General features: G+C 46.0%; 1 protein-coding gene and 1 long non-coding RNA gene across 2 annotated transcripts; one reads left to right on the top strand and one right to left on the bottom strand.

Moving 5' to 3' along the window:
• Positions 1-15,012: 15,012 nt before the first annotated feature.
• Positions 15,013-23,572, bottom strand: LOC135810940 (zinc finger CCCH domain-containing protein 11A-like). Its single transcript, XM_065324318.1, has 7 exons — positions 23,345-23,572; positions 21,297-21,470; positions 20,075-20,234; positions 19,408-19,703; positions 17,622-17,922; positions 17,080-17,191; positions 15,013-15,804 (listed from the first exon to the last, which is right to left on the bottom strand). Exons 2-7 carry the CDS (start codon positions 21,468-21,470, stop codon positions 15,651-15,653), a joined length of 1,197 nt encoding a protein of 398 aa, XP_065180390.1. The 5' UTR covers positions 23,345-23,572; the 3' UTR covers positions 15,013-15,650.
• A 20,036-nt stretch (positions 23,573-43,608) lies between these two features.
• On the top strand, positions 43,609-50,182 carry LOC135810941 (uncharacterized). Its single transcript, XR_010552471.1, has 3 exons — positions 43,609-43,703; positions 48,741-48,900; positions 49,380-50,182. It is a non-coding gene; the product is annotated as an uncharacterized LOC135810941 (long non-coding RNA).
• The last annotated feature ends 21,907 nt before the right edge of the window (positions 50,183-72,089 follow it).

The raw sequence follows: 72,089 nt of genomic DNA on the forward strand, positions 1-72,089 counted from the left end.
CGGCACGTGGTGTGAGCTGCCTTTGGAGTGAAAAACTTGTCAGCGCCTTCTAGATTCAGCCCGGTCCCATAGCTCAGTGGTTAGAGCATTGCTCACGACAAACAAGTTCACGGGTTCGAGTCTTGGTGGGTCTGGCGGTTTTTTCTCTTTTCAGGCAGTTCACTTCCCGAACTGAGCCTTTGGATTATTATTATTAATATTATTAAATGTCTCGGATACTGAGCCAATACTTAAAGTACATATAATTAAAATAGAAGAATTTACATGGGAACGGTTTACATGTACGACGCAAAGATCCACGACCGTAACAAGTTTTAAATGAGCAGTCAGAAAGTGCTGTAACAGGACACAAAACTGATATGTAAATTGAGCGGTCAAAATCGCTAAGCTTTTCGCCGATTTTGCAGGTTTCCATTGAGAATCGCCGAAAATCTACCAAATCTTCCAATATCTCACCAAATTTGAAGCCAATATGCCAACATTTCATATAGCCTACATTGTATTTTCAACTAGAGCTGAAACAAGTATAGCAATTTGGGCTGAAACAATTATACCCATTACTCATTACGCGATCATTAATTCCAATCAACAAATCGTTACGTTATAGGATACTCGTTAGGGACTTTGAAAACGCACGTTTTTGTGATTTTGAATAACGTGCCGCTGTGAGTACGCACTACGCAGTTGCCAGGGGCATAGTCCATGTCCTGAAGGTCAATTGCCTTCAAAACTGCCATGTTTTCGAGCTACCCTTTCACCCCTGGAAATTTGTTCGTATTGTGAAGACATAGCTTGTGGAAACAATAGTTTTTTTGTACAAAGGTCTGACTCTTATTGCTAACGACTATAATTGATTAAGGTGGCAGACTGTGGTAGACTACCCAAAAGTTGGCGAATTTTTGAGTAGTCTGCCACCGTGCAGCAGGCGCCGTGCAGCAGGACTTTTGCCAGCACCCTCGTGACGTTGCAGACATGTGGCTTGATTATTGTAGTTGACGTTGATTTAGTCACTTTGGCAAGTTTGAGTCGTGTCAAGAAGTCAGGCAGGATTCAGTACTAGGCAGTAGTGGAACGTGAGTGGTAGTCTTTGCCGGTTTCTGAGGGTATCCTGGATTTGGTGTGCAGCGCTGTGGAAATGGCGTTTTTTTCTTTTTTTTATACTATTGACACAGCCCTACTGGAAAACAGGTGGAGAACAAAAAGAAACGAGGAAAAGGACAAAACATAGGGGATGTAGGGACGACGTGCTGATGTGCTGGGAGCAACTCAACCGACCAGAGGTCTCGGCGTAAGCGTTGCAACTAGGCATCGAAAAATGGGTGGGGGTTGCACAAAAACAACTGCAAAATAAGTAGAAGCTAGAGAATACCACAAAAATAATAACTTCACGTCACGAGAACTAAAGTGAAAGGAAGATCTAGTAAGGTGACTAATATCACTTTTTTTGTGAAAATAGCCATAATTTTGTACGGTGGTGTTTACCGTTTTACAGTGGGAGTCACACCTAGAAGGTATTTTTATAGTGCCTACTGCAGTGGTAGCTGACTAGCTTGCAAGAATACTGTACTCTGTAGCATTAAATTTTGACCAGCGCAACAACACAATCACAGTCATCATTGTTGCCAGATTTTCGCCTAGTATTGGATAACCATACCATGTTGAACCATGTTGAACCATGTTGAACCATGTTGAACCATGTTGAACCATGTTGAACAATGCTGAACCATGTTGAACCACGTTGAACCATGTTGAACCATGTTGAACCATGTTGAACCATGTTGAACCATGTTGAACCATGTTGAACCATGTTGAACCATGTTGAACCATGTTGAACCATGTTGAACCATGTTGAACCATGTTGAACCATGTTGAACCATGTTGAACCATGTTGAACCATGTTGAACCATGTTGAACCATGTTGAACCATGTTGAACCATGTTGAACCATGTTGAACCATGTTGAACCATGTTGAACCATGTTGAACCATGTTGAACCATGTTCAACCATGTTCAACCATGTTCAACCATGTTGAACCATGTTGAACCATGTTGAACCATGTTGAACCATGTTGAACCATGTTGAACCATGTTGAACAATGTTGAACCATGTTGAACCATGTTGAACCATGTTGAACCATGTTGAACCATGTTGAACCATGTTGAACCATGTTGAACCATGTTGAACCATGTTGAACCATGTTGAACCATGTTGAACCATGTTGAACCATTTTGAACCATGTTGAACCATGTTGACCTACATGAACATACAGGTACTTCAAGTAGGTAGATTGTAGGAGTGCTGGATATAGCTAGATAGATGGGAACAGATGGAGACCATGATTCATATGTTGCTGGAGACACCACGCCTCAGAGGGCTGCGGACTGCACCTGTGACCAGTTTTGGCTAGTCTGTTAGTTCAGTAGTCGACATCAAAAGCACCCCTAATGCCAGTTGGCTGCAATTATGCCACTTTTATGCTCGGCAGTGCTAGTTTACTAAAACCAGCATATAATTCTACTGATAATGGTAGCATTAGCCGCCGATGCGTAGCAGTGAAACTTGTCGAACACGACCGCATAAGGGAACTTCAAAATGTGGTCTCTGTCACCAGGTGGTCGCCTTGTCCAGGGTCAATTGACTGGAAATAGCACCCATTGGTCCTGGTTGCAGTGGTCTTCTAGAACAGGTGGTCGCCTTGACAGGTTTTACTGCATTCCGTTCTCATTAGACCTACGCATGCAGCCCACGAATCTCGGTAAAGGGGAAGTTAAGGCAAAAATTAAAATTTCACCAATTGTAGTCTTTGGGGTGCTGAGTCGAATGGTCGTGGTCCGAGGAAGCTGAGACGCTCCCTTCCTACTTGAATCAATCGAACTCGCGCACTTCCACCGAAACTGGGTGACTGCGCCCTACGAGACGGGGATTTGTATGCAAAATGTCACTAAAAGCGCCATTTCGTTCTTATAAAAGCACGGATGACCGCGACTGGCCCATATGTTGTAGTCTTTTGGACGCTGAGTCGACTGGTTTTGGTCCGAAAAGGCTGCGATGCAGCGTTCCTCCTTTATTCCCAATCGAACATGGTTGAAGAAGCGGTCACGTGCTCCTGGGTGCCCAAATCACCTGGTCACCACGCCAGCAGGCGACAACTTTCACACCAAGGTTCAACTCGAGTTCAACTCGAGTGACAGGACTGCACCCAAAAAAGGTCAAACAAGCTAGTAAGTTGTACCCTGCAGGCACGGTGACCAGATGACTGGCGTACGCAGGAGCACGTGACCGCTTGTTCAACCATGTTCGATTGGGAATAAAGGAGGAACGCTGCATCGCAGCCTTTTCGGACCGAAACCAATCGACTCAGCGTCCAAAAGACTACAACATATGGGCCAATCGCGGTCATCCATGCTTTTATAAGAACGAAATGGCGCTTTTAGTGACATTTTGCGTACAAATCCCCATCTAGTAGGGCGCAGTCACCCAGTTTCGGTGGAAGTGCGCGAGTTCGATTGGGATTCAAGTAGGAAGGGAGCGTCTCAGCTTCCTCGGACCACGACCATTCGACTCAGCAGCCCGAAGACTACAACTAGTGAGATTTTAATTTTTGCCTTAACTTCCCCTTTAAGAAAGTAGCTATCGAGGGTAATATTAGTAAGCATGACTCTCTCATATATATATATATATATATACTCAATCTGCGGACAGCATGCTGTTTCGTTCTTTTTGAACTCATCAGCGCAGCACAGAGGAAATGAGGCCGAACCTGATAGCAATGGAAATAAAAATTTCCAATCAGGCCCGAACGTACCTTGCCAGAGTGCTCAAACTGACAAGTCAGTGAGCTCTGCATAACGCAAACAGCAACGGCACTACCCCACGCAAGAGTGCTCAACTGCTACAAGAGCAGGAGCGAAATACTCAATCTGCGGACAGCATGCTGTTTCGTTCTTTTTGAACTCATCAGCGCAGCACAGAGGAAATGAGGCCGAACCTGATAGCAATGGAAATAAAAATTTCCAATCAGGCCCGAACGTACCTTGCCAGAGTGCTCAAACTGACAAGTCAGTGAGCTCTGCATAACGCAAACAGCAAAGGCACTACCCCACGCAAGAGTGCTCAACTGCTACAAGAGCAGGAGCGAAATACTCAATCTGCGGACAGCATGCTGTTTCGTTCTTTTTGAACTCATCAGCGCAGCACAGAGGAAATGAGGCCGAACCTGATAGCAATGGAAATAAAAATTTCCAATCAGGCCCGAACGTACCTTGCCAGAGTGCTCAAACTGACAAGTCAGTGAGCTCTGCATAACGCAAACAGCAAAGGCACTACCCCACGCAAGAGTGCTCAACTGCTACAAGAGCAGGAGCGAAATACTCAATCTGCGGACAGCATGCTGTTTCGTTCTTTTTGAACTCATCAGCGCAGCACAGAGGAAATGAGGCCGAACCTGATAGCAATGGAAATAAAAATTTCCAATCAGGCCCAAACGTACCTTGCCAGAGTGCTCAAACTGACAAGTCAGTGAGCTCTGCATAACGCAAACAGCAAAGGCACTACCCCACGCAAGAGTGCTCAACTGCTACAAGAGCAGGAGCGAAATACTCAATCTGCGGACAGCATGCTGTTTCGTTCTTTTTGAACTCATCAGCGCAGCACAGAGGAAATGAGGCCGAACCTGATAGCAATGGAAATAAAAATTTCCAATCAGGCCCGAACGTACCTTGCCAGAGTGCTCAAACTGACAAGTCAGTGAGCTCTGCATAACGCAAACAGCAAAGGCACTACCCCACGCAAGAGTGCTCAACTGCTACAAGAGCAGGAGCGAAATACTCAATCTGCGGACAGCATGCTGTTTCGTTCTTTTTGAACTCATCAGTGCAGCACAGAGGAAATGAGGCCGAACCTGATAGCAATGGAAATAAAAATTTCCAATCAGGCCCGAACGTACCTTGCCAGAGTGCTCAAACTGACAAGTCAGTGAGCTCTGCATAACGCAAACAGCAAAGGCACTACCCCACGCAAGAGTGCTCAACTGCTACAAGAGCAGGAGCGAAATACTCAATCTGCGGACAGCATGCTGTTTCGTTCTTTTTGAACTCATCAGCGCAGCACAGATATATATATATATATATACTCAATCTGCGGACAGCATGCTGTTTCGTTCTTTTTGAACTCATCAGCGCAGCACAGAGGAAATGAGGCCGAACCTGATAGCAATGGAAATAAAAATTTCCAATCAGGCCCGAACGTACCTTGCCAGAGTGCTCAAACTGACAAGTCAGTGAGCTCTGCATAACGCAAACAGCAAAGGCACTACCCCACGCAAGAGTGCTCAACTGCTACAAGAGCAGGAGCGAAATACTCAATCTGCGGACAGCATGCTGTTTCGTTCTTTTTGAACTCATCAGCGCAGCACAGAGGAAATGAGGCCGAACCTGATAGCAATGGAAATAAAAATTTCCAATCAGGCCCGAACGTACCTTGCCAGAGTGCTCAAACTGACAAGTCAGTGAGCTCTGCATAACGCAAACAGCAAAGGCACTACCCCACGCAAGAGTGCTCAACTGCTACAAGAGCAGGAGCGAAATACTCAATCTGCGGACAGCATGCTGTTTCGTTCTTTTTGAACTCATCAGCGCAGCACAGAGGAAATGAGGCCGAACCTGATAGCAATGGAAATAAAAATTTCCAATCAGGCCCGAACGTACCTTGCCAGAGTGCTCAAACTGACAAGTCAGTGAGCTCTGCATAACGCAAACAGCAAAGGCACTACCCCACGCAAGAGTGCTCAACTGCTACAAGAGCAGGAGCGAAATACTCAATCTGCGGACAGCATGCTGTTTCGTTCTTTTTGAACTCATCAGCGCAGCACAGAGGAAATGAGGCCGAACCTGATAGCAATGGAAATAAAAATTTCCAATCAGGCCCGAACGTACCTTGCCAGAGTGCTCAAACTGACAAGTCAGTGAGCTCTGCATAACGCAAACAGCAAAGGCACTACCCCACGCAAGAGTGCTCAACTGCTACAAGAGCAGGAGCGAAATACTCAATCTGCGGACAGCATGCTGTTTCGTTCTTTTTGAACTCATCAGCGCAGCACAGAGGAAATGAGGCCGAACCTGATAGCAATGGAAATAAAAATTTCCAATCAGGCCCGAACGTACCTTGCCAGAGTGCTCAAACTGACAAGTCAGTGAGCTCTGCATAACGCAAACAGCAAAGGCACTACCCCACGCAAGAGTGCTCAACTGCTACAAGAGCAGGAGCGAAATACTCAATCTGCGGACAGCATGCTGTTTCGTTCTTTTTGAACTCATCAGCGCAGCACAGAGGAAATGAGGCCGAACCTGATAGCAATGGAAATAAAAATTTCCAATCAGGCCCGAACGTACCTTGCCAGAGTGCTCAAACTGACAAGTCAGTGAGCTCTGCATAACGCAAACAGCAAAGGCACTACCCCACGCAAGAGTGCTCAACTGCTACAAGAGCAGGAGCGAAATACTCAATCTGCGGACAGCATGCTGTTTCGTTCTTTTTGAACTCATCAGCGCAGCACAGAGGAAATGAGGCCGAACCTGATAGCAATGGAAATAAAAATTTCCAATCAGGCCCGAACGTACCTTGCCAGAGTGCTCAAACTGACAAGTCAGTGAGCTCTGCATAACGCAAACAGCAAAGGCACTACCCCACGCAAGAGTGCTCAACTGCTACAAGAGCAGGAGCGAAATACTCAATCTGCGGACAGCATGCTGTTTCGTTCTTTTTGAACTCATCAGCGCAGCACAGAGGAAATGAGGCCGAACCTGATAGCAATGGAAATAAAAATTTCCAATCAGGCCCGAACGTACCTTGCCAGAGTGCTCAAACTGACAAGTCAGTGAGCTCTGCATAACGCAAACAGCAAAGGCACTACCCCACGCAAGAGTGCTCAACTGCTACAAGAGCAGGAGCGAAATACTCAATCTGCGGACAGCATGCTGTTTCGTTCTTTTTGAACTCATCAGCGCAGCACAGAGGAAATGAGGCCGAACCTGATAGCAATGGAAATAAAAATTTCCAATCAGGCCCGAACGTACCTTGCCAGAGTGCTCAAACTGACAAGTCAGTGAGCTCTGCATAACGCAAACAGCAAAGGCACTACCCCACGCAAGAGTGCTCAACTGCTACAAGAGCAGGAGCGAAATACTCAATCTGCGGACAGCATGCTGTTTCGTTCTTTTTGAACTCATCAGCGCAGCACAGAGGAAATGAGGCCGAACCTGATAGCAATGGAAATAAAAATTTCCAATCAGGCCCGAACGTACCTTGCCAGAGTGCTCAAACTGACAAGTCAGTGAGCTCTGCATAACGCAAACAGCAAAGGCACTACCCCACGCAAGAGTGCTCAACTGCTACAAGAGCAGGAGCGAAATACTCAATCTGCGGACAGCATGCTGTTTCGTTCTTTTTGAACTCATCAGCGCAGCACAGAGGAAATGAGGCCGAACCTGATAGCAATGGAAATAAAAATTTCCAATCAGGCCCGAACGTACCTTGCCAGAGTGCTCAAACTGACAAGTCAGTGAGCTCTGCATAACGCAAACAGCAAAGGCACTACCCCACGCAAGAGTGCTCAACTGCTACAAGAGCAGGAGCGAAATACTCAATCTGCGGACAGCATGCTGTTTCGTTCTTTTTGAACTCATCAGCGCAGCACAGAGGAAATGAGGCCGAACCTGATAGCAATGGAAATAAAAATTTCCAATCAGGCCCGAACGTACCTTGCCAGAGTGCTCAAACTGACAAGTCAGTGAGCTCTGCATAACGCAAACAGCAAAGGCACTACCCCACGCAAGAGTGCTCAACTGCTACAAGAGCAGGAGCGAAATACTCAATCTGCGGACAGCATGCTGTTTCGTTCTTTTTGAACTCATCAGCGCAGCACAGAGGAAATGAGGCCGAACCTGATAGCAATGGAAATAAAAATTTCCAATCAGGCCCGAACGTACCTTGCCAGAGTGCTCAAACTGACAAGTCAGTGAGCTCTGCATAACGCAAACAGCAAAGGCACTACCCCACGCAAGAGTGCTCAACTGCTACAAGAGCAGGAGCGAAATACTCAATCTGCGGACAGCATGCTGTTTCGTTCTTTTTGAACTCATCAGCGCAGCACAGAGGAAATGAGGCCGAACCTGATAGCAATGGAAATAAAAATTTCCAATCAGGCCCGAACGTACCTTGCCAGAGTGCTCAAACTGACAAGTCAGTGAGCTCTGCATAACGCAAACAGCAAAGGCACTACCCCACGCAAGAGTGCTCAACTGCTACAAGAGCAGGAGCGAAATACTCAATCTGCGGACAGCATGCTGTTTCGTTCTTTTTGAACTCATCAGCGCAGCACAGAGGAAATGAGGCCGAACCTGATAGCAATGGAAATAAAAATTTCCAATCAGGCCCGAACGTACCTTGCCAGAGTGCTCAAACTGACAAGTCAGTGAGCTCTGCATAACGCAAACAGCACTACCAGAACAAACACGTGATAAAGTTGTCAGTCCGGTTGCATTCCCCTCATGTGTTGTTTCCCGCATTTTTCCACTGCTCCATACATTCTTATGGTAGTGTAGTGTGAACTTGAGGCGCGTAAGAATATTCTTGCTGATTCTCTACCCCCAGTATAAATTCTGGCTTAGTTTTCGTTCTTGCTCATTCCCATGTAACTACTGATCAAAATGGGTGAAAATCTTTTAGTATTATGAAATTGACAACCTTGTTTTTGTGTGTATATATATATATATAGTGCCTTTGCTGTTTGCTTTATGCAGAGCTCACTGACTTGTCAGCTTTATGCAGAGCTCACTGACTTGTCAGTTTGAGCACTCTGGCAAGGTACGTTCGGGCCTGATTGGAAATTTTTATTTCCATTGCTATCAGGTTCGGCCTCATTTCCTCTGTGCTGCGCTGACGAGTCCACAAAGGACGAAACAGTTCTGTCCGCAGATTGAGTATTTCGCTCCTGCTCTTGTAGCAGTTGAGCACTCTTGCGTGGGGTAGTGCCTTTGCTGTTTGCTTTATGCAGAGCTCACTGACTTGTCAGTTTGAGCACTCTGGCAAGGTACGTTCGGGCCTGATTGGAAATTTTTATTTCCATTGCTATCAGGTTCGGCCTCATTTCCTCTGTGCTGCGCTGACGAGTCCACAAAGGACGAAACAGTTCTGTCCGCAGATTGAGTATATATATATATATATATATATATACTCAATCTGCGGACAGCATGCTGCTTCGTTCTTTTTGAACTCATCAGCGCAGCACAGAGAAAATGAGGCCGAACCTGATAGCAATGGAAATAAAAATTTCCAATCAGGCCCGAACGTACCTTGCCAGAGTGCTCAAACTGACAAGTCAGTGAGCTCTCTATATATATATATCCGGCCTCATTTCCTCTGTGCTGCGCTGATGAGTTCAAATAGAACGAAACAGCATGCTGTCCGCAGATTGAGTATTTCGCTCCTGCTCTTGTAGCAGTTGAGCACTCTTGCGTGGGGTAGTGCCTTTGCTGTTTGCGTTATGCAGAGCTCACTGACTTGTCAGTTTGAGCACTCTGGCAAGGTACGTTCGGGCCTGATTGGAAATTTTTATTTCCATTGCTATCAGGTACGGCCTCATTTCCTCTGTGCTGCGCTGATGAGTTCAAAAAGAACGAAACAGCATGCTGTCCGCAGATTGAGTATTTCGCTCCTGCTCTTGTAGCAGTTGAGCACTCTTGCGTGGGGTAGTGCCTTTGCTGTTTGCGTTATACAGAGCTCACTGACTTGTCAGTTTGAGCACTCTGGCAAGGTACGTTCGGGCCTGATTGCAAATTTTTATTTCCATTGCTATCAGGTCCGGCCTCATTTCCTTTGTGCTGCGCTGATGAGTTCAAAAAGAACGAAACAGCATGCTGTCCGCAGATTGAGTATATATATACATGTATATATGATCGGAAATTTTTATTTCCATTGCTTTCAGGTTCGGCCTCATTTTCTCTGTGCTGCGCTGATGAGTTCAAAAAGAACGAAACAGCATGCTGTCCGCAGATTGAGTATTTCGCTCCTGCTCTTGTAGCAGTTGAGCACTCTTGCGTGGGGTAGTGCCTTTGCTGATTGCGTTATGCAGAGATCACTGACTTGTCAGTTTTAGCACTCTGGCAAGGTACGTTCGGGCCTGATCGGAAATTTTTATTTCCATTGCTTTCAGGTTCGGCCTCATTTTCTCTGTGCTGCGCTGATGAGTTCAAAAAGAACGAAACAGCATGCTGTCCGCAGATTGAGTATTTCGCTCCTGCTCTTGTAGCAGTTGAGCACTCTTGCGTGGGGTAGTGCCTTTGCTTATTGCGTTATGCAGAGCTCACTGACTTGTCAGTTTGAGCACTCTGGAAAGGTACGTTCGTGCCTGATCGGAAATTTTTATTTCCATTGCTCTCAGGTTCGGCCTCATTTTCTCTGTGCTGCGCTGATGAGTTCAAAAAGAACGAAACAGCATGCTGTCCGCAGATTGAGTATTTCGCTCCTGCTCTTGTAGCAGTTGAGCAGTCTTGCGTGGGGTAGTGCCTTTGCTGATTGCGTTATGCAGAGCTCACTGACTTGTCAGTTTGAGCACTCTGGCAAGGTACGTTCGGGCCTGATCGGAAATTTTTATTTCCATTGCTTTCAGGTTCGGCCTCATTTTCTCTGTGCTGCGCTGATGAGTTCAAAAAGAACGAAACAGCATGCTGTCCGCAGATTGAGTATATATATATATATATATACTCAATCTGCGGACAGAACTGTTTCGTCCTTTGTGGACTCGTCAGCGCAGCACAGAGGAAATGAGGCCGAACCTGATAGCAATGGAAGTAAAAATTTCCAATCAGGTCCGAACGTACCTTGCCAGAGTGCTCAAACTGACAAGTCAGTGAGCTCTGCATAACGCAAACAGCAAAGGCACTACCCCACGCAAGAGTGCTCAACTGCTACAAGAGCAGGAGCGAAATACTCATATATATACACTCAGACACAAAGGATCTCCAAGTTTCTCACTGTTGCTACTCTGAGTTTCGTGCAAAAGCACTCTTCAGGCAACTTACTCTTCTCTCACATCAGTATCCCTTTACATACCAGAAAAGACGAAAAGAAGCACCCTAGGTGGGAATCACAGGTGGAGAAAAGAAGCACGCTAGCCAGTCTAGGTGGGAATCATAGGTGAAGATAAATGTGGCAAGTGTGGTAGTGTGAGCAATCGCGCAGGCCGGGTGGTGTGCATCTGGCGCGTTGCTCCCACCTTGTCCGTTTAAGAGGAAGAACGCCTTCCATCTCATGCGTCTAACAACTGATTCCACCTTGGCTATTGTTCTATAGACGCTCCTCTTTTGTTGAGCACTCTCCCTTGCCAACGCATACGCCACACTATGGACGAACCAAGACGAATGAATATTGACTGTTCACTGAAGAATATCCCGATACCGCCGGACGACGTCTATCGGAAGGACCTGCTAGCCAAGGTGGAATCAGTTGTTAGACGCATGAGATGGAAGGCGTTCTTCCTCTTAAATGGACAAGGTGGGAGCAACGCGCCAGATGCACACCACCCGGCCTGCGCGATTGCTCACACTACCACACTTGCCACATTTATCTTCACCTGTGATTCCCACCTAGACTGGCTAGCGTGCTTCTTTTCTCCACCTGTGATTCCCACCTAGGGTGCTTCTTTTCGTCTTTTCTCGTATGTAAAGGGATACTGATGTGAGAGAAGAGTAAGTTGCCTGAAGAGTGCTTTTGCACGAAACTCAGAGTAGCAACAGTGAGAAACTTGGAGATCCTTTGTGTCTGAGTGTATAACCCCGCTCTGTCTTAGGACATTGAGCACTTTTTGCCGACGCAAGAAATACTTCTATTGTTCTATAGACGCTCCTCTTTTGTTGAGCACTCTCCCTTGCCAACGCATACGCGACACTATGGACGAACCAAGACGAATGAATATTGACTGTTCACTGAAGAATATCCCGATACCGCCGGACGACGTCTATCGGAAGGACCTGCTAGCCAAGGTGGAATCAGTTGTTAGACGCATGAGATGGAAGGCGTTCTTCCTCTTAAACGGACAAGGTGGGAGCAACGCGCCAGATGCACACCTTCCGGCCTGCGCGATTGCTCACACTACCACACTTGCCACATTTATCTTCACCTGTGATTCCCACCTAGACTGGCTAGCGTGCTTCTTTTCTCCACCTGTGATTCCCACCTAGGGTGCTTTTTTTCGTCTTTTCTGGTATGTAAAGGGATACTGATGTGAGAGAAGAGTAAGTTGCCTGAAGAGTGCTTTTGCACGAAACTCAGACTAGCAACAGTGAGAAACTTGGAGATCCTTTGTGTCTGAGTGTATAACCCCGCTCTGTCTTAGGACATTGAGCACTTTTTGCCGACGCAAGAAATACTTCTATTGTTCTATATATATATATATATACTCAATCTGCGGACAGCATGCTGTTTCGTTCTTTTTGAACTCATCATTGAACTCATCTATTTAAATAGAGAGGTAGGCGAACAAAATTTATATACACACAACAACAAGGTTGTAAGTTTCATAACACTAAAAGCTTTTCACCCATTTTCATCAGTAGGTACATGGGAATGAGCAAGAACGAAAACGAAGCCAGAATTTATACTGGGGGTAAAAAATCAGCAAGAATATTCTTACGCGCCTCAAGTTCACACTACACTACCATAAGAATGTATGGAGCAGTGGAAAAATGCGGGAAACAACACATGAAGGGAATGCAGTACCAGAACAAAGCATTTGCAGGCGCAACCTGAGTGCATCCCGCAGGAACGCAACAGCAGCTTCAGTGTGATCACACCAGCCCGGAACAGCGCGCACAGATTCACACTGGAGGCGCTGTACATTCGCAGTTTGAGGCCAGAGCTGTGTCGACAAAAGAAGCACATCAAGGTGCTGCGGCTGTTCAAGCTGCAACCGGACTGACAACTTTATCACGTGTTTGTTCTGGTACTGCATTCCCTTCATGTGTTGTTTCCCGCATTTTTCCACTGCTCCATACATTCTTATGGTAGTGTAGTGTGAACTTGAGGCGCGTAAGAATATTCTTGCTGATTCTCTACCCCAGTATAAATTCTGGCTTCGTTTTCGTTCTTGCTCATTCCCATGTACCTACTGATGAAAATGGGTGAAAAGCTTTTAGTGTTATGAAACTTACAACCTTGTTGTTGTGTGTATATAAATTTTGTTCGCCTACCTCTCTATTTATATATATATATACTCAATCTGCGGACAGCAGCGGACAGCAGCAGCGGACAATCTGCGGACAGCATGCTGTCAGCAGATTGAGTATTTCGCTCCTGCTCTTGTAGCAGTTGAGCACTCTTGCGTGGGGTAGTGCCTTTGCTGTTTGCGTTATGCAGAGCTCACTGACTTGTCAGTTTGAGCACTCTGGCAAGGTACGTTCGGGCCTGATTGGAAATTTTTATTTCCATTGCTATCAGGTTCGGCCTCATTTCCTCTGTGCTGCGCTGATGAGTTCAAAAAGAACGAAACAGCATGCTGTCCGCAGATTGAGTATATATATATATATATATACTCAATCTGCGGACAGCATGCTGTTTCGTTCTTTGTGAACTCGCATATATATACACTGTTGTGAATTCCAGCAGAAATCCAAGAGGGCTCGATACCGGGAAGGTAGAGCCGTGACACACTAGTCAGAACAACAGATGGCTTGATCAGTCACAACTTAAAGTTTCATACCATCTCAGGCACTCATCAGGTGATATGAACATCAAGAAAAATAACCCACTATTTAAAGCCCAGTATGGCGGGACAAGGATAACAGAAAGCGCTAGGGGCGCTATCAACTCATATCCGATTCAGTGTCATAGCCAGTAAGGATCGCGGTACTAAGGTGATAAAGGATAAAGGTGATAAAACTGAGCTTGCCTAGCTAGTGAGTTCCGCGGTGCAAAGATGATGATGGTGACAAGGCGGCAGAGAGCTATCAACTGGCCCTACTGGCTGGAGGCAGGGTGCCGAGAAGATCATGTTATCGGTGTTGACAGCATGAATTTATTTTGATGTCGACATTTGGATATCAACTCCGACCGCTTGTTGAGGCTCAATCTCCTGTCGGCAGTGATTATTCTCGCCTTCTCCTCGAGGCACAGGCTGCATCTTTTTGTTATGTTGCTGTAGGCCTTGGCCTTCTGGACCACTCGCCACTTGATGTCGTGCGTCTTGCCATTATCTTTTAATTCCCACACATGCTTTGAGAGGCCCGTGGATTTGCTCTATCCAGGAAGCTTGATGGATGTCTTGTGGTTCCCGTATCGAAGCTTGAATGGAGTGCTTTTGCACGAAACTCAGAGTAGCAACACTGAGAAACTTGGAGATCCTTTGTGTCTGAGTGTATAACCCCGCTCTGTCTTAGGCCATTGAGCACTTGTTGCCGACGCAAGAAATACTTCTATTGTTCTTTATATATACATATATACACAGTCGTCCCTCTCTAATCCGGCACCTTTTGCAACTGCATTTTCTGCTGGATAAACAAGGGTGCTGGATTATGAAATCCTGCCCTCCAGCCCGACCCAGATGTTATCATACATGTTTGTGTCGTACGTCAAAACGTAGGGATTTTCTGTGTCAAACCAAGTACTTTGTGGAATGCATGTCTATAAGTTATACACTTAGGAATATCATATGTACTGGCATGGGATATTCCCAAGTGTATGTTGCATATGTTGTGTATGTTACAATGGTCCCTGACAGTCTGCGATATACAACTGCTGGATTAGAAAATCGAATTATGTAGAGTTTGAGTGATTTGTTGCAGAAAATCGCTGCTGGAGGCGGAATTCAAGTGCCGGATTAAAGCGTAGAAAATGAACTGAAAAAATCCATTTTGCCAGAAAGTGTGCCGGTTTGCAAGGGTGCTGGATAAACAAGTGCCGGATTAGAGAGGGACGACTGTATATTGATCTAGCATTACTGATTACTCTCTACCCTCAGTTCTTTGTCTGAGTTATACTCATTCCAATTTGGTACAAGTATTCTGCTGTCTAGGAGCCGGGATAGCACGTTTCCTTAGCATCCTTCAAAGCAACATTAACTTCTGGTCTGTGCCAGAACCTATTGCAGACTGGCAGAATGTGGCTTCGGAGTAGGTGAGTTGATTCATATCAAGTTTGAGCAGCGTTGTCGAAAATATGGCCATAATAATAATATGTTTGCATTGTACTGAATGAAATGACAATGCAATATACATGTAGTAAAGGTTGGCACATGATTCTGCACAACACAGCCAGCGAGAAAGTGAAAAGCGAGCATTCAAATTAGCATTATATTATGCTGATATATCAAGCAGCGCTCAAAGCATTATTAGTAATAATAATCAAGCATTAGACGAAGATGCCCAAATACATGTAAGTGAGCCAGCGGATAGCTGAAATAGGGCATGACGCAAAACCACTTGGGGCCGTCAGGTTAATTTTCCTGGACCGAGCCAGCCGGGAAAAAACCCTCGCGCCGACGGACGCAGTAGAGAGGGAAAAAACCGGGTGTATATCCCCAATGGCGATTAGGCATGATGTAGACATGGCAAATGGTGAGCACACTGCTTAATGTGGAAATACACAACAGTTCTCTTAGTCTAAATCATCAGCTCCGCTTCCAGGAGTAGATCGTTGCTGTTGACTGTTTCGTCAAGGTCTGGCTTATTCAAGTCGACGTAGGTTACGTCACCAACAAATTCTCTCATCGCTTTCTCAAATGCATCGTCATCAAGCAGGTCGATGTCATCGAGCCTAGAACAGTCAAAAGAATAAGAAGTTATCTACAGCCGGTAAGACAATACGAAGGGACATTTAGATACTGCTATGGGAATGTCTTGGATGTGATATACTCAAACTACAATGTTGTAACTGCAGTAGTAATAACTGCACCACTCATGTTTATAAATAAAATCAAAAAAATGACGGAATAAAAAAAAAGAAAAATTACGTCTAGCATGGGACTCGGCAGACCTACCAGCAACTTTCACACAATACGCAGACGACACCACTGCCCATCAGAACGAGCGATCATCTGTGGAAGAAACCGTCCGTGTGTGTGAACCCGTTTTCTCGGATGACAATCTGAAGCTGAACGTGGCAAAAACTCAATATTTCACTGTGACCAAGGAAGATGATTCCTGGAAATCGGTGAAGCTGCTGGGGAGTATGCTAGGCACAGCAGAAGACATAGCAGCCAGAGTGTCTGTTGCAAATCGGGCATTTGCAAGCATTCCATGGAAACGCCACAACCTGAATTCCAGGCTGTGTATGTTTTCCTGCCTGATATTGCCTGTCTTGCTGTATAATTGTGCGCTTTGGACCTTATCGCAAACATTAACCGACGTCGTCAATGTATGGCACCGGAAAAAAACTACGTACCATCATTGGTATCACGTACCCACAACGAATCTCGAACACAGCGCTGTATGCCAGAACCGAGCAGACCCCACTATCTCAAGTCTGCAGGCAACGGAGACTGCTGTGGTTCGGCCATGTAGTGAGGGAAGGCGAAGAATCGTCCTCGTTCCAAGCCCTCCTAATGTCAATCAACACAACAGACATACGACGACCCCTAGGACGACCACGTCTGAGATGGATCGACGTTGTCAAGAAAGACTTACAATGCATTAATCTGTCGCTTCTGGATGCTGTGCAATCTGCTTCTGATAGAGCTGCTTGGCTCGAAATTGTAAACAGATGCGTTGACCTCATGCAATGAGTGAAATGCGAACTGTCATTATTATTATTATTATTATGGGACTCGGGTAGACTGAAATTTTCACACCCATAGGAACTCAATCACCCTGGAGGATCAAAGTTCAGATGCAGCTTCTAATGCGGTCGGAGATGAGTAGTTCAGACCTACCATACAGTTGCCTATAAAATAGGGAAAATTCAATCCGCTGAATCCATGCAAATTTGATTCGCACCATGAATCCAGAAATGTGCAGTGTGAAAACTCGGACACATTAACGCATGGCATGTAAGGCACAGTGTGATGAGAATTAGCCCGTAACAAGCACTTACCAATCAAATTCAGACTTGGCATCGGACTTCATAGTAGTAGTATCAGCAGTGGAAGTAACTTCACTTCCTTCACTTTGGGACACCTTCTTAGTGGCTGGGCTTTCCTTCTTAGCTGAACAGTACAGATGAAGAAGCAAGCGCCTTTTATTAATATATTTACAACGGATCAAGCCAGATTATAGCATCCCATTAGCCATAGAATGCTGGAACATACATATCATACACGCAAGATCACCTACTACCAACCCCTACGTCAGGAATAACGCTAACTATTTGCGAAGCCCTTAAACTGTATTGTAGCACACTACAGCCGTGTTGAAGCAAATGGTCTTTCCACACGAGAAGGAAGCAGAACTCACTATCAACATGTAACGAGAGGTTAAGCAGATATCCCAAATACCAAACAGTAAATGCCAAGCCAGGCCATACAGATAAACAACAAGAGAAAGGTATCGCTTAAGAAAAGGCACAGGAAAGGACAACAGTTCGAAAGTAATGTCTTCAAAAACATTTATAATACCTGCATCAGCAATGCAACTTACCAGAAGAATGACTGCTGAGTCTTGTTATCTTAGCAGGTGGTGTCGCTGGAGTGGAACTCTTGGTAGGTGCAGTATTCAGTACTGGACTACGTACATTCTTGCTTGCTGAACTGGAAACTACTGATGGTGATTCCTTGCTGGTTGAATCAGCCGGTCTTCTTTGACAGGTGTCTTCTGCAGATACAGTGCTGTCACTAACGGTCGCGTGATGCTTGCGTTTCTCAGCAAGGATTTCATCTAAAGACTTGATGCGAAGACCAGCAGCGGTGGACGGTTGTGGGGACACTGGAACAGCAACAGGCTATGGAGCAGTCAGAAGAATGGAGACAGAAAGAGAGAGAGAGAGAAAGAGATAGAGAGAGAGAGAAAAAGAGAAACTTAAAACATCTGAGAGGCCTTGCATCGGCTGATGATTTAAGACCGTGCAACATGTAAACCAGCTGCAGGACATAATTATTACGAAGCACTTTAAAGCAGTGAATAAAGTTGTAATAGCTATGAAAAGTATGAATGCCGCAGACATCACCAGGCAACATGACATTTTGTTCAAGATTTGGTTTTGTGTGTTTCCAAAATCGATTTTCACGCTCCGCTCCACCTTGAACAAATTGTCATGTTGCCTGGTGATGTCTGCGGCATTCATACTTTTCATAGCTATTATTAAACTTTTATCTCCACGTAGATTATTAATAAAGTTGTAAGTTATTTATACACATAACTGGCGCAAAGAGCGGATGGCACCTTTGCGGAACAGCTCGACAACAAAAAAATGAAGAAAGCAAGCCATGCACAAATAGTGGTGCACATTTAAGCTTCACTTTCAAATTCGGTGCAAATTTTGGTCTTCTAATGTTGTGCACTGCAGTTGTCAGTAGCATTGGTGGTACTGCAATAGTTACAGTGCTACAAACCACCGGCGAGAAGGAAAACAACTTGACATCATTTTGAGGTCCAATAAGCCCCCAAATCAGCCACACATCGAGATGAAGAGATGCACACACGTTTACCCAGGAACTCAAGAACGCAAAATAAAATATTGCAAAGTAACCGCCCGTGAGGTTGAAGTTCTGCAACTAAAGGATAACGGGTGAAACGGTGGGGATCCTCAAAGGACACCGCCAAAGTCGTCAACAAATAGAATGGCATATGAATCTGTTAACTGTCAGCACCAGGACAGCACCAGGACACACATATCCTTGCATGTGTCCTTCAGAAAGAAAGGATTAGAAAGTTGTGCTCTAGATTCACGTCTGCAAAAATGAAAAATTTCCTTTTCCTAAATGAAAGCAATGCCACTATAACTTTGAAGAAGCAAGCATATTGGTGCATGCATGCGCTGACAGTTACAGACAGCCAGACAGACACAGACAGACACGCATCACACACAGTTACACACAGTCACACACACATACACACCCACACACACACACATACACACACATACACATACACACACACACATACACACATACACGTACACACACACACACACACATACACACATACACACACACACACATACACACACACATACACACACACACATACACATACACATACACACACACACACATACACCCATACACACACACACATACACACACACACACACATACACACACAATCACACACACATACATACACACACACGCACACACATGCACATACACACACATACACACACAATCACACACACACACACATATACACACACACACACGCACACACACGAACGCACACACAACTCATTCATTGATATACCAATTGATGTACATGGATACAGTACCTCAGTCCTGCGTCGTTTGGCTAACGGCTTTGTTTGGTCTTCTTGCTGAACAGATGCTGTCCTTTTCATGGGTAACAAAGGACCTGGACCACGCCTTGCAGTCTCAGATCTATGCTGTTGATTAAGCTGATCACGAGCATGAACCCAATGGTATCGGCTCATTGCTCGAGTTGCTCTTCTCATATCCATTCTGGAGTCAGCGGCAGTTGAGTCGGTGGCAACCCCTTGTGTTCGGGCGTGTCGCAGTCTTTTTTGAGATTTGCCAATAGTCCGGATAGTAGCGCTGCGCTGTCCACCTGAAGAGTAGATAGGGCAGTAAGGGTTAGCATCAATGATGCCTTTGATGGATTGTCTTGATTCTTGGCAAGCAGTGTGGATACGCCATATTCAGCAACTTGCGTACTCTTGCTCACCACGAGCAAGAGTACGCAAGTAACCGGTAATACGCAACTCCCGCAGCCCTTTCCGTACCAAGGACGTGTAACATGTTTGTTTGATTATCCTAATTTTTCAGGTGAAATGGGCCTTCTTGCTTCATACAACTAAAAGCAGTGTTGCAGCCATTTTGCGGTGCAGATTTCTATAGACTCAAAAAAAGCACCTCAGACACACGCTATCATTGGCAAAAGGGCTAGGTACAGTCTTACAGCAAACAGCAAATTCTTACCTTTGACTGGATTTCCTTGGGATGCGGTCGTAGTGGGTTGAACTTGGCCAGTTTGCAGAGGCGCATCAGGACGGGGCTTCAAATGCTTGAATGGGCAGAACGGCTTGGTACACCCCACTCGCTGAGACTCCCAGTAGCATGGCATGCTGCCACGGTCTTTCTGCAATACAGTCACCAAGACCACATCGAAAACAAAGAAACTCAGCATGCATCACCGTGCACTAGGCTTTCCTCAAATCAGCGCGTTTTTACCGCCTGGTCAGCTTTTCTCTCGGCTCGAAAATACATCAGATTCGGCTGAAAAATCAGCTTATTGTTTGAATATTGGAACGTCGTGTGAAACAACTTGTTTTGTAGTCAACTAGTCCATCACAATGTCATGCAGGAGGAGTACTGTAGGAGTTTTGCTTTCGACTTGTACAATTCGTTTTCGCAAAGCTTCCCGTTTCTTTACGTATCTTCAATATTTATGACCCACCCAAGTTGGGTGGTGTGCTGCTTTGCTGCTTCAAATTGTAGTTAGACGTCTTTGTCAAATATCGTACTGGTCTCGTCATGGTCGAGTAACAATTGACATTCTTTGTTCCGTTGGGACTGTGGCTTTTGCTCGTTTTCATTGCGCTTGCCTTCCCCTCTTTGGTCTTTTCATAACCTTGAACCTTCCAAGTTAGAAGGCTGTCGGTTAGCGCTACTGAGATGTGTTGAAGCTAGGTGTCAGGACGTCGAATGTCTCAGTACTCTTGTCAGTTTTGTGCCTAGATATTGCAATTTCTGACTGTATTATAGTATCCAATTACAGTGATGAAGAGTTACTCTTAACTCGTATCCATAATGTCCTTTTCCTTTCTACATTTTATTTATGGCTCAACACCCGAGTTTCAAATAATAATAATAATAATAATTCAAAGGATCAGTTGGGGAAGTTAACTGCCTGAAAAGAGAAACAAATCGCGAGACCCACCAGGACTCCCACCCGGGACCTTGTTTGTCATTAGCCATGCTCTAACCACTGAGCTATGGGACCGGGCTGAACCTAGAAAGCCCTGGCAAGTTTTTCACTCCAAAGGCAGCTCACACCACGTGCCACACACACTGATCGCACTTGGATCTTTCTCCCTCCCCATGGCCCAGGGGACCAACCACGGTTAGTTTCTGGACCCTACCAGAGAAAGAGGCGACAGAGTGTGCAGGCAAAGCAACCACACAGGCTCGCTTTACTTACATGTATTCCCATGTGGCGACGTGCACAATTCGGAACAATACAGCTTCCTTTGGCCCAATCTTGACAGACGTCTTCCTTGCCAAGTGCAGGAGCACTGTGTCGGAATGGACAAGCGCGTCCCTTCTTGCAGCTCGAGTAGTAGAAGAAGTAGCAATCATTACCGACTTGAGCCATCTGTTAATCAAACATTATTTGTTGAGAAGAAACACAACAGATTCAACGCCAACATTATAAAAAATGTGGCGCAAGATGGAACTGTCGATGTAAGTTTTGTAGCCTCATGACTCCGGTTTGGGCCAAGATATTCCTTTCCATTTTTCACGTATGATGTGCAGAGGTACCTGTATCCAGTCGTGTTATTTGTTCGTTATATTTCCAATTTCATGGCTCACCACGACCATACAAAATTCAATAAGCGTCGCCCTCCATTTTGAAAATATGGCGATGCCCCCGAAACCAGAGTTTGTGCAGTCATAGCGGCTACGCACCCTAGTTCATGCTGATCTATGTACACGATGTAAAGTCGAGTCCTAAATTACTGGTATTGTACGACTCCCTGGTCAAGTCTGCACAGCGAAAGGCTAGAGCCAAAGCAAATATTATTGTTTGATGCCGGCAAAGACACGCGGAGAAGACGTCCTTTCTCCAAGCCACCTTGGTCATTTTCTCAACCCGCTGGTGCATGTCGACCAAGATATGTCCTTGAAGTACTGGTGAACTGGGGTCCTGGCATCAACAAGAATTCGCCGTGCCTAGCTAACCAATGTTGTCAGTAGAACTCAGCGTTTCCTGATCATGGCTCGACACACTCTGTTCTGTTTGGTCTCGCAGCTTTCACCCTGCGAGTGTGCAGTTTCCTGGCCACAACCGAATTCCTTAGTCATGACCATGATGACAAGTGACTGGTATGATCTCTGATGGACCTAAGTCATTAGCTTGAGTCAACACGAAGGTAAACTCTTCACTTGGAACGCTAGCTGCTTCCTCAGTCCTTTCTTGTTGCACTAGCAGATATGCGTACGAGAGGACCCAAGCAGACACTACTAGATATTGGGATAAGGGATAGGTGGTCTCCGGTCCGTGATGGACAATGAGAATTCTGATACAGAGGGGCAAAGTGAGAGAAAGATAGTGAAAGAGAGAGAGAGACTTGTGTTTCGTCAGGTTTTGACATGTTCCTTTCTTCTCAGTATTCTCGCTCGCATAGTACTCCACTTGATTTGATTGATTTTATCTGGATTCGCGAGACCAAACGAGCAGGAGTGCTCAATAACAGGGTAGCGAATGGTTGAGTTGTGCTATGTGACAATGTAGTGTGTGCGTGGGGTGGTGGTGGGGGGGGGGGAAGCTGCAGAGGCCCAATACAATGTAAAGGGATGGGAGGAGAGAAGGCCAGCGGAGAGTCAAATTCAGAAGAGGGAGGAGAGAATAGCTGAAGTGCACGGTTACTGTGCGAATTCACCACTTCTATGATAAACTTGCCTATGCTGTTGCTCATTAGGATTTTGGAAAATTCTATCCTTCTCTTTCATGTAACTAAGCAAGGAACCCGTTTGAACTTGCGAAGTTAAAAAAAAACAATCAATCAATCAATCAGTACCATGGCCTTTTCAGATTTTCATTGTACAGTACCTACATGTATTTGTAGTACCTCCCGGGATCAGTATTTCTACTTGAAATAATATTCACCAAAATGCCTCATTCTTAGCATTCTTTTACTCGCTTCCATGTAATTGGGCTTATTGCCTGTTTGGTTTTGCGAATTCAAATAAAAAACCACAACAGTGATAGAAAGACAGAGAGAGAGAGAGAGGGGGGAAAGAGAGAGAGAGAGAGAGAGAGAGAGAGAGAGAGAGAGGCTTAGAGAGAGAGAAACTCATAGCGAGAATAATAGTGAGAGATGGACTGTATAATAAAGAGTGAAAGGCTAAGGGGAACAGAGAGAAAGATAAAGCGGAAGGCAGAGAGAGAGAAAGAGGCAAAGTGGTACAGATAGAGATATAGGACAAACAGCTTGAAAGAAGGAAGACAGACAAACAGATACTTACAGTAAACTTCACAATTCGCGGCCGACTTCAGACCGAGAATCGAATAATCCCAAGTCTTCTGCAAGGACGATACTTAGCAAGGTGCTAGAGGGATCTACACAGAGAGAACCTGATTCTGATATCTGTTGGAAGACGGCAACTTACTCAGGCACGCAAATAATCAATCTCTGGTGGGAAGCAAGGTGTTTGAGGGAAGACACTAGAAAACCAACCGGTCACAGACACTGATCCTGGAGAACTAGTTGGAGACTGTAGCAAACCTAGGGTTTATATACATGTACCTGCGCTACGTGACGTCACATTGCGGCTGGTGGTTGGTAGCACAGTCGTCGGCGTGTGGTATAACTATCCGTGACGTCACATTGCGGCTGGTGGTTGGCAGCACAGTCTCGCTTGTGGCGTGTGGTATAACTATAACTATAAGGGCGCTCCGCTATGACACTAGACTTGGGCTTCAATGTAAAGGACCCCACGATAGGCGGTCTGCCTTTGGGTCATCCTAGTTACGTGTAGACGAGGTCGTAGGCGTATACTACTAAAAAGAGGAACATGTACGTATTAGGTCTGCACTCAGATGTACAGCCAAGGATAATTTAAAAATAAATAAAAAGGACCAAGGAACTACAAGTGACTCATTCGACTGGATGTGTGTATTGGCGTGGGTACTTGCGACCTAAAACTTACCTTCGTTAATTTTATTATTGTTATTATTATTATAACCTCTTGAGCGCGGATTACGTGTACTTGTAAAAGTACTTGTAGATCATTCGTTGTAATGCGTGGTGCTCTGTGCCGTGTATAAGATAGCTCTATTCGAATCATTATTGAGCACTCTGATAATTTACAGAGCCGGTGCACTCTATTATTAATAATGTGGAAAGCCAGCGTGACTTTTTGGCTTGCGCGGCTAGAGGAAGCTCTACAGGTAATCAGCGTTCATAGTTGTGTGGAAAAGCGTCGATTACATGTACATGGACATGGGGGCGTCGCACGAGCTCCAAAATGCCAGCTTGAACAATGAGCAGTCAGCATTTCGTCGCATTTTTGCTCGAAGTAGGGGGTGTTTGAAGGCGTTATAGCAGCACTTCAGTTAGGTTGTACGAGGCTGGGACTTGGCCCAGGCACAGATTACAGGTGTTCCAAAAGATTTACCGAAACAAATTTTCATTACTCACACGGGTATGGCAGAGCATATGCGTAAACTTCGACATGTAGCTAAGCCATGCACCAATACAAGCTACAGTACTGGCAAATGAAATCCGACCGCCTAGCGTCTCGTACGAATCGCTAACGCGGCTAGCGTACCGATAGGGGGGTCGTATATCAGTTGGCAGCACTGTACAACTACAACTTAACAGCAATACAAGAGGTTATGGACTTTTGCATACACGTATTTGTAGCATGTACTCATGAGTCATGGAGTCATGGTACTGCTGTAGTATACTACAGTAAGATCGGGCGCCGATCAGTGGGGACATCGGCATCAGTGGGGCCTCCCGCTGTCGATCCTGTTGACGGGCGGACAGGTCTATGTGAATCCTGAACGGCAACCGAGCCTGTCGCGTTGGGGGATCTCGGCGGTGAGTCTCGCCTCGCCTGCATACATGGACATTGCAACATCATAATAATAAACAACATACATGTACTTTCCATTGGCATCAGTATTCCGCGTCAGGTTTTCGTCGCTTGTGTGGTGTGATTCTCCACCAATGAGCGCGTACTATGATTATTTATCGCTGTTCTCACACTTTACCATTTTAGCAGCTTGCATATGCCATTGATATATGTGGAAAGCGCGCATTTGCGCCATTTCTGGTGTATAAGAATGATCATTCCTCCTTTATCATCATTATTATCCTCTACTGATGAGCTCCGACAGGGAGCGAAACAGCTGTCTAGAGCCGTGGAGCAATATTATCTCTCAACGGAAGTGTCCTTGCTGGTGTCTGTATGGTTAGGCTGAAGAGCGCGTGGTTGTGATGAGTTGGGAACACGGGCACTGTAGATAATATTATCAGAGTGCTCGATCATGATTCGAATAGAGCTACCCTATAGACGGCACAGAGCACCACGCATTTAATACAACGAATTATGCGTGGTGCGCTTTGCGCATCATAACATTAATTTTTGTTCCGGGCCAAAAAAATGCTGAAGTGCCAATAATTATTTAATTACTGAGAACGTATGCAGGCCAGGATCGACAAAAGCGTCGAGCGAGCGAGGGCGAGCGCAGCGAGCGCACCGATACACTGAAAGCCTCGCGGCTTTTCATGCAGAGCCTCACCGGTGGCCTGGCCTTGTCCTGTGACCATGGTAGCAGTGCAAGGTGTAGTGTAGGCTGTACGGCTTTGCTTGTGAAACCAATGCGCTCTGCAGAGAGTGTTTGGTCAGCACTAATCGCGAGGAGCTGCTCACAGTCATCTGGATGACAGTGCTATGCTGTCGTCATTGTCCGCTCCAGTCCACGTAGTGCATTACCATGATTACTAATCGGTAGGAGCTGCTCAGTGCTCACATCTGGATGACAGTGCGATGCTGGCGTCATTGTCCGCTCCAGTCCACGTAGTGCATTACTGTGCACCGCACTGCAATTTGCTGAGCTGCTGACTACTGTATGTGGGACTCCGTTTATTCAGGTGCCTTGAAATTTATTCTCTTTGTCTTATTAATATTTTCTTTTCTATAATTTCCCCATTATAATTTCCTAGCAGTTGAACCTCTCGTGCACTAGGCATAAACATCACCACTTGGCTAAGAGACCTGAAGACTGATTGTGCGAGCCATTAGTTTGAATACACACACACATTAGCAATCCGTGCACATGCTACGAGATTGAGTCTAATAATAATAATAATAATAATTAAGAAACTTACGTGGAGATAAAAATGTAATCAACGCAATAAATAGAGTAAGCTGCGCACTCAGTACAAACACCATAAGCAAAACTTGTTTTCATGTAAATAATTAAGCTTGTTCCTAAAGTATGTACTGGTTCTAGTAGTGGTGTTAGGGTGTATGAATCTTCTGTTGCAAACCATCTTGTTCAGAATAGTGATTGTCGTTCTAGTTATACTGATGATTGCTTTTCTGTTTGGTCTCGTTCACGTAGTCAAAGGTATCTGCGTGTATTGGAGTCTATCTACATTTTTACCACCAAGCCGATTTTGTGTAGGCAGGAAAAGAATTTGTTTACGTTGAAATTGTTTGTGAATTTAGATCAGTAGTTCTCGTTTGTGGTGCATGGTTACTTTCTAGTGGTGAATTTATCGCATCTGTTGTCACCTGATATCGTTAATTGATGTAATGTTTCTTTCAGCTCTCATTTTCTCGCGCTAGTTAGGGTCTAAATTATTACTTGCAGTGTGCGTATATATATTGAGTTTAGAGCTAATTTTGTTTTGCCAGTAATCCTCTGATGAGATGGCGACGAAAACGTTTAGGAACAAGCTTAATTATTTACATGAAAACAAGTTTTGCTTATGGTGTTTGTACTGAGTGCGCAGCTTACTCTATTTATTGCGTTGAATAATAATAATAATAAAAAAAAAAATAAAAAAAAATTTCACGGTTCGCGTGAGACTCGGCCAAAGGCCCAGTTTTCCGCATCCGCAGGAACGCCACCACCCTCTTGGATCAAGGCGCAGATGCAGCTCCTAAACGGTGGGAGGTGAGTAGATCAGACCCACCACAAAGTGGTCAAAGACCGAAATCCCATTCACTGCATCCATGGATGCAGTAATAATAATAATAATAATAATAATAATTAAAAATTCGACGAGGAGACAATAATTTTAATATGGCAATAAGTAGGACGAGCTGAAGCGACATGTGGACTACTTTATTAACAATGTAAGCGATGGAGACGATGCAAGAAACAACCTAAAGGGTAAGGAAAAATACATGTAAGAAGAAAAAGGGCAATGGAAAAAAAAGATGATTCGAACAAGTTTTCGTACAACACTCTTCAGGAATCACCGTTGTACTAAAGAACAAAATGAGAACAAAGGAAATAATATAGCAATCAAGGTAGGGTGACACGATACAATGACAGCACTAGAATATCGAGGTGCGATTTCTCACAAAAGTGTGCAGAAAACAAGGGTATACAAGTAAGAACTAAGCGTGACAAGTGTGTATCAGCAACAAAAAACAAAAACAAAAAAAGTGAGAACGAATGATAATAATAACAATAATAAACAAGAAGGTGACAAAACACATTTAGGCACAAGTGGCAACAACGTTGCCACACTACACAACAGAACATTATTTGAACAATTTTAGGGTAATAACACTATCTTTCTGGACACACAAATTCGGCTTATGAATGCGCTGACAAACAGCTTCCAAAACTTGTAACTGCAAAAGATAACCATGACGAGCACGGCATGTATTTTTCCTTACCCTTTAGGTTGTTTCTTGCATCGTCTCCATCGCTTACATTGTTAATAAAGTAGTCCACATGTCGCTTCAGCTCGTCCTACTTATTGCCATATTAAAATAATAATAATAATAATAATAATAATAATAATGGAAGTGTGAGTTACGGAGTCTGAAGAAAACGTTGAACGGTCTCTGCTTGGATGACGACTACACCATAGCTCAGCGGTTAGAGCATCGCTGGCTACAAGCGAGGGTCCCTGGTTCGAGTCCTGGTGGTGACAGTCAATTTTTTCTTCAGACTTTTCCCGTTTGTCTCTTTCCCTCAAAACCAGTCAATAATAATAATAATAATATTATTATTAGAATTGCGATCAACAGAACGAGCTGAACCGACATTTTCACAAAGGCTTTTATTGTATTCAAAAAACGAGTGTATACGACGGCAGTGAAGAACATGGAAGAAAGAAAAAATGTGATGTGGAAGAAATGATGAACAAAAATTGTACTTCGAACTAGTTTTCGCACAACACTCCTCAGGAAGCTACGTTGTACTAATGAAAAACAATCCAGAAAGATACTAATAAAGAGAAATGGAGTGAGAAGAAACAACACCTATGAAAATGATAATCCTAGCACTAAGGTAATAACAGGAAAAACTGCGAAAGCACTTAACGAACTTGTAAGGACTACTAGTATACTGTGACACAAGATATGACACCATGGCCAACCAGAGCCAAACCGACAGAACAAGTTGCTACTAAAACAATTTCAAACGAATAATGCTGTCCTTCTGGACACACAGATTAGGCTTATGAATACGTTGACAAACGGCTTCTAACACACTCAACTGCAACTTATAACCATGACGAGCACGGCACAAAACAGAAAAAGAAGAATCAGAATAAACCTTACAACAATCAGGACGAGATGCAAGATGCTTATGCACTGTGAGACGCTAGGTCCTGTGTTGGCGGAGGTAGTGGTTGTTTACGGGGTCTTCCCCGCGTGGGACGCTCCAGTTGTGCGCTACGTGGGATAATGTGTAAAGGAGTGTGTTGCTTGATGCGTTCGCTCAGGTGCTGAACAGTCCTACCAACATACCGGCTAGCACAATTCCGGCATTCAAAGTTGTAGATTACATGACTTAAATGATGTGTTGGTAGGACGTCCTTCAACACCGTGAACGAACGCATCAGGACCTAGCGTCTCACTCGACAAGTCCACCATTGGCTCCCGTGGCCATGACCAAGTCACTCCCTCCACCAGCGGAGGTGGATGTGGCTTTGGCGACGCCACGTGTGTTGCATGCAGACACGTTTGCATCAGCATCGCTTGCTGCATCACCGGCAGAGACGACAACAATACCTACCTCAATATCAACGAGACCCAGAAGAACAACTGCTAATTACACCATGACCTATTTCAGTACGGAAGTACCGAACCAACGGAATACACAACAGGAACGTGAGACGAGGGATGGGAGGAGACGGGACCTGATTGCTCCGAGGCAGGAAGTCGTTGAGGAGGATTCGGCCAGTGAGTCCAGTGATTCCGGTGAGTGTGAGAGCGAGAATGATTGTGTGAGTAAGAGTGGGTGCGAGCGTGTGTTTTCTAGTAGGAAGTCATCAGTGTATAAGCATCTTGCATCTCGTCCTGATTGTTGTAAGGTTTATTCTGATTCTTCTTTTTCTGTTTTGTGCCGTGCTCGTCATGGTTATAAGTTGCAGTTGAGTGTGTTAGAAGCCGTTTGTCAACGTATTCATAAGCCTAATCTGTGTGTCCAGAAGGACAGCATTATTCGTTTGAAATTGTTTTAGTAGCAACTTGTTCTGTCGGTTTGGCTCTGGTTGGCCATGGTGTCATATCTTGTGTCACAGTATACTAGTAGTCCTTACAAGTTCGTTAAGTGCTTTCGCAGTTTTTCCTGTTATTACCTTAGTGCTAGGATTATCATTTTCATAGGTGTTGTTTCTTCTCACTCCATTTCTCTTTATTAGTATCTTTCTGGATTGTTTTTCATTAGTACAACGTAGCTTCCTGAGGAGTGTTGTGCGAAAACTAGTTCGAAGTACAATTTTTGTTCATCATTTCTTCCACATCACATTTTTTCTTTCTTCCATGTTCTTCACTGCCGTCGTATACACTCGTTTTTTGAATACAATAAAAGCCTTTGTGAAAATGTCGGTTCAGCTCGTTCTGTTGATCGCAATTCTAAAACTATTGTCGCCTCGACGCCTATTTACATATTTCAGATTGAGGTACACACAAAATCAGATAGATTTGCTGAATGCTGTGCTGAGGAAACGTTTCTACTGCCGTAATGTCGCGTATAACGTTTCGTTTCTGACACGGTGTCTGAACACTGGTGTCTGTCCCTGTGGTGTTCAGAAACGCGTTCAGAAGACCAAGGCCTATCATTCCTTATCAATAGAGAGAGTTTTTCTCAAAGATGATATTGCCAGGTCGTGTGACTCTTTGTCTAATGCCCGTGTCCAGTTTAAGTACTTATATGACCGTGCGCGTTCGTTTTTGTCCGCCCATGACTTCCTACGCTTCTCGCTGCTCTTATCTGAAAACGATGATAGACAACGCATACGACTGATCGCTAAGTAGGACAAGACCTTCACCTGGCTTCGAAAGAAAAGATATGGCCAGGTTACCTTCAATCCAAACAGCATCATCAACATGTCAGCCGTGGAATTGACTGATGTGCAAAAAGAACTCCTTTCCCGTGGAACAGACTTCGGAATTCCGCCTTCTTGTAACAACAAAGAAATCGTCATGACAGAATTTGAACTGTTTTACAGGAAACTATTATGCTTTTCGCCGATTTCCGAGGCTCAACAGTCGGTGTGCGCAGCTAAACTTAGAGCAGAGGCTGAAGAGCATTCCGAACAATTACCAGACCGAAGTTCTTTCTCATTATCTCGCGAGCATCTCAAAGCCCGTAAAGAATTTTATTTATTTATTTATTTATTTATTCAACATCTCCTGGCCCGTCCGAAGACTGCCAATAAACATGAGAGGTCAGGTGATAGCCAACCACGGCAAGCTAAAAGGGAAAAAAAAAGAAAGATGCTGTCAGAGAGGGAAAGGAGATAGGGAGAGAAAAAGAAAGGGAGGCACATTAATAATACATGGGATCACTTCGGATGAGACAGTGTGGAAAGCTGGACTGTGAATTTCCTGATATCCTGGCATGTCTTAATGCTAGTAGGCAGGTTAGACCAAAGGGAGTATGCTGAGAAGAAAGGGGATTTCAAAAACAGAGAGGAACTAGCTCGGGGCAGTGATAAGGCATTGCGTGTTGGTCTAGTGGTAACAAACCAGTTGTACTTGGCAATATGTTTCGGGACTTGGGCTAGGAAGATTTTTTGCACAAGGATACAAAGATGCTGCTGATGTCGGGCAAGAAGAGGGTGCGTGGAAGCAAGTTTATAAAGACAAAGGGAGGCAAATGTTTGGTCTTTTCGAAACAGAATTTTCAGAAGCAAGCGTTGATGTACCTCCAGTCTGTGGAGTAAAGTCTGAGACAACCCGCACCAAGCTATATCGCAATAGTCAAATATAGGCAAAATGTACGACTTAAAGAACAATTCTCTGCAGTTATCATTCAAGTGTTGGCAGTGGGGTTGTAGCATACCTAAGGACGCACTCGCACGCTTGCACACAGACTGGACTTGTGGAGACCAGGAGAGTTGGCGGTCGAGAATAACGCCCAGGTGCTTGTGCTCGTTAACAACTTTAATAGGTGTACTATTTAGACCAGGAAAATACAGAAGTTGAGTGGGGGGCGAGGGAGAGAAGAACATGGCCTCGGTTTTGGCGAGGTTAGGCTTCAGTTTCCAGGTTTCCATCCATGTTACTGTAGCGTTGACCCCGGACTGCATGGAGGCCGTGAGGTTGTCTGCCGAGCTGTCGGAGCGCATCAGAGCAGTGTCGTCAGCGAAAAGACTTACATTTGGTACAAGGGCTGGCAAGTCATTAACGTACAGTAGAAATAGGAGCGGCCCAAGTATGGACCCCTGGGGTACCCCAGACACGACTAGTAATGGGTCTGATAGGGAGGTAGATACTCTGACAGTCTGGTGGCGGCAGGAAAGATAGGATGAGAGCCATTGCAGGGCTGGACCGTGTACCAAGAAGACGGACTCTAGCTTTGCAAGCAGACCACGATGCCAGACGGTGTCGAAAGCTTTCGCTAGGTCAAAGAACACGATGCCAACATGCCGCCTGAGGTTCCGCTGGGTGTAGATGTCTTGTACTAGACGTGTTAGTTGGAAAGTTGTGGAGTCTCCACGGCAGAAACCGGATTGAGATGGTGAAAGCGCTGGGGTGACGTGGCAGTACAGAGACTCAAAGAAAATACGTTCACAGACCTTGGACACAGCGGGAAGGAGAGAGATTGGTCTGTAGTTGCCAGCCTGAGAGCGTTGGCCTTTCTTACTCAGCGGAGCCAGCACAAGCGAAAAGGGACCTTATCCGTTTTTTGGGCATTTTGAGTTAGCAACGGATTCTTGTAGCCAGAGAACGTATGAATCAGATAAAAAAAACCGAATGAAAATCCATCAACATATAGCAAAGTTACGGACGTTTAAATCAACACTGTTTTCACCAAAACATCGCACATATTCACGAATAATCTTTGAAATACGTAAATTGCAATAATTTGGCCATAGAAGCCTTACAGAAGCCTTCGAGTCACCAGCAGAAGGGCTGGAGGATCCAGTGTACACACACTACTGGGCAGTTGGCATTTGGCATAAGTTTCACTGTGATGGAATTTATAGTGCCAAGCGTGACGTCTGATGGGCCATCACGTCCTTCCGTACCACGCAGGCACGCCACATTTTAGATCTAACAACAAGAATAATACAATGTTCTGAGGCATGTAGCTTTGACACAGCACCAGACTTTAGCAATTATCAGGCTCAAAACGTGTGTTGCACTACGCAAGTTTGTCATTCCTCCGGCACAGGCGGACACAGCTCATCCTTGCAAGGGTCTGCCACAAACGGCCGGATATCCTTGAACAGGTACTTCTGGCGTTCTTGTGACAGACCTGCTGGGGGCAACACTTGGGGAAGGCCTGCTGCTCTCACCTGCTCAGGTGTGGTCTTCAACAGCTGAACATGGTCAGTCAGCTGATGCATGCAGTCGTCTTCTGCTCCTCACTCCCAGCCGCCATCACGTTGCGCCGCAAGTCCTCGCACACAGGGCAAACATCCATGCGAGCCGTCATGAACTAAATATGCGGCAATGTCTGGTGCCAGATGGAGCGGAACGTCGACAAGGATACAGACTTCTTACCCTCCTTGTGGCAGCAGTCGCAGAAGTCTGCATGCACGGACTTGTACGTTTGTGACGCTGGAAGGAAGATAGGTGGCGTGTCGTCTCTGCCACGGAGTGGCGCAGGATGTGGAATTCCAAACACTTCCGCGTGCCGAGTGATGTACTCCACGCAGTACTTCACAACAGCAAACTCCAGGACATTGTGTGGCCGTTTGCCTGTGTTGCCGTGCACTAGTGGCACAAGCCCATTCTTCTCCAGGTGGCTTCTGTACCGTTTCAGCCTCTTGCTAGACAGTGCGTACACGTGACGGAACGCACCCACACAAACAGTCAGTCCTTGGAATTCGTAGGTAAAACGCTCCCTCTTGCGCTTCTCTCCACTCTCAAAAACTGTTTCAGGATTACTCAAAGCTTCAAGAAGGCCCAGCACCACCAGCTCACTCTCGTGCGACTCCATTTCTCTCATGTTCAGGATCGACGTCTCGATGTCAGCTGGGTCAAATTGCTGCAAGCAATTTTTTGAACATCCGCAGTTCTCTTTTTGACGAACAGTGTCGTCATCCTCTGCCGGCGCAACGGTCGCTTCACAAGCTGCTGTGGAGCTAGCCTGCGGAGGTTTGGGCTTTCCCTTTCCGACATACAGCTCTGCTGCTGCGTCGACATCCACTCGCTGCTGAAGAAAGTGTCGCCGTCGTCAGGTTGAACCGAACGTCACTGGCGTCCGACTCGTCTTCCTCACCAAAAACTTCAGCCTCATCTCTTCCAGGAGAGATTTCAGCGCTTCGTTCACGGTGAAACATTTACGATGGCTCATATTGAACAGCTACGCCGACCCAAGGACTTAGCAGAAAGCGAAGACGGCAAGACAACTGCGCTGAAACTGTGAAAGCAACTCTTTGTCTTTCCGCTCGCGCGTGCGATTTTATTCAGCGGAGGTGTCGACGTGTCACCTGGTTGTTGTTGTTGTATACTTTTCTGGTCACGGTCGATCGATTTTGATCGCCGATCGGTGGTACGTGGGTCGATTTAGCCAGGGTTTTCTTCTACAGGAGCTGTAGGATACTGGCTCTCCAATACGAAGAATGACTGAGCTCCAAAGAAGTCGCGTATCGCCAAAAAACGAACAGTTTCAAGTTCGATCCGAACGTGACAGCTGAGAATCAGCTGATTCACTTCAAGTGCGGTTTTCTCAAAATCACGTTCAGCAGGATAAGGTCCCTTTTCGCTTGCGCCGGCTGTAGATCGGGACGATAACAGCAGATTTCCAGACGGACGGAAATACTCCTGCACGATATGACATGTTAAAGAGCAGGCACAAGGGATAGGACAGAGATGGCGCAAGCCATTTGAGAACCTCATTGGGTATGCCATCTTCGCCAGGGGACTTACAATTCTTCAGGAGTTTGAGGTGCTTACAGACGGTAGCAGTCGTGGTAACGACGCGTGTGAGTGGTGCGCTAAGTTCAGGGGCTGGGGACAGCGATGGAATGACCCAATTCGGATCTTCCGGAATGCCGGATGAAACAAACTGCTTGTTCAGTGTGTCTGCAATCGCCTTCACATCGTGCTGGCGGTTGCCATGGGAGTCCGTCAGGTACTGGATTGGCGCGCGGGAGGTCCCGCGGCACTGGTTGCGAATGAATTGGTGGAGTGATGGGCGATCGGGGGAGGAGAGTGTTGCAGAAAGAGAGTTTAGAGAGGAGCGGTGTGAGGTACGAGAAAGGTGCTTGACGAAGTTGCGTTGAACTCGGTAAGCCTCCCGGTTAACCGGCGTTGGGAATTTCTTGTAGATGCTGAAAAGATCACGCTTGCGCTTCACTTCAGATACGAGGGACCGTGTCACCCATGGGGGACTAGATGTCGAGGATGTTGGGTTGGAATGTTTCCGGTTGTTGTAGCCGATAGCAAAGTTAGAGAGGTGCTGTTGGAACCCTCGTTCAAGGACGGCTGCAAAGTGATCTACCGCGGCGTCAACAGTTGGAGAGCCTTCTGGTTGCAGAAACGACCAGTCGTGGCAGGAGAAATGAGCGTTCATAGAGTCCCAGCACTGAGAGGGAACTCGACGGAAGCGATATGGGAACGGTTTGCGAGAAGGAAGTGGCAGGTCTGGATCCGAGGGCAATGAGACGGCGAACTGGCATGAAACCATGAGATGGTCCGAGGAGCCAAGAGCGCAAGCTGTGTGAACGTCCGTCGCCAGCAGGGGTTGGTTCGTGAAGACAAGGTCTAGACATGACTGTGTTCCGGAAGATGTTGTGTGCGTTGGACTCTGCACCAGCTGATCCAAACCGAAGCAGGTAAGGGTGCGAAAAAGTGCCGCCCCAGCAGGACACGTTAAATCCGATGGGCACCACCGTTTGTGCTTACTGTTGAAGTCCCCAGCCATTATGACATGGTACGATGACATGGGAACGGTTACCAAAGCACTAGCTAGCATATCACAGAAGTGGTCTATTTCCGTGGTTTTGACTGAGGGCGGACGGTAGGTACAGCAGACGAGGATGGGTGTCGGGGAGCCTAAGATTGGGTGAAGCTCAACCCATACGGATTCACAGGTCGGACGAGCAAGGTCGTCGCGAACTTGGACTCTTCCGAAGCGATTTTGCCGGACAAGAATCGCAACTCCACCATATCCTCTGGTTGCCGTACCGGATTTGTTATCATGAAGTGGTCGGTCGCGACGAAATGTGGTATAACCGGAGATGGTGAGCGCTATGCTTGGATTTAGCCATGTTTCATTTAGACAGATGACATCAGGTTTGTTGAAATCAGCAATGACAGACAGTTCGGCAGATTTGTTAACGATTGAGCGGCAATTTACGGAAAGCAAGGTCAGTTTACCCTGGCAAGGGGGGAAGTAGGGCCGAGCCAGTGGATTCAGCTGTGGTCGCGCCATCATGCTGAGCCTGAGGAGAAGACGTTGTTTGCCTGGTTGGCATTGCTGGTGTCAAAACTGTCCGCGGCAAAACGCCAGGGCCTAACCGTGTGCGAAAGAGCATCCGGCCAGAACCCTTTGTCACCGACTGTGTTCTCATCAGTTGCCTCGACGGTCACCCGTGCGTAGGCAGTTCTGAAGTGCTTGGATGCAAATATGACACCTTCCTGAATCTGCACTCCTCGGGCAGAGCACCATTCAGCAATTGATGATGCGGAGCAGTGTGGCTGCACGTTGCCAACGTAAAACACTTTGCGTTTGGCCCGGGGTGATGCCGTGAGGTCTACTGCCGGCTCGCTATCACGAGCCGGCTTGGTGTAGCGGGATGTTTCCACCCGCCTTGTTATGCTTTGAGCTAGCTGGGACTGACTACTAGTATCTGCCGCGTGCCTTTGTCTCTGGGCGGCTCGAGTGCGTCTGCCCTGGTGTTCCTGCCATTCATGTACTTGTTGTTCAGTATCGGTGGACCTACGGGATGCATCCAGGCCTGCTGCGGGGCTGGAGCTACGACTTGGAGTAGTGCTGGACCTACGGGATGCATGCACGCCTGCTGCGGGGCTGGAACTACGACTTGTAGTACTAGTAGTGTTGGGTTGTGGCACACGCGTTTCTCCTGGCAGGCTGCCACTGCCGGCGTGTGTACCGTACGTTTGTACAGACCTGCCCGTTGTGGTGCTGAGCCTCGCACGTGCACTTGCAGTTTGTGTGGCGGTTCCTAGTACTACGTCGCTGTACTGGTGTGGCATGGCGTGCTGTGTGTGTACGCTAGTATCTCGCAGGTCAGCCATTTCCCGCCTCAGCTGTTGAATTTCAAGCTTCAAGGAAGCAATTTCATCATCTCTTCCCACCCTAATTGCCACTATTTCTTTATTCAGGTCCATTATTGTCGAGGACAGTGCGGCCAAAGCAGTCGTGACATGTCCTATACCGGTCATACCTTCCAGGATGGGGTGGGACCCAATCCCCTCCTTCCGGAGCGCTCCCACCAGGTCGGGCCGTGAGAAGGAGTCCGCTTTCGGGATGCCAGTCCGGGTGGCCAGGTTTTGTAGACAGTCGAACGTCAGAAGGGCCAGGTCGACATGCTCATTGGTGGCCATAGTCCTTTGCGAGCGAATAAGGACATCATCATAACCAGACCTGACAAAGGCCGTGCTACAGTCATTATGAACAAAGCTGACTATGTTGACAAAATGATTGTCATCCTTGCTGATACATCTAAATTCCAAGCAATTGGCCCAGTTGGACAGTTTGACAGAACCATGAAAGTAGAGGCAGAGCTAATCAATTACCTAAAGAAATTAAAAGCCGATAAGAGTATCTCTACACATGAATTCGACTTGATGAAGCCGGTCGGATCAATACGTCCTCGCCTTTATGGTCTACCAAAAATACATAAGCCTACATGTCCTGTCCGGCCGAGCGTCTCCATGACAGCTTCGCCACAATATTCAATCTCTAAGTGGTTGTGTAGGTTGTTGAAAGTTGTTGAGGAGCACTACTGCCAACACACTGTTAAAGATAGTTTCGATTTCGTAGAGAAGCTACGGGCCCGACCTGTTCCAACTCACTCACATATGTGTTCGTTCGATGTAGTGAGTTTGTTCACAAACGTACCGCTGGAGGAGACAATTGATATTTGCGCGGATGTGTTGTACCGTGTTGACGAAGTTGACACTCCGTGGCTACCTGAATGTGCTTTTCGACGTTTGATGTTGTTAGTCACAACTGGCGTCGAGTTTTCGTTCAATGACGTGATGTATAAGCAGATAGATGGAGTAGCCATGGGCTCTCCGTTGGGTCCCGTGTTAGCTAATGTCTTTGTCGGTTACTGTGAGTGTAAGATTGATGCGTCTCTATGGCCGAGTCTGTATTTCCGTTTCGTTGATGACTCGTTCACATACTTTGATTCCATAGAAGACAGCGAGGTCTTTCTTGGTGCTCTCAACACCCTTCACCCTTCCCTCCGCTTCACATGTGAGCACGAGCAGTCAAGCAAGTTATCCTTCCTCGACGTACTTGTTGAGAAAACCGAATTTGGTAGCGTAACATCGGTGTATCGTAAACCGACATTCACCGGACAATACATTTCCTATGACTCGTACTGTTCATCTAATTATAAAGTCAACTTAGTAAAGAATCTCGTGGATCGCGCCAAACGGATCTGTTCACCTTGTAAACTCAGTGGTGAGCTCGAATTTCTCCGTTCAGTTTTCACCAAAAACGGATACCCAGGAGACATGTTGGCAAAACGATTGTCTACAGCCCCCACGCCGAAACATGAATTGATAGGGCCTGCTCGTTGTCCTGTCTTTTTGTGCTTACCATGGAAGGGCAAGAAGTCTGACAATGTGAGTCGTGAAGTTCGTGCGATCATTAAACAAACCTACTATGCGGTACACTTCATACCCGTGTACACAACGATGCGTTCGTTCACGGTGTTGAAGGACGTCCTACCAACCCATCATTTAAGTCATGTAATCTACAACTTTGAATGCCGGAATTGTGCTAGCCGGTATGTTGGTAGGACTGTTCAGCACCTGAGCGAACGCATCAAGCAACACACTCCTTTACACATTATCCCACGTAGCGCACAACTGGAGCGTCCCACGCGGGGAAGACCCCGTAAACAACCACTACCTCCGCCAACACAGGACCTAGCGTCTCACTCGACAAGTCCACCATTGGCTCCCGTGGCCATGACCAAGTCACTCCCTCCACCAGCGGAGGTGGATGTGGCTTTGGCGACGCCACGTGTGTTGCATGCAGACACGTTTGCATCAGCATCGCTTGCTGCATCACCGGCAGAGACGACAACAATACCTACCTCAATATCAACGAGACCCAGAAGAACAACTGCTAATTACACCATGACCTATTTCAGTACGGAAGTACCGAACCAACGGAATACACAACAGGAACGTGAGACGAGGGATGGGAGGAGACGGGACCTGATTGCTCCGAGGCAGGAAGTCGTTGAGGAGGATTCGGCCAGTGAGTCCAGTGATTCCGGTGAGTGTGAGAGCGAGAATGATTGTGTGAGTAAGAGTGGGTGCGAGCGTGTGTTTTCTAGTAGGAAGTCATCAGTGTATAAGCATCTTGCATCTCGTCCTGATTGTTGTAAGGTTTATTCTGATTCTTCTTTTTCTGTTTTGTGCCGTGCTCGTCATGGTTATAAGTTGCAGTTGAGTGTGTTAGAAGCCGTTTGTCAACGTATTCATAAGCCTAATCTGTGTGTCCAGAAGGACAGCATTATTCGTTTGAAATTGTTTTAGTAGCAACTTGTTCTGTCGGTTTGGCTCTGGTTGGCCATGGTGTCATATCTTGTGTCACAGTATACTAGTAGTCCTTACAAGTTCGTTAAGTGCTTTCGCAGTTTTTCCTGTTATTACCTTAGTGCTAGGATTATCATTTTCATAGGTGTTGTTTCTTCTCACTCCATTTCTCTTTATTAGTATCTTTCTGGATTGTTTTTCATTAGTACAACGTAGCTTCCTGAGGAGTGTTGTGCGAAAACTAGTTCGAAGTACAATTTTTGTTCATCATTTCTTCCACATCACATTTTTTCTTTCTTCCATGTTCTTCACTGCCGTCGTATACACTCGTTTTTTGAATACAATAAAAGCCTTTGTGAAAATGTCGGTTCAGCTCGTTCTGTTGATCGCAATTCTAAAACTATTGTCGCCTCGACGCCTATTTAAATAATAATAATAATACAGTAATAATAATAATATAAGCACATCCGTGAGGCACTACTGGGTGGGTCTTATGACGCACTAGTACAAGTCATCCGCGCTCAAGTCAAGGGGTTAAAAATAATAGTAACAACAATAATAATAATAATTCTAAGCACTCGCAGACTCCATTGCAGCCACTCACACATTACAGGGTACCTCACTTCAGACTCTCCAACTACGGTCTCTTCGCTGCATAAGTTCACTTCACTTCCAAAATAAATAAATAATACTAGATATAAATGGAATGCACCAAATTTTCGGGCATGGCCCATCTTCACGGTGAAAAACCAATCAACTTAAAAGCCAACAAAAACTGAACCGAGTATATAATTATGCTGTGTGGTGCGGTAGTGCTGGAAATGTTTGTATGTGTGTAGGGTAGCAGCAATGGTGAAGTGTGTTGGTAGAAAGGGAAGGAGCGAAGGAGACCAGTGAAGAGCTGTGTCTGTAAGTGTGAATATGTGTTAGTGCGGCGTGAAGGGAAAGCACGAGAAGTGTGGTTACCAGCAGCAATGGCGAAGTGTGTTCTTGTGTGTCTTGAGCAGCAGACACCCAGACATACGTTTCACACTGGAACACACCCAGGAGAATGCCTCGCACACATTCAGCTACCTCGACTTGTCTATCTCTGTGGCGAGTGGTGTTGTGCATTGGGAGTTGTTCGGGTGGTAGCTAACCACGGCGAACTGAATAATAAGGAGAGAAACAAAGAGAGAACTCATGCAGCGAAAAAATCGTAGTTGGAGAGTCTGAAGTGAGGTACCCTGTTATGAGTAATAAAAATAACGTTTGAGGTAGGTTTGAGGTCGCAAGTACCCACGCAAACACACACATCCAGTCAAATGAGGCACTTGTAGTTCCTTCGTCCTTTTTACTTTTTATATATTATCCTTGGCTGTCCATCTGAGTGTAGACCTAATAATTACATGTCCTTCGATTTTAAAGTGATACGCCGGTGACCTCTTCTACACGTAACAACTAGGATGACCCAAAGGCAGACCGCCTATCGTGGGGTCCTTCACATTGAAGCCCAAGTCTAGTGTCATCGCGGAGTCCCCTATATACCACACGCTGACGAATCAGCAGCCAATTACCACCCACAGTGTGACGTCACGTAGCGTGGGTACATGTATAAAAACCCTAGGTTTGCTACAGTCTCCAGTCAGTTCTGCACGATAAGTTTCTGTCACCGGTTGGTTTTCTAGCATCTTCCTTCAAACACCTTGCTTCCCACCAGAGATTGATTATTTGCGTGCCTGAGTGAGTCGCCGTCTCCCAACAGATATCAGAATCAGGTTCTCTCTGTGTAGATCCTTCTAGCGCCTTGCTAAGTATCGTCCTTGCAGAAGAGTTGGGATTATACGATTCTCGGTCTGAAGTCGGACGGGAATTGTGAATTTTACTGTAAGTATCTGTTTGTCTATCTTCCTTCTTTCAAGGTGTTTGTCCTATATCTTTATCTTTCCCCATTGTCCTCTTTCTCCCTCTCTGTCTTCCGCTCTGTGTTTCTCTCTGTTCCCCTCATCCTTTCACTCTTCTATTTTATTTTAATTTTAAATTTTATTTAATTATTTAGCCAGCGCAAGCGAAAAGGGACGTTATCCCGCGGCACTTGATTTTGAGAAAATCGCACTTGAAGTAAATCAGCTGATTTCCGGCTGTCACGTTCGGATGACTTGCAACTGTGCGTTTTTCGATGATACGTGCTTTCTTTGGAACTAATTCACTCTTTGGGTAGCAGAGCCAGCATCCCACAGCTCGTGTAGAAGAAAACACTGTCTTAATCGACCCACATACCACGCATTGGCGATGAAATATCGATCGATCGACCGCGCGACCTCCGCTGCACGCGCAGCATGCCCGAGCGTAAAAGACAAAGGAGCTTGCTTTCAGCGCAGCTGCCTTGCTCCCTTCGCTTTTCCCTGAGTCCTTGGGTTGGCGGGTTGACTACTCACCATGAGCTACCGTAAACGTTTCACCGTCAACGAAGTGCCCATAACTTTGCTATCCGTGGATGGATTTCCAATTGGTTTTTTCTATGTGATTTGTACATCTTCTGGCTACTAGAATCTGTTGATAACTCAAAAAATGCCCAAAGTTCGGGATAATGTCCCTTTTCGCTTGTTCTGGCATTATATTTACACATTCCCTCTCTCACTGCTGTCTTATTCCCTATCTGAGTTTCTCTCTCACTGAGCCTCTCTCTCTCTCTCTCTCTCTCTCTCTCTCTCTCTCTCTCTCTCTCTTTATCTCTCTCTACTTCCCGCTCTTCTTTTCTCTGACTCATTCAATTTCTCTCTCTCTCTGTCTCTCACTCTAGCTCTCACTCTCTCTCTCACTCTCTCTCACCCCTCTTTCTTTCTTTCTTTCTTTCTTTCTGTCTTTCCTTCTCTGTCTCTGCCTTTCTGTCTCTCTCTCTGTCTCTCTCTCGCTCTCTCTTTCTCTCTCTCGCTCTCTCTCTCTCCCTCTCTCTCCCTCTCTCTCTCTCTCTCTCTCTCTCTCTCCTTCTCTCTCTCTCTCACTCTCTCTCTCTCTCTCTCTCTATCTATCTCTCTCTCTCTCTCTCTCTCTGTTTGTGTCTGTGTGTGTGTCTGTCTCTCTCTCGCTATCTATCTCTTTCTCTCTCTCTCACTCTCTTTCTCTCTTTGCCCCTCTGTATCAGAGTCTCACTGTCCATCCCGGACCGGAGACCACCTATCCCATATCTCAGTATCTAATAGTGTCTGTTTGGGTCCTCTCGTACGCATATCTGCTAGTGCAACAAGAATGGACTGAGGAAGCAGCAAGCGTTCCAAGTGAACAGTTTACCTTCGTGTTGACTCAAGCTTATGACTCAGGTCCATCAGGGATCATACCAGTCACTTGTCATCATGGTCATGACTAAGGAATTCATTTGTGGCCAGGAAACTGCACACTCGCAGAGTGAAAGCTGCGAGGCCAAACAGAAAACAGTGTGTCGAGCCGTGATCAGGAAACGCTGAGTTCTATCGTGTAGATGGCAGGAACCCAGTTCGCCAATACCTCAAGGACATATTATCTAGGTTGACATTCACCAGCGGATTGAGAAAAATGACCAAAGTTGTCTTGGAGAAAGGATTTCTTCTCCGCGTGTTTTACCGGCATTGAACAACAAGATTTGCTTTGGCTCTGGCGCTTTGCTGTGCAGACTTGACCAGGGAGTCGTAAAATAACTGTAATTTAGGACTCGACTGTACATCGCGTACATCGATCGGCACAAGCTCTGGTTTCGGGGCCATCGCCATTTTTCAAAACTGTGGTCGACGCTTTTTGAATTTTGTATGGTAGTGGTGAGCCCTGAAATTGGAAATATTACCAACAAATAACACGACTGGACAGAGGATCATAATCTAAAATTTGGAAGGAATATCTTGCCCCAAACCGGAGTCATGAGGCGACAAAACCTACATCGCCAGTTCAATCTTTTTTATAGTGAAGGCGACGAGGAGACAATAACTTTATTAATGCGATTAATAGTATAAGTGAAGCGGACATTACAAAATGATGAATGAGGATACATGTATCTAAAATGGTTGTTCCTAATCGATTTTCTTGAGACTATCATCAGGGAAAAATTCGTCTCACTTTAGTTAGTTTTGTTTTTCACACCTCACCTTGTATACTTCCCACTATCCGATAACCTATAAGTAGTTTGTTTCTCCGTATAGCCTCTATTGTGAGACGAATTTTTCCCTGATGATAGTCTCAAGAAAATCGATTAGGAACAACCATTTTAGATACATGTATCCTCATCCATCAATTTTTATAGTTAATTGGTGTTGAATCTGTTGTGTTTCTTTTCAACAAAATAATGTTTGAACAACAGATGGCTCAAGTTGGTAATGATTGCTACTTCTTCTACTACTCGAGCTGCAAGAAGGGTCCCACTTGTTCATTCCGACACAGTGCCCCTGCACTTGGCAAGGAAGACGTCTGTCAAGATTGGGCCAGAGGAAGCTGTATTGTTCCGAATTGTCCACGTCGCCACATGGCAATACATGTAAGTATAGCGAGCCTGTGTGGTTGCTTTGCCTGCACACTCTCTTGCCTTTTTTTCTGGTAGGGTCCAGAAACTGACCGTGGTTGGTCTCCTGGGGAGGGAGAAAGACCCAAGTGCCATCCGTATGTGTGGCACGTGGTGTTAGCTGCCTTTGGAGTGACTTGTCAGAGCCTACTAGGTTCAGCCCGGTTCCATAGCTTAGTGGTTAGAGCATTGCTCACGACAAGCAAGTTCGCGGGTTCGAGTCTTGGTGGGTCTGGCGATTTTTTCTCTTTTCAGGCAGTTCACTTCCCCAACTGAACCTTTGGATTATTATTATTATTATTATTAAATGTCTCGGATACTGAGCCAATACTTAGAGTACATATAATTAAAAAAAGAAGAAGTTACATGGGAACGGTTTACATGTACGACGCAACGATCCACGACTGTAACAAGTTTAAATAAGATGTCAGAAAGTGCTGTAACAGGACACAAAACTGATATGTTAATTGAGAGGTCGAAATCGCTAAGCTTTTCGCCGATTTTGGAGAGTTCCATAGAGAATCGCCGAGAATCTACCAAATCTTCCATTATCTCACCAATTTTGAAGCCAATATGCCAACACTTCATATAGCCTACATTGTATTTTCAACTAGAGCTGAAACAAGTATAGCAATTCCGGCTGAAACAATTATACCCATTACTCATTACGCGATCGATAACTCCAATCAACAAATCGTTACGTTATAGGTTTTTTCGTTAGGGACTTTGAAAACCCACGTTTTGGTGATTTTGAATAACTTGCCGCTGTGAGTACGCACTACGCAGTTGCCAGGGGCATAGTCCATATCCTGAAGGTCAATTGCCTTCAAAACTGCCATGTTTTGGAGCTACCCTTTCACCCCTGGAAATTTGTTCGTATTGTGAAGTAATAGCTTGTGGAAAAAAGAGAGCGAATTTGTTGGTAGACTGCCACATTGCAGCTGGCGCCGTGCAGCAGGACTTTTGCCAGCACCCTCGTGACGTTGCAGATATGTGGCTTGATTATTGTAGTTGACGTTGATTTAGTGACTTTGGCAAGTTTGAGTCGTGTCAAGAAGTGAGGTAGGATTCAGTACTAGGCAGTAGTGGAACGTGAGTGGTAGTCTTTGCCGGTTTCTGAGGGTATCCAGGATTTGGTGTGCAGCGCCACTGGAAAACAGGTGGAGAACAAAAGGAAACGAGGAAAAGGACAAAACATAGGGGATGTAGGGACGACGTGCTGATGTGCTGGGAGCAACTCAACCGACCAGAGGTCTCGGCATCAGCGTTGCAACTAGGCATCGAAAAATGGGTGGGGGTTGCACAAGAACAACTGCAAAACAAAGAGAAGCTAGAGAATACCACAAAAATAATAACTTGGTGCGAAATAATAAGAAGAAAATAATGACGCCCCAAAGCGCTAAATACGAAATTAAGAAAAAGAAAAATCATAAACCACAGTCATTGCGCTAAAGCTGCACCAAATAATAATTTAAATTATAACTAAACCGGGTGGAAAACCAAGAAATTATAACAAGCAAAACAAGCTAAATAAAAAATTAATAATAAAAAATTAACTAATAAAAGGTAAATGAAGCCCAATATCACCAGCATAGCCGAACCAAGGAACACGACCCGTGCCATAATCAAGAGTTCATCCGTAGAAGTCGGTAGCCATCAGCCAGTGTTGGTGCGTGAGGTACTTATGGACATCTCCTTTGAACGTATGGAGCCGCTTCAAGCTGAGTGGAGCCCTTACAATTTCTCTTGGCAAGCTGTCGTACTGAGATGACAGAAAACGGGAAAGAGCTTGCTGTGGACTTCCCAGCACTGGATGTTGTATGAAAGGTACGACCTCGTAGCACGTGCTAAACCTAAAAATATTAATTTACTTTGGTCTGTGGGAGTCTGTGAGAGAACGCCCACTCGTTCCGTTGTGAAAGATTCCAGGGCCACGTTGAGGAGCTCTATCCCACCCCCCATGGCTGCTTCTGGACTTGTTTTAGGTTTGGGACTCGCCCACGGACTGAATGGGCACGAAAATGTGAAAAAATTGTAAATGCATGTGTTTGGCTCCTGGGTGGCTCGCACACCGTGGCACTATGGCGGAAATTTGAGTTTTTCCGGCCTGGAAAGCCTGTCAGTGAGGCGCAAGAACTTGTAAATCATGGCCTGAGGGCCACCATAGTGGCAGTAGTGTGTGGTCAAAATTTCACTCAAATCCATTGAGAAAAAAAAGTTACGGTCAATTGAATGCCATATGAAATTTATGGGTAGGCTGCCCCCTTAATCCATCATTAATCGGTGGCGCTACACCTTTCCGGCACCGTCCCACGCAAGCACACATATCTGAGCAATGGGTTAACAGATTCTTATAAAAATTTCAGCATTTACTCCTTGGATATACCCGTTGCAGAAACAGCAAACATAAAGCCAAAGATGCCATCTATCTAGTGTTGGCATACATGTGACGGATCTGTTCGCAAAATCTGCCGAAAGGTTCGCCTGTAACCACAATATAGAAGACCATGCGTCCTATGCATAAAATGAGTGCCACTGCAGTGTCTCACGCACACACACATGGCAAGACATTGAACCAAAGAAAGGGGACATCAGCAAAACAAGCCAGCAAGTGGAGGAGATTGAAAAAAAAGAACGATAAGCGCAAAAAATAACAAAAAGGTTTGACCTCTGCTATCATGAGCATATGAAGAGCAACCCTCTGAAACTTCGGTTCGATGTCTAGCTAATGCTTCACAGATTTCAAAAATGTATACTTTGCTGGGTCTGCAGGCCACGATTATCTCAGTAGCCTGGTTAAGAGTTTTGGTAATAGCCAAAAAAGGGGAAAAATTGCAGTATAATGCATGTATTTACAATCTGTGTCCACCACGCCAGCTACTTTTTATAAGGCCCCAGTCTCATAGGTGAGACCTTTGTCATCAACAGTCTGCTCCTCCACACCCTACCTCACTCTCCTTCGCCTCTGCCTTGCACTCTTCACTTCATCTGAGGATTTCCTGGCTGCATTCTTGGCTTGCTCACGGTCCAACTTCTCAAGCGCTGTCCGCGTGTAGTGACCAGCTGTCAGGCCCATCGGATCAAGAATCTCCTCCAAGGCCTTGTTCTTCTCGTTGAAGCAAGCAGTGGCTATGGCAACAGCTGTCTGGACAGTCCTTGACAAGCAAAAGCCAGTCTTTGGACAAATCTGCCAAATGAGGCCATTGATGCACTCGTTCCGATTCTGAGTAGCGCCACGCAAGCATTTCTCGAGACGTTGCCTCTCAGTCAGCCGCAAGTACACAGGCTGGTCCAGGGGGCAGAACTGATGCTGCGGCTTGTCATCTGTTGAACACACAATGCATAACCAATGCCCATATCGTGCGTGCCATGCCTTGCAGGTCATTGCCATGTCCACGTACGTTGGCAGTATACTGCTCCTTGCAGATCTCATGTTTGCTCAGCTTCCTCTGAAATATTGTGCACTGCTGGCAGTGACGGGAGAGGACTTCATAGTCGATGACTTTGCCAGTATCCCACGAGATGGCAAGAAACGCTCCATGTAGGGAGGTAAAGCCGCTTCGCATCCACGTTCCGTCGTAAGTGACCGCAATATCAGGGGAAGACGCCAACTCTTTGGCATTCGCAGCTGCACACTCATGCTGCTGGTGGCAACAAATCTACCGGCCTTTGCTAGTACCTTGGTGTGCTTCTGGTATGCAGAGACATTCATGGGTGCAGGCGTATTCATCACAGTGCAGAATTTCACAAGGGATGCCCACGTCCTATCCATGTCATTGCAGTAGCCGGCTTTCTGTTCACATCCCAGCAGTGCCCAGTCTTCTTGGACATAGCTTCACGGCTTTCAGCCTCGCAGCTGTCACGGGCCAGCGATAGAGTTGAATCCAATCCTTCACGACGTACTTCACATAGTGTAAGGGTGCCATGGCACGCTGAGCAACAGGCACTATCAGCAAGTAAATTTTGTAAACATTCTAAATAAATAATTCGGCTCCCGGTCGTCAGGTAATCATCATGGTCATCTCCAGAGCTGTCGCTGTCACTGCCACTAGATGTCTCACTCTCACCAGAATTAGACTGTTGAACTTCGGCATCATCCCTATCTTCTGGCAACACAGAAGAGTCCTCTGCCACGACAATTTTCGTAATTTCACTCGACAATTAAATTATTTAGCGCATTGATTTCCATGGAATTTGCGCTTCTTTGGACGACCAGGACGGCCTACGTATTGCCTCTTGCCCATAGTGATCAAAGGAGGTTCCACAAAACAGATGAAAGCCAACAAAGCAGCTAAACTGATAAAGAGCTACAGTTTGGAGATTGCTGAGATTGGAGATTGCTGGTATAAAAATATTTACCAAAAATTTGAAGTACGACATGCGCACTGTGTGTGGTGACATGCGCACTGGCACTGCTGATGCCGATGGGGATGTCAGCTCTGCGTGGGACGCAGCAAGGTAAAACCAGGGAGATGTTCAGCCTTTCCGCGAAGTTTCATCGCTAAAATGCCAGCGAAATCAAAGTTACATGCAAAACACGTGTAATGTAAATTCTACTGCGTTAAAATTTGAATTTTTGAATTTACAATTACTATTTTTGACAATAGCGGCCTTTGAAAGTCCATATCTCAAAAACTACTGAAGCAATTCATTTCAGGATGTGCGGTTGGGACCTACCCGGAGGATCTGGAAGCGAAAATGGGGTCAAAATTCGATTTTTGACCCTCTGAAAGGTGCCAGAAAGGTGAAGCGCCACCTTTAAGCTAAACATTAATCGAAAGGTGAAAATCCACAATCATTCCAACCCTACCTGAGCCCAGTATATTCCAATTTTGCAGCCAATATTCAAACAATCAGCTGATTTGTCAGCCGAATCTGATGAATTTTGGTCATTTTTCGGGCCGAGCGAAAAGCCCATCAGGCGATAAAATCGCGATTTGGGGAAAGCCTAGAGCACGGTGATGCATTCTGAGATTCTTTATTTTCGATGTGCTCTTGATGACTGTGTTGCAGAATGACCGTGGCAGCATGCCATGCTACTTGGAGTCTCAGCTAATGGGGTGTATCAAGCCGTTCTGCCCATTCAAGCTTTTGAAGCTCCGTCCTGCTGCACCTCTGCAAACTGGCCAAGTACAACCCACTACGACTGCACCCCAAGGAAATCCAGTCAAAGGTAAGCATTTCCTGTTTGCTGTAAGACTGTACTTAGCCCTCGTGCACAATAATAGCGTGTGTATGCGGTACGTTTTTTAGGTATATAGAAATCTGCACGGCAAAATGGCTGCTACACTGCTGTTAGTTGTATGAAGCACGAAGGCCCATTTCACCTGAAATATTAGGAAAATCAAACAAACATGTTATACGTCCTTGGAACGGAAAGGGCTGCGGGAGTTCCGTTTTACCGGTTACTTGCGTACTCTTGCTCACGGTGAACGCAAGGCCCATTTCACCTGAAATATTAGGAAAATCAAACAAACATGTTATACGTCCTTGGTACGGAAAGGGCTGCGGGAGTTGCGTTTTACCGGTTACTTGCGTACTCTTGCTCATGGTGAACGCAATGTTGCTGGATGCGGCGTATCTATACTGCTTGCCATGCATCAAGACAATGTATCATTGATGCTAACCCTTACTGTCCTATCTACTCTGCAGCTGGACCAGCGCAGGTGCTTCCACCTGATTTCAAGTTGCTGATAACCATACCTGGTGACAGCAGTGCACAGCGCAGCCCTACCATCCGGACTATTGGCAATTCTCAAGAAAGACTGCGACACGCCCGAACACAAGGGGCTGCCACCGACTCGACTGCCGCTGACTCCAGAATGGATATGAGAAGAGCAACTCGAGCCAAAAGCCGATACCATTTGGTTCATGCTCGCGATCATCCAAATCAACAGCATAGATTTGGACCTGCAAGGCATGGTCCAATTCGTTTGTTACCAACGAAAAGGGCAGCATTTGTTCAGCAAAAAGACCAAACGAAGCCGTTAGCCAAACGACGCAGGCCTGAGGTACTACAACCGTGAAAATTCATTGGTATATCAATGAATGAGTTGTGTGTGCGTGTATGTGTATGTGTATGTGTGTGTGTGTCCCATATGGTGCAGTGGTATGTGCAGCGATTTCCAATCGATAGGTTGCGGGTTCGATTCCCGACGAATATGGTCACACGCGTCTTTCTTCTCTTTCTCAGACTCTTCCTGACTTTTCTTTCATTCTCCTGGGTGGTTACCAACAGCCAGTGCATGCCGGAGGGTGTGGTGTGATGTGTGTGCGGGAAAAACATGAAAAAGACCAAAAATAGGGATTCACTGGCCCGAAAAAAATCACTTCAAATAGCTGTATGGTGTAGGCCAGGCTGAATAGTGACGGGCAATTCTTCAGCCTTGCAAGCTGGTGAATGGTGCAATCCCAGCACAAGTTGCTGTGGCTTCTGCCGTAGCATTGCTATCATCCCCTCCGGCGATGGGCGTCAAAGGTCAAAGGTGTGTGTGTGTGTGTTTGTATGTGTGTGTGTATGTGTGTGTGACAGAGTGTAACTGTGTGTGATGTGTGTCGGTCTGTCTGTGTCTGTCTGGCTGTCTGTAACTGTCAGCGCATGCATGCACCAATATGCTTGCTTGTTATAGTGGCATTGCCTTCATTTATGAAAAGGTAATATTTCATTTTTGCAGACATAAATCTAGAGCACAACTTGCTAATCCTTTCTTTCTGACGGACACATGCAAGGATATGTATGTCCTGGTGCTGAAAGTTAACAGATTCATATGCCATCCTTTTTGTTGACGACTTTGGCGGTGTCCTTTGAGGATCCCGGTCGTTTCACCCTTTATCTTTTAGTTGCAGAACGTCAACCTCACTGGCGCTTACTTTGCAATATTTATTTTGGGTTCTTGAGTTCCTGTGTAAACGTGTGTGCATCTCTTTCTCTCTGTGTGTGGCTGATTTGGGTGCTTATTGAACCTTGAAATGACGTCAGGTGTTCTTTTTCTTCTTGCCGGTGGTACGTGGCTCTGTGCCTGTCCTGTTTATGTTGCTTTTCATTGCAGGTGAGTAGTAAGGGACGAGCGGGTTCTGGGCCAGGGGGCGCCCGGGTCCCAAAAAATGGGGTATTATTGAAAAATGGGGTACTAATAGTACCCCATTTTTGCGGTGAAAATTATTTTTGGCCCGGTTTTTTTGCGGATAAAAATATGTGCCAGGGGGTGCCCCTACCTCAAAAAAATGGGGTATTATTGAAAATATGTGTTGTGCACATGTGGGTTTGAATCTCACTTTTTTGGGCCACCTTGCCCCGGATGGGAGTGGGTATAAAAAGTAGAATGTTGAATATGGTGTTTATCATGAAGTTTTTTCCGTGACCTACCCCACCTCCCCATGCAATTTTTCAAAAATGGTCCTGCTCGCACACACGTCAGAAAGGTCAGTTCTTGATAGATACGATATATGTTATTACAAAGAATAATGGAACGAACAGTGAATATCGCAATGGAGTGGAGGAGAAAGGTAGTACAATTCAGTTCTTGTTGTCCTGATTTCATCAAGCTGGTATTGGATGAGAGGCCACAAAGTTTACTCTTCGAATACGTGTGAGGATGGATTCACCCATGATCTCTTCCGTGACACGCAGTACGAGGTGGAGTTGTCGGACGCTCTGATGTGCACCAATGGTTCCACCCAGTCAGCAATGGAACTGTCAGTCGACGACCTCCTTTGCACCGCCATCGTGTCAACAGTCGACTCGGGTAATTTGGAGATAAATCCATCGTCGCCGATGTCGATCGTACCAACTCGCACACGAATCCGCGTTACTCTTGTTGCAACGGCACGGAGTTGAACGGCCTTGGTACTACGTCGTACACGCACACGATCAACTCGAGAGACTTCATTTTTCGTTCACCTCCTTGACAAGTTGCATTACGTCGCTGGAATCCAAATAGGTTGCATCAGCGAAGAGGTCGATGATGTGTTGAGAGCACGGTTCGTCACGCATGTCACTAAGCTTGTAGAATGAGTGTCTACCATCAGTCCACCTTCGCAGTATGACACCATCATCAGTCTCACTAATAGTTCCGTAGTCCTCCACACCACCGATGACGATTTTAGGAAGGTGCTGTTTCCTATTCTTCACATTCAAGATCAGACTGGTGACCCTGCAGATAATATACTCAGCAGCAGTGAGTGGTGACATATCGAATCTTCTGGGATGTGCTATCATCGGGTCAAGATCCCTGGTTGTCTTGCTAGCACTGAGGCGACGGATTGAGAACTCTTCATTATCGCATGAAAATAAATACCATTTCTCTGCTCTGCACGTCTCAGAAAATGTCCACGCCATTTTAGCTTCTTCACACTGCAAGAAGGAGTCGATAATGAAACTGCAGGTTGAGACTACTTCACCTCGAGGTCAAAGTTCACGCCGCGATGACCTTTGTAAACAAGGCTACGTCTAGACGTCTCAAACAAGACCAAGGGGTCACGCCACGGGGAGGTGACGACCTTGGAGAACACGATGTGTTTCGAAAGCGGAAAGACGCCCCCGTCATGGTGAGTCTTTTTTGTTCGGGTTTGGAATCTTTCGACTATGATATCAGATTGAGATGTGAATGCCTTTCTTCTATTGTTTTGACCTTTGGGCCAAATAAGGCACACTGTGTCGGTCGTGCTTAGTCTGACCCCGGGACTCCCCCCCCCCCAGGGTTTGACCTTTGACCTTTGGGTTGAATAAGGCACACTTATCGTCATTGTTAATCTTTATTCTGTTCATTTTTTATTTATTTTTTCAGGAGTATTTTGCTATTATCCCCGGATAGGAGTGGGTATAAAAGTAGATATATTGATGGATAATGTTTCACTATGAAGATGATGGTGTGGGGTGAAGATGGATTCTGAATTAGAGATCTTACGTGCCTATGTACGTGAAAAGAGACTTCGTGAAGAAGAAGAAGAACAAGAAGAAGAAGAAGAACAAGAAGGAGGAGAAGAAGAAGAAGAGCAAGAAGGGAAGGAAAAGCAGTGTCATCATCTTGATCATGTTGTTCATGAAGGAAGATACGTATGTTCTTCTTGTGGACTTGTCATGGATGTGGTTTACTTACCTGAAGTTGATGTGCATCAGAGATGTAGTTTGATGAAGAAGCCTTACGCTGCGCATGAGCGGTTATGTGGTGTGGATCGTCATCTTTTGCATTTTCTTTCGAAAACTGAACTCTTATCCGATCAGCTTCGTGTACACCCTCTTCGAGAGCAGATACGTGCGATGAAGAAGTCCTGTTTGTACAAGAGTATAAATTATGCTATAGCATTATCCTGTATAGTATACGATACGAATGTGGATGCATTACGTAAACTGTATTCCTACTTACCTCATAGCAATGTAGCCTGGTTGAGGTTCAGTCGAATCATGAAACCTCTTCCTCAGCATTTTCCACTCCTATACGTACTGCATCTCATGGAGTCGACTAGGATGGTGTCTTCATTGCAATTGTCCACGTTGCGTTCGAATTTGCTGCTTTTATCTCAATCTGATATATCTCTTATGACATCATTGATTGATGCTTATTGCTGGGAAATCTATTCACTTGATCACGTGATCCAGAACATGCACACGTTTGACTGTGATCTTCTTTCCATACTGTATCAATTCACCAAGGTGGCGGTATCATGTAAGGAATCTTTATAATGAGATATGATTTTGGCGGGCACGATGCTGATTGGTCAAATGTTTTTGGCGGGCTTGATGCTGATTGGTGAAATGTTTTTGGCGGGCTTGATTGGTTGACACATATCTTCTCATTTCAATCCACATACCTCTCTGGCTCGTATAAATACGAATGATTGTCTGCAGTTGAGTCATTCGTTCATCGAATACAGTGCTGACGAGTTGTCCTGACTTCACTTCCTAGAAGATGGCTTCCCTATACGAGCGAAGGATGAAGAAGAATTCCGCTCTTCCTGCTGACCCTCCTCGAGTTGTGCTCTCTTCGAAGCCAGTACCGGCTAAGCGTCGCTATGCATCACCTGCTCCTACCAAGCTCCACAAAGGGATTGTGGTGGATGGGTTTCAGGAGGACATGCAGCTGCCCTACAAGTTATCTGGTAAATCCTTCTACAAGCCTGGATATAAGATGTACTTCCCTTCGGGAGCTCTGCCAGCCTGTGGTAGTACGGCAACAGCTCGAAAAGATGCTCAAGGACAAGTTTACATCGAACTGAACGAGTCCACTGAGTTCATCATTACGAACTTGATCAAGACTTGTCCATCGCTCCGTGACACTCTCCGAAGTGGACGTGTGGAGAAGATCATAACCAACTTCTATACATCACGTTTGTCCGACGGTCAATGTCGGGTGTACATCAACGGTGAAAACAAGCTAGTCCCGACCAGCTCGTTTGAACTGGATGTGGAACAAGATGTATTCATCTACCCCGGGGCAGTCTCCCTAGACACTGACGAGCAAGTGATGAAGGTACGTCTTGCTGTTGCTCCAATCATCTGCATCAACGTGGAACCCAGATGTTTTCATCGTGCTCTGGACGCACACATGGCACTTTCTATCACGGAGCTGAAACAGCTGACTGAGAGCTTCACATCATTATGCAGTGTCGTCGTCCAACAAGACGATCAGCTGGTAGAGACCTTCCAATAAGTCTTTAATGAACTGCCTTCTTTATCACACAGCTGATCATTCATTCTTATTCTATCCTATACTATCCTATACTACTTTCTACGTCAATACCTCATGATACTCATTAAAAAAAAAAAACTTCTAAAGAACAAGTATGGGTGGTGTTGTGTCGAGTAGTACGTCCACGGAAGAGTGCTGCCTTGCCTCTTCGGACTCTAGTATCCCCACTGCTACTACTAGTGGAGAATGGGTTGCAGGATGTGAAAAGAATGGAATTGGGAAAGATGAGCCAGGGTGATCTCATGTGAACACCATCAATGAATGCGTCATTCATGACAAGATCAATCATGTCAAGGTTACATCATCTGTTTTTGGCGGGCTTGATGGTGATTGGTTGTCAACTTTGCATTTTCAACCCACCCCATTCTGACTTGTATAAATATGCATGCTTGACATGCAGTCGAGTCATTCCTTCACCCGATACAGTATTGATCAGTTGCCTCGTGTCTTCGCATTCTAGGAAATGAATTCCCTTTACGAGAGATGGTTTCACGTTGCAAAGAGTCTTAACGGATCGGCTGATCACAAGACTCACGAATGTCAGGTGTGTCATCTGCTAGTACGAGTTGCTGACCATGTTCTTGCAACATACGCAAAGGATGAAGGTGAATGCTCGGAGACTCGTCATGCCTTTGCCATTGACCATTTGTTCGTTCGTGATTCGACATTGTTTCACGTGTGGACATCTGCTAAACATGTCGCTATGAAGAGACCTGACATTCTCAGGTATGCTGCGAGCTTTACTGTTGGTGATGGTGATCGTGAACAAGCTGAACGACTTGAAAGTTGCATATGCGGCATCATGGAAGGTTTATGGAGTCATGCGTCAAACGACGTCATTGCCCTGGAGATGACCTTGGTATATTCAGTCACTCTGTTGGACATGCTGGCACGGAAAGGCGATCGTGCGAAGGTGTTGTTAGCACGAGATTTCCTCATGAAACACATTCATGAACAATCGAGGAGGAGGATGAACGGTCGACTCATCAACACGATGACTGTGGCTCTTGTTTGTTGTGCATTACCTGTTGTTTACCTGTTCTTATGAGCATCATAAAGATTTATTTGAGAAAGAAAATATTTCCTATCATAATTAGAACAGTGTGTGTGTGTGTGTGTGTGTGTGTGAAGATGGCGTACTGGGCTACGCATTTCCATAGGAGTGATGGGGAGGAGACTTCCCTCAAGCACATGCAAAGCATGCAGAATGATATTACCGAAATACAATCAGTTGTGGGGAACGATGACACCGAAAACACCTTGGTTTATGATGTTGAGAAACTGAAAGAGGTGAAAGCCGATGAGAGCAAAGTGGAAGATGTGGAAAACAGATCTACGCGCTACACAGATCAAGCCATAGCAGCTGATGAGCTGCACGTGAAAACAGATGGATCCGTGTCCATGGATGCTAACCTCGACATGAACGAGCATTCCATCTGTAATTTGGCGTACGATGATAGTTCTTTGACATGTGCTGTCCCTGCCGGTTGGGTCAAGAATGAAATCCAACAAGCATCATCGAGATTGCAAACTGGTATGGACACTGTGCGCAAGATGAAAGGACCTCGTGGTGATCGGGGATTGGGATGGCTTAGCGGAGGTGGCATGCCACTGAACTCTGTAGGGAGAAATGGTGACTTCTATCTCGATGCAACCACGCTCATCGTGTACAAGAAATTCAGCTCGAAATGGATGGCGTTTGGTCGGCTTCATGGATCAAGAGGTGAAGCTGGTCCACGTGGAGAACGTGGATTGATCGGTCCTGAAGGCGAGACTGGACCTAGAGGAGCTGATGGGCAAGGTGGTGAACGCGGTCAAAAAGGTGATCAAGGAATACCTGGTCCAGAAGGTCCCAGAGGTGAAGTTGGACCACGTGGAGAACGTGGATTGGTCGGGCCTGAAGGTGAGATTGGACCTAGAGGAGAAGATGGGCAAGACGGCCGACAAGGTGAACGTGGTGTGCAAGGTGATCAAGGAACCACAGGTCCCATGGGTCCCCAAGGAACCATCGGTCCAACCGGTCCTCCAGGAAACAGAGGTCCCGTGGGTCTCCAAGGAATCATCGGCCCCATAGGTCCTCCAGGAACCAGAGGCCCCATGGGTCCGCAATCAAATCAGAACCTATCCGATCCGTTTCATCTACTACCTCTCATTCGGAGAAACGCCTACCTCTACATATACTCTCATCCTAGCAGATTTGAATCCGTCAACAGGGTGAGCAGAAACAGATACAGAGGGGGAAATATCGTTGACATGAAGGACAAGAGAATCAACGTGAACAGCATCGACATGTTCCGAGACGATCACTTCTACCTCAACATTACACAACCCAGCCAAGTTTCCATTAGAGAACGATTCGTCAATCTGTTTCACGACAACATGTCTTTTGCAATGTTCCAAGTAATTCAAGTGGACGCACCTGACCCTAGAAACATGTCATTGAAGGCATTCGATATCGATACTGTCGGAAATTTCAGCTTGGATAGTTTGTACGTGTTGTTCACTGCCACCCACATAAGTGGCAACTACTTCACGCGTCCCGGCCATTCATCATTCAACATACCCGTTTCGTCTTTAGCGAACCAATTATCGGCGGCTTTGGATAAACCTGTGTCGAGCATGACGGATCTCTTGGGTACAAAGTGTGTCATAAGTTACGCTCGGAATTCAGAAGGCCTATTCACTCTATACGTAAACTCCATTTTGATACATTCCAACTTAGACACTGTCCCATTTTCCAGGACCAATGGAATCGAAGATTGCAATTATAGCATTGGTGGTACTCAATTCTTCAACGGCACTTCATCAAAGTTGTTCTGTCATTTGCACTTTGCAGAGAGTTTATCTTCTCATACAATCCAGCGCATCCACACAGAACTCATGGCACACTACGATATATGAAAGTGCTACTTTGATTGTACATAATATATAGCACACATGCTACACTACATTCTTGAGATGAAAATGAAAAATAAAACCTATCTATAGTGAGTGTCATCACAACACCAGAATGTCTGTGATATTGACAGTGGCGAACAACACGTCGGGCGTGAGCAGGGGATTGCACAAACCGAACTTTACTCTAAATGTGAAGGAGCTCGATACGCGTGATAAAGTCCTGCATGTTGAATCGGCTCAGTTTGAAGTACACTTTGAGAACATAGACGAGGCAACGAACAAACTCTATGTGGTACATGGTGTAGAAGAAGAAGAAGAAGAAGAGGATAGACTTTCCATCAAGACGGGAACATACAGCGATGTAGACGATTTGGTGTCTATTATCAATGCCACTCTGAAACGAGCAGGACACGGAGACATTGTGTTTTCCTACTCTCGTCACACCAGCCGCATAAGTGTCTCGGTACCCAGGAATAAACGGTGCTTGTTGAAGAAGGACTCACCCGCATTGGTGCTGGGTGTGGGCACTATTCTCAAGCCATACACGATCGAGGGATCTCACACGTTCCCGTTCGCTGTGGATCTGACGAAAGGTAGGAGACTTGTCCTGCTCTACACCGACCTCATTGGACCTGCTGTGGAGTACGAAGACAATACTGATTCGAGGGTGCTGAAGACTTTTCTTATTCAAACCCTCAACGGTTTGAATAACTACGTGTTCGGGAAAGAAGACAAACGACTGCTGCTTCCACACGAAAACGTGACTAGCATTTCGTTCTGGTTGAAATTCAACACCGGTGAACACATTACTTCCGGATATCCCGTCTACCTTGATCTTCGGATCACCAACACGACTTAGATGGATCTTCCAGATGTTCGTGTCCGTCACGTGCGTGACATGGTGGAGGATATAGCAAAACGAAAGAAATTGGAGAGCGAAAAGGTGCGTTGCCGGGAGAAGTACGTGATTTACAACACTGCAATCTTGTCCTTTCTCATACTCATTCAAACCATTCTCAATATCCTTCAAGGGAGTGGTGTTGTATCTGGAGAACATCGCATTCGAATCATCGCCATCAGTAGCACGATCATCGGTGTGATCATGGCATGCATTGGTAAACACGTTCTCGACACCAAACGTCAGCTTGTCAAGTGTATTGAACAACTGCAGCAGATGGAGAGAGCTGAAGACTCGTTCATGTTGGAATTGGGCATTACTCTTGAAGATGGGAAGCTCACTAACGAGGAGCATCAACGATTGATATCGATGATGAACGACTTTCGCAAGACACTGGATATTGGATCTTTGAAAAAAATTCACCCCTATTATAATGTGACTCGCAAGAATGGCACAGGAGATATACTCACCACAAGCTCCGGAGTCCTTCACGGGACTCCTGACCAACACGAAGATCGTTCAGAAGAACATCCTCGACAGGACGGAGAAGAAACTCTCGTTGCTTGAGGGTAGACGCGGAGTACGACTCTTTTCCACAGCAGATCGATCACCACCATCCCTGAACAATGAACTAGACATCTCGTCGCCGAATTTCATTGCTCTGGGGGAGAGCTATTTCATCGTGAAAATGCGCTATAGTGTCAAAAACAATCTCAATAACCAGCCTGGAGACTACACGCGATGGGTGTGCACCACGTCACCAGCCTTTTCGTGGTTCAAGAACATTCGAGTGGAGATCAACGGAACAGAGGTCACGCAATCGAGTAAAGTTGCCGACATGCAAATGGTTCAGCACATCCTCAGTCTAATGGAAAGCAGCAGCGAACGCCTTCAGTACGTGGACTCGGATCTCTACGGTCTACAGAAACTGGATCGGCAAAGAGCATTGAGAGGTGTGGATTTAACGCCCTATCAACTTGGTGTGAAGCGTAAGCATGGCTATGCCTTCGAAACAAACGCTGCAAACGCTAATGCAGCACAAGCACCGGATTTCGCCGCTAATTTCACACCCAAGCGTGCACCCACCGTCGAGCTTGTCACCAACGAAGGCTTCTCCAACACGGTTCAGGAAAATGCACTTCGTGCAGCTGTTGGACGGTTTCAGTACAAGCTGAGACCCTTCCTACCGTTTTTCAATCAGGACGATGCTTGGTTACCCCCGGGTACACAGGTGAAGCTTCGCTTTGATCTGCCACAATCCGAGCTTTCCAGATACATCATGCTTAGCGATCAAGGCGGTGGTGCCAACAGTGCTCTGAGCGTCGGTGATATTGAGATCGATCTACTCCAATTGGACTTTGTGTACACTACCTATCGCATGGAACCCAATCTCACCGATCGTGTACGCCTTCCCAAACAACTCTATTTCCACACGTGGTGCCCTCGTCTCATACAAAAGAGCATTTCAGATGATGCTGGTACACTGGAACTGCTTCACAATGCGGACATTCCACGCAGGATGATCCTGTTCTTCACAGATTTGACTCATGGTACACAGCCAGCATTGGCTGGAGGTCAAGCATCGCATTCTTCGAACAGACTGGCCATGATTCATGCAAATCTCAGTCAACTTCGTATCACTGTCAACGACCAGACGCTCTTTGACAACCCGCTCAAGTTCCAGTGGGATGTGAGTCGTAATACTGAAGGGCAATACTTCTACGATTACAACAAATCCTCCTACCTGCGTGGCTACAATCTGGTTCAAGACTTTTTCGGCAAGACGTATGGAACGCAAATCCCCATCACCGCTGCAGATTACTGCAATCACTACTTTATGGTGCCTATCAACTTGAATCTGGATCGGACCACAGACAATCCAAGATCGAGAGGAAATCTGTCCATCGACTATCAATTTAGCGACGTGACAAACGCCCCCGTGAGGAGACCTAGCGAAAATGGCGCCTCGATCAAAGTCAACCTTCTCTGCATGGACAAGTACTTGTACACCATGAGCAAAGATGAAGGTATCAAAGCCGAAGTTGTATGAATTAATTCCGACCTAGTAGTAAAAGGGCATCATGGAAGGTGGTGACCTGGAGACCAGACATCGTGTCTACGGTGGTGATTTGAAAACATCGAGTCGACAACACGGTGGATTCTTCTGGAAAAAGAGCTTCTGGAAAAACCTAATCGGTGCTGGACCGGATGAGATGGAAAAGCAGATGGCGGAACCCACGACAAAACAAGATGCAATGCAACGCGGTGGACTTGGACCCCTGGCTGCCATGGCAGGAATGACACTTCTTCCCATGCTTTTGGGGAGAGGAGAGTCCGGAGACATTGTGGAAGCGCAAATGAAAACAGCTTACAACCCTGCCATGCACCGAGGAGGTCTAGCCATTCCACCAGGATTAGCCGCCAAGGCCATACCACTCCTGACGAATCTGGCTGCTCCCTTGGCCATGGGTACCATGGCATCACTGGGTGACAACGTAATGGATAAAATATTCGGCAGAGGAGTAAGGAAGGGAAGCTCAGCAGGTGCCATGAAGCGCACTAAAAGTCGTCGTCGTCGGCATGCACCGAAGAAGATTCGTCAACGAGCATCTCGAAAAACCAAGAAGCCAGCTCGTCAAGTTCGCTCCAAAGGCCGCAGGGCACGAGGAATAAAGAAACAAGGAAGGGCCTTGTTCAAAAAACTAGGACATCGTGCCCTCGACGAAGCTTCATCGTTCCTGTCTGCACCTCGTAGATCCCTAACCCGTCCTGAAACTCCATTTGCTCAAAAAATTCGACAGAACATTAACAGTGCAGGACCGTCTTCTATGAGTTCCGCTCACATCGGTCCATCCTACAACATCTGATCATGGACTTTATCTCGCTCCTTGGACAGGAAATCGGGAGGAAGAAAAAGACTAGTCCCGTAAGGAACGACGATGTTCCGACCACGGCCACTGCTCGACACGGGCTGCACATTCCTGGTCTTCAGTTCGAGTCTAAGGATTGGTTCACGGAAATCATTCCTGCTCTGAAATCCTGGGGTCAAAACGTATTGTTTCTGGGACAGAGCAACATGGGTAAATCCTACTTTCTCATCAAGCTCCTGAAACGCGTGCAACCTGAGCGTATAGTTGTCATCTCCAACACGCCGGCCGATCAGTATCGTCTCCCAAGCCTCAAATCCTTCAAGCATTACAGCACCATGCCCGAGTGTATCGAAGACATGGATCTCCAGCCTAACACCTATGTGATCATTGATGACATCAGAGTGATGGGTTTGAAGCACGGCAGTCAAAGAGAGTGTCTCTACAAGTTCTTCACCATGTACAATCATCATCATAAGTTGAACGTGTTCTTTCTCTCTCAGAGCTTTGATAACATTAAAGACATGAAGATCAATGCAAACTTTATGTATCTATTTCGCTTCACTGATAAAAGCAATATCAAGCGTTATCTCAATACTCTGTTTGGTGGTCTGTGCACGAAGTCATCCATTATCTTTAGATTGTATGAGAAGTTATTGGCGGTGTGTCGCAGACCTATCCTAACCATTGATTGCTCTTCTAATCAGTACTACACGTATTGCGAAGACACTGCATTAAAGGTGACTTTTGAATAAAAACCTCGTTGATGTGTGTGTGTGTGTGTGTGTACGATATTAGTCGAAGAGTTAACCGAAAAGTTAGCCGAAAAGTTAGCCGAAAAGTTAGCCGAAAAGTTAGCCGAAAAGTTAGCCGAAAAGTTAGCCGAAAAGTTAGCCGAAAAGTTAGCCGAAAGGTTAGCCGCAACATTGAAAAAAATTCCAATCATGAATAAGAATGGAGCATCTTACGGTGAAATTCTCAAATGGGCTACCGAGTAGTATACAAAGAGTGGGACTCAGAAAGGGATCCTTCTCGATACCCAAGCGTAAAAGGTTGCAAACCTTGCAGTTTATGACGAAACATCCTCAACACATCATTAAGAAGAGAGCAAATTCGTGGGAAGTTCTCGGTATACCACCACTCATGCGGCAAAAAGGAGGTAATAACTACAATGCATACTTGAAAAGCGTTAAGAAAGTTCTTTCCCAAGTACCAGATCACAGTTTGAGCACCTCCACCCTGTTGGAACTGCAAGCCGATCCGCGAGTAAAGCGTCTATATGACACCCACTTCAAAAACAATCCCGATCACATCAGTTACCCGTCTGTGAGAAATGTGATTGCATCCAACATACTCAACTATGATTCCACTACCGATCAAGTTCGCGATTCCGTTTCAGATGTCAGGAAGAAGAGAAAGGCACCTTTAACATCGGTGCCTTTCAATCTACTACAAGATCATGAATTTGACCGATGGATCCTGCAAATCCTGGACAGTTTCCTCCGGCATACAAATATACCGGTAACCTTTTTGAAGAGCAACTATTTCACAAGCCGATCACAACTGCTGCAACTCTACGATGAAGATCGACTGAGGTTCAGGAGTCGGGTGGAAGCGGCTGCGGATGCCCTGAAGACGCAGACGATGAACGACTACACTACTCTGGTCAACGAGACGAATCGCATCTACATGTCCAGGTACCCGTTTGCAGCCATAGCAGGTGCCATGGGAATCAACAAACACGTCGATGGGTTCCTTCGATCAGAACGAAAGATTCAGGAACTAACCACCCTTGTGATAGCTATACCGGGATCACAGCTCAAGTTTCAAGATCTCAACGATATGACTTCCACCTATGGTAGAACAACAGAAGCAAAATTGATCCATCCCGAGCATTTCATGATCAGAGCACAAAAGGTGATGGTGGACGATGCATCATTCATTCAACAGGTGCTGAAGGACAAAAGCAGGATCACTCGTATCATCAAGGATATCCTGAGCGGACGCTCCATGTGATCACGTGCCAAATATTTTCAGGCTATGATCAAGAATGGACTATCCTCTCAGCAGTGCCGATATCAAAGGAAGATTGAATGGTGTCGGAGGGTTCGTGGGCTGCACGAGTTACGACCTCTTGCCACCCTTGAACAATGGAGACTTTTGTATCGTCAACACCGACAACGTTCTACCGGTGTACGATGCAACGGAAGGCGGACATCATTGGTTGACCGTGTGTCGCGAGCAAAACGTGATCCTGGTTTTTGACAGTTTCGGACGCAGTCTATACACTATGGAGCAAGATTACACTGAACCTGCACTGTGCGATTTCTTTAAAGAAGCCTACGCAGACTGTAAGATCATCACCGACACCCAAGCCGTTCAAGACAGAAGCACAGCAGTATGTGGATGGTATGCCATATTGATGGGAAAGCTATTTTCCAAATATGGTCTGGATGAAGCACTTCGAATTTTCCGAAGAGTCTTTGATGATGACGAAAAGCTGGAAAACGATCAACTGGTTCTCAGTTCAGGTGCCCTGGAAGGTGCTGGAGCCTTTTGGGACAACAAAGTGCAAAAGGCAATTCAGGATGGAAGACGGAAGAAGAAGACAGAACCCGCACAGTTCCATACGAAACTGGCTAACGAATTGCACAAGCCCAGACGAGTGCATTTCAAAAGACGCAAGGTGAAGAGCAGAGCAATTGACCATATATGGAGTGCAGATCTCGTGGATATGCAACGGTTTGCCCGAAGCAATAAGAACATCAAATTCCTGCTAACAGTCATCGACTTATACAGCCGCTATGCCTGGGCAATGCCTTTGAAATCGAAGACGGGTACCGCTGTGAGAGATGCGTTCGATAAGATTGTCAGTACATCCGGAAGGACACCGCTAAAACTCTGGGTAGACGAAGGCAAGGAATTCTACAATGCCCCCATGAAACGATGGTTATCACAACACAACGTCATCATGTACAGCACCCATAACGAGGGTAAAGCGGTGGTGGTCGAGCGCTTCAATAGAACGTTGAAGGCAAGAATGTGGCGTCACTTTACAGAGAAATCCACGAACACGTACCTCAATGTCCTACCTCATCTACTAGACCGCTACAACCAGTCAAAGCATAGAAGCATTGGGATGACACCTCACGAAGCATCGAACGGTAGAATACCAAAAGATGCAGATCAACAAGACCCCCTGCAGTCAAAACCCAAGTTCAAAGTGGGTGACGAGGTGCGCCTAACCGTATCTAAGCGTCATTTCGAGAAGGGCTACACTGCGAACTGGACGGAGGAAGTATTCGAGGTGGATGAAATCCTATCAACATCACCACACACCTACAGGATTCGTGATCTGATGGGAGAACACATCATCGGATCGTTTTACGAAGCAGAACTGCAACACGCCAGAGAGACCGGTTTGAGATTCGACAAGGTGTTAAAATACAACAAGGATCAACGTCTTGTGCAATGGAAAGGCTACACAGATAATAAATTCAATACCTGGCTCACAAAGAAGGATGTGAACAGTCTTCGGTCATGATTCACAATGTCATTCATATTGAAAAATAAAAAATAAATGATTGAGTGCTATGTACAAGCTGATGGCGTTCATGAGAATTATCGCATGAGTATGAGGGGTATACTGCTGGACACTTTCACGAGTGCGTTAGCACGACGAAAAATATAAGGGATACGGTATGTACAGAGTACGAATGGTATAATCCAGTTATCCCATGTACTATTCCAAATAGAGCGCGATCAGCACTAAGACATGTATCGATTATCCCACGGGTACGAGCAAGAGTACATGTACTCTTGGTACGAGGGGTACACCGCTAGATATTTTCATGAGTGCGTCAGCACGATTGAAAATATAATGGGTACGGTATGCACAGAGTACGAATGGTATAATCCATTTATCCCATGTACTATCCCAAATAGAGCGTGATCAGCACTAACATCTCCCTTATTTACTCTGTCGCAAGACCCGGGGAATATTCGTGCTCCGAGCGGGGAATATCGCTCTATTGACAGTTGAGTCCTCTTTCCAAGATTCCTTTTGAATTCCTCTCTACCATCTCTGTATGAGAAGAGACCACGGAATTCCGTATATGTATAGCATCCACCGATCGTGCAGTTCGCTGTGATGTCATTGCACAGTGTATGTATATTATGTGCATGTGTGTGTGTGTGTTTGTGTGGTACATGATGCATCCTACAATCCACTGTGACGTCAATGCACACTCCATGATGTGCGCATCCATGGTCCGTGTGCCTTACGTATTTCCACCCCTGAAAATATATGAAAATCAAGTACTATGAGAGTAAGAATTATATGAGCAGAAAGCTAGAAAAATCCTCCGTCTCATCGACCTTTCAATAGAAGAAAGGCATTCACATCTCAATCTGATATCATAGTCGAAAGATTCCAAACCCGAACAAAAAAGACTCACCATGACGGGGGCGTCTTTCCGCTTTCGAAACACATCGTGTTCTCCAAGGTCGTCACCTCCCCGTGGCGTGACCCCTTGGTCTTGTTTGAGACGTCTAGACGTAGCCTTGTTTACAAAGGTCATCGCGGCGTGAACTTTGACCTCGAGGTGAAGTAGTCTCAACCTGCAGTTTCATTATCGACTCCTTCTTGCAGTGTGAAGAAGCTAAAATGGCGTGGACATTTTCTGAGACGTGCAGAGCAGAGAAATGGTATTTATTTTCATGCGATAATGAAGAGTTCTCAATCCGTCGCCTCAGTGCTAGCAAGACAACCAGGGATCTTGACCCGATGATAGCACATCCCAGAAGATTCGATATGTCACCACTCACTGCTGCTGAGTATATTATCTGCAGGGTCACCAGTCTGATCTTGAATGTGAAGAATAGGAAACAGCACCTTCCTAAAATCGTCATCGGTGGTGTGGAGGACTACGGAACTATTAGTGAGACTGATGATGGTGTCATACTGCGAAGGTGGACTGATGGTAGACACTCATTCTACAAGCTTAGTGACATGCGTGACGAACCGTGCTCTCAACACATCATCGACCTCTTCGCTGATGCAACCTATTTGGATTCCAGCGACGTAATGCAACTTGTCAAGGAGGTGAACGAAAAATGAAGTCTCTCGAGTTGATCGTGTGCGTGTACGACGTAGTACCAAGGCCGTTCAACTCCGTGCCGTTGCAACAAGAGTAACGCGGATTCGTGTGCGAGTTGGTACGATCGACATCGGCGACGATGGATTTATCTCCAAATTACCCGAGTCGACTGTTGACACGATGGCGGTGCAAAGGAGGTCGTCGACTGACAGTTCCATTGCTGACTGGGTGGAACCATTGGTGCACATCAGAGCGTCCGACAACTCCACCTCGTACTGCGTGTCACGGAAGAGATCATGGGTGAATCCATCCTCACACGTATTCGAAGAGTAAACTTTGTGGCCTCTCATCCAATACCAGCTTGATGAAATCAGGACAACAAGAACTGAATTGTACTACCTTTCTCCTCCACTCCATTGCGATATTCACTGTTCGTTCCATTATTCTTTGTAATGACATGTATCGTATCTATCAAGAACTGACCTTTCTGACGTGTGTGCGAGCAGGACCATTTTTGAAAAATTGCATGGGGAGGTGGGGTAGGTCACGGAAAAAACTTCATGATAAACACCATATTCAACATTCTACTTTTTATACCCACTCCCATCCGGGGCAAGGTGGCCCAAAAAAGTGAGATTCAAACCCACATGTGCACAACACATATTTTCAATAATACCCCATTTTTTTGAGGTAGGGGCACCCCCTGGCACATATTTTTATCCGCAAAAAAACCGGGCCAAAAATAATTTTCACCGCAAAAATGGGGTACTATTAGTACCCCATTTTTCAATAATACCCCATTTTTTGGGACCCGGGCGCCCCCTGGCCCAGAACCCGCTCGTCCCTTACTACTCAGGTGGAAGTTAAGGCGGAAACATTCAAAGTTCAGTCGCTGAATAAAATTGGTCATACAAATTGTTTCACCAAGAAGCCTCTGTCAATGCCATCTTCATTTGCTCAGAGGCAGACATCATCATCTGCTCAAAGGCAGACATCATCATCTGCTCAAAGGCAGACACTACCATCGTGCCCTCTTCAGTCCAGTGGGCTGTCCGTCAAGGAGCTAAGAGCCAAACGCTTTTCCAAGCAACAGCAGCTCCAGCAGCAGCTTCAGCAGGACACAGAACAAGAACAGAGAAGAGAACCCTGGGCTAAGGTGCATGCCAGCACCAAGCCACTGCCTTTAAAAGCAACCCAAAAGGTACTACTTGCTTACATGTACAATAAGTAACTGTTGCAGTACCACCAATGCTACTGACCACACCAGTGCACAACACTACAAGACCAAACTTTGCACCAAACTTGAAAGTGAAGCTTGCATGTGCACCACTATTAATTTTGTGCATGGCTTGCTTTCTTCATTTTTTTCCGGAAAGGTGCCATTAGTTCTTTGCGCCAGTTATGTGTCAAATAAAGCTCACAACTTCATCCTTTGCTTTAAGGTGCGTCGTCATAATGTCCTGCGGATTATGGTTTACGTGTTGCACTGTCTTTTTAATTCATCAGCCAATGCCAGGCCTCTCAGCAATTTTAGCTGTCTTTTTCTCTCTGTCTCTATCTCTCTCTCTCTTTCTCTCTCTCTGTCCCTATTTCTCTCTCTCTCTTTCTCTCGCTCTCTCACTATCTCCTTCTCTCTCTCTCTCGTTCTCTCTGTTGTCATTCTTCTGACTGCTCCATAGCCTGGTGATGTTCCAGCGACCCCACCAGCGTCCACCGCTGCTGGTCTTCACATCAAGTCTTTAGATGAAATCCGTGCTGAGAAACGCAAGCACCATGAGACCACTAGTGACAGCACTGTATCTGCAGCAGGCACCTGTCAAAGGAGACCAGCCGATAGTCAGTCTTCCACTATTCAAAGGAGACCGGCCGATTCAACCAGCAAGGAATCCACATCAGTAGTTGTCAGTTCAGCAAGCAAGAGTGTATGTAGTTCAGTACTGAGTACTGCACCTACCAAGAGTTCCACTCAAGCGGTAACACCTGCTAAGATAACAAGACTCAGCAGTCATTCTTCTGGTAAGTTGTATTGCTAATGCATGCTGGTATTAGAAATGTGCGTGAAGACGTTAATTTCGATCTGTTGTCCTTTCCTGTGCCTTTTCTTAAGCGATACCTTTCTCTGGTTGTTTATTTGTGTGGCCTGGCTTGGTATTTACTGTATGGTCTTTGGGATATGTGCTACACCTCTCGTTACATTCGGATAGTGAGTCCTGCTTCATTCTCGTGTGGCAAGACCATTTGCTTCAACACGGCTGCAGTGTGCTACAATACAGTTTAAGGGCTTTGCAAATAGTTAACGCTATTCCTGACGTAGGGGTTGGTAGTAGGTGATCTTGCGTGTATGATATGTATGTTCCAGCATTCTATGGCTAATGGGATGCTATAATCTGGCTGGATCCATTGTAAATATATTAAATAATTATAAATGCTTGCTTCTTCATCTGCACTATTCAGCTAAGAAGGAAAGCCCAGCCACTACGAAGGTGTCCCAAAGTGAAGGAAGTGAAGTTCCTTCCACTGCTGATACTACTACTACTATGAAGTCCGATGCCAAGTCTGAATTTGATTGGTAAGTGCTTGTTACGGGCTAATTCTCATCACACTGTGCCTTACATGCCATGCGTTAATGTGTCCGAGTTTTCACACTGCACATTTTTGGATTCATGGCGCGAATTGAATTTGCATGGATTCAGCGGATTGAATTTTCCGTATTTTATAGGCAACTGTATGGTGGGTCTGACTTACTCATCTCCGACCGCTTTAGAAGCTGCATCTGCACCTTGATCCTTGAGGGTGATTCAGTTCCTATGGTTGTGAACATTTCAGTCTACCTGAGTCCCATGCTAGACGTAATTTTTCTTTTAATATTCCGTCATTTTTGGGATTTAATTATAAACATGAGTGGTTCAGTTATTACTACTGCAGTCACAACATTGTAGTTTGAGTATATCACATCCACGACATTCCCATAGCAGTATCTGAATGTCCCTTCGTATTGTCTTACCGGCTGTAGATAACTTCTTATTCTTTTGACTGTTCTAGGCTCGATGACATCAACCTGCTGGATGACGATGCATTTGAGAAAGCGATGAAGGAATTTGTTGGTGACGTAACCTACGTCGACTTGAATAAGCCAGATCTTGACGAAACAGTCAACAGCGAAGATCTACTCCTGGAAGCGGAGCTGATGATTTAGACTAAGAGAAATTTTGTGTATTGTCAGAGTGCACAGTGTGCTCCTCATTTGCCATGCCTACATCATGCCCAATCGCCTTTGGGGATATACACCCGGTTTTTTCCCTCTCTACTGCGTCCGTCGGCGCGAGGGTTTTTTCCCGGCTGGCTCGTTCCAGGAAAATTAACCTGACGGCCCCAAGTGGTTTTGCATCATGCCCTATTTCAGCTATCCGCTGGCACACGTATCTGGGCATCTTCGGCTAATGCTTGATTATATTACTCATAATGCTTTGAGCGCTGCTCGTTATATCAGCATAATGTTATATCAGCATAATGCTAATTTGAATGCTCGCTTTTCACTTTCTCGCTGGCTGTGTTGCGCAAAATCATGTGCCAACCTTCACTACATGTATATTGCATTGTCATTTCATTCAGTACAATGCGCCCATATAATTATGGTCTTATTTTCGACAACGCTGCTCAAACTTGATATGAATCAACTCACCTACTCCGAAGCCACATTCTGCCAGTCTGCAATGGGTTCTGAGACAGCCCGGAAGTTGAAGTTGCTTTGAAGGATGCTAAGGAACGTTGAGTTCCCAGCTCCTAGACAGCAGAATACCAAATTGGAATGAGTATAGCTCAGACAAAGAACTGAGGGTAGAGAGTAATCAGTAATGCTAGATCAATAAGACACAGTCATGCTTACCAATATTACCCTCGATCGCTATTGACTCGTGGGCTGCATGCGTAGGCCTAATGAGAACGGAATACAGTAAAACCTGTCAAGGCGACCACCTGTTCTAGAAGACCACTGCAACCAGAACCCAGGGGTGATATTTCCAGTTATTTTACCCTGGATAAGGCTACCACCTGGTGACAGAGACCACATATTGAAGGTCCTTTGACCGGTCGTGATAGACAGGTTTATGCCTCATTTCTCGTTGGCTGACGTAGGAAAGAAACGAGAATGTAGTTCTTTTTGTCTTTCTTTTGCATGACGTAACATTTGCTGCTCGCAAATGCGAGATATTAGGAGCATGCGCCCAGGCTGCGGCATTCTTTTTCTTCTTGCTTTGCAAGTGTAGTGTATTTCTGATCCCGTTTTTTCAACGTACTTTCAGGATCCTTTTAGGAACATGCCTCCCCGTAAAAGGACCCGTCGTGTTGCAAGCGCAGAACCCGCACGACTGCAGGCTGACGCGCAGCGGAACGCGATCGAAGTCCATGCGGCGGCGGCACGCCTGGAGGAGCAGGCAACTCGCATCAGGCTGCTCGAGGCCCAAATCGAGGTCGAAAGGGCCAGGGCCCCGGAATCCCCACGCGGCAGAGGTCGCAGACGAAGACGTTCTCCGTCATCGTCGTCATCGTCGCCATCGTCGTCGTCATCATCTAGATCATCGTCGAGTGCCAGCAGTGCATAGCGGTCACCCAGCCCAAGGAGCCGGAGATCCAGGTCCAAAAAATTCAAAAAATCAAAAAGTTCCAACAAGAAGGCTCGCCGTCATCGCCATCGCTCGAGTGCTACGTCAACGGGCCCCAGTAAATGGAGGAACGTGGCGTATGAGCACCAGCACGCAGTAAACGCCCGGCTCCAGGAGCGCCTGGAGAAAATGCGGAGGGCACTGAAGTCCGACCGGCTGAGGAGCGCAACGGAAAACCTAAAGAAAGGAGAGGACATTCTAGAGGACAGGCAAGAGTGGCTCGCCGTCGCCGATACCCATGGGTTAGAGGTGGCGAACAAATTTGTGGAGGGAGGGGAAATCCTCAGCATTGTGACCTCCGCCGAAAAGAGCAAGAGACTGAATGCGGCCGTGCAGTCCGTGGCCATGCAGCGGCCCTTTCGGAGGGAGGGGGGGGTGGGCATCCCATCCAGGTTCGGCAGGGGCGGGGTGGTCACCCCTAAAGCAGCCGCACGAGGGGCTGAGCAGCCACCACAACAGCAGTCACCTTCTAGGCCCAGCGAGGCACCAAGGACGCAACCGGGGAGAAACCCCATCCAGCCTGGCCCCAAAGTCTGCTTCCGTTGCGGCGAGCCAGGCCACTTCATCAATTTCTGCCAGAAGCTAGCCGCTCAGAAATAGCTCTGAGGGCTGTGCGGACGGACTCCCCCCTGATGTAATAGATGATGAAGTGTATTCGGTGCTGAGTGTCGTTGACAAGGGGTGCGTGGCGGGCATGTGTGAATCTGACGATCAAGGGGAACTAGAGGGGCAAGGGGTGGTGGTGAGCAGTTTAGCTAGGTGCAAGCCATTTTGGGAAACTATGGGGGCATCCGAATTTGTGCTAAGGATCATTTGTGAAGGGTATCTACTCCCGTTCGTGCAGCTACCAAGGCCGAAAACTGTAAAAAATCACAGTAGCGCTCAGTGCCAATTTGATTTTGTCACAGATTCAATTAGAGACTTGTGGAAAGAGGGTGCATAAAGGAGGTCAAGAGTGAGGAGGCAGTGATTTGCAGCCCTTAAGGCGTGGTAAATAATGGAAAAAAGTTAAGACTCATTTTGGATTTGAGGTACGTCAATACTTATCTGGCGAAATTTAAATTCAAAATGGAAGACCTGAAAACAGTCGCAAGAGTCTACGAAAAGGTTGACTACGTGATTACTTTTGACCTGAAAAGCGGGTACCACCACATTGAAATTGCACAGGAGCATCAAAAGTACTTGGGGTTTAAGTGGTTTAATGCGGAGGGAACTATCACAACCTATTTATTTTGCGTGTTACCGTTTTGC

Source organism: Sycon ciliatum, chromosome 2, assembly GCF_964019385.1.
Source record: "Sycon ciliatum chromosome 2, ocSycCili1.1, whole genome shotgun sequence".
In the NCBI taxonomy this organism is placed as follows: domain Eukaryota; kingdom Metazoa; phylum Porifera; class Calcarea; order Leucosolenida; family Sycettidae; genus Sycon; species Sycon ciliatum.

Coding starts and splice junctions, on each gene's coding strand:
- LOC135810940 (XM_065324318.1), bottom strand. CDS start 21,470: ATGGCTCAAGTCGGTAATGATTGCTACTTCTTCTACTACTCGAGCTGC. Junction 19,704..20,074: donor CCAAGGAAATCCAGTCAAAG/GTAAGAATTTGC, acceptor TCTACTCTTCAG/GTGGACAGCGCAGCGCTACT. Junction 15,805..17,079: donor GCCAAGTCTGAATTTGATTG/GTAAGTGCTTGT, acceptor TGACTGTTCTAG/GCTCGATGACATCGACCTGC.